Genomic DNA, 72,089 nt, shown 5'->3' with positions numbered 1-72,089 from the left:
CTCCGGCAGCAGCGGAAAAAGAGGCATGAAAAGAAGATGACATGGTGTGCCCGATACACCGAGTTACACTCTTGCAATTTTCGATTGTTCTAATCGAGCTAAATGATTCAAAATAAGCATTGGATTTTCAGCTCCCGAGACGTCGTATTCGATAGCGCGTTCCATTCATTCCGATACACACAAACAAGTGTGAATTTCATACTGTTACATATGCCAAGTAACATATTCAGATGTGACCAATATGTAACGCGCATATGTTGCTCAGTCAGTAGCCCTGTAGTCAACAACGAATTTCGACAAGAGCACTCACACGGATCGGCTAACGCGCGAAAATGTCGCCCAACGTATCATATCGTATAAGCAAACGAAACATCCTCTTTAGGGGCCTCGAAAACAATCAAGTACTGCTTCTTTTGAACCAAAACACGCAGACTTTGAGAAAGTTGTGCGGACAAGTCAGAAAACGGCGCATGCGTTTCCCTTCTGGGCGTCACGCCAATTGGTTTCGATCTTCCATCCCATACGCGAGTTCAACCGAGGAAACCCGTCTTCGTCCTCCTGCAGTGTGGCAGAATGAACGTAGAATAGCGCACTCTATTTTGAACATAAAGAGGCCAACAAGTATGATTCACCGGGTGAAGCGAGAAAGGAGCGCGCCCCGGTCACGAACGTGCTGGCGCGCGGTGACCTACCCAGTGTTGCACGTATCTGCCGAAGGTGGCGCTCGGTGTCGCTGGTTCCGTGTCGTCCTCTGAGCCCTGACCGGTGCATGTTGGCCGCTTCCTTCCTGTTGCAGCAATAAACGCATTGTAGGTGCTGCTTGGAAAAGTGCCCGCTTGCGGGAGCCGCAAAATACGCCGCAGACTACGCGAACTAGAAAGCTATAGATGGGACAGGCGGTGGTGGTGCGTGATATCATTAAAGGTTGTTGTTGGACTGTCTCTGGAGGATATGGCCCCACGGTGAGGAACGGTACTCACGCCGAGGACGCTGGGTAGACTGGGCAGCAACGCGCGAACAGCTGTAACTGGTACTGGGTTACTGCAGCAGGCCACCGTAATTTTGGAACAGCTTTTTTTGAGCGGCGTTCCAGCAGAGCCCGTCCGTACTGTTATGTGCGCTAGCAGACCGTAGTGTCCCTGTTTGTTCGTTCAGTTCCTCTAAGTTTGCTGAAGCAAGGTACACGTATCTTGCAAAAAAAAAATTAATTCAGCAGAATCATTCTCGGCCCGTAAAAGACCATCGTTTTGCACCCCTCCCTGGCGATCGAGAATATTAAAACACTTTAAGTAGAAGCAGACCCTGCGTAGGAAATTCGGACTCAGAACTGACGATGACAGCTAGCGAACCTAAAGAAAGAAGCTTCGGCATACTCCGGCCGCAATAATGTTTTTGTAGCAACGGGCGGGTGGCAGTTAGGCGGAGTGGGTCGTGAGTTATGTGGCCTGCGCTTTCGGAGTTCCACGTCGGTTAAAAAGGCTGGGAGATAAACGGCGGCGGCTGCTCTCAGCGCATGGAGGGTAAATAAACAGACCGGCGAATGTGCCTTCCAAATGCCTCTGGTTTTGTCTCTGGGGACCCAGCGGCTTGCAGGTTGGGCAAGATGAGCGGGGGCTGCTGTACAGCTGACTGCGTCTGTGTGAGTTTGGAGTGCCAAAGTTCAAAACCAACAGAGCCCACAGGAACGGGTGACGGTCGTCTAGTCTCCGGTGTGTCCTCTTGAGCATGCTCGATAAAAATAGCGCTTGATGAAGTCTTCATGCCCAGTTTCTTTGTTTTTCTTTTTGTCTTACTCTGGAAGTTCGTTTTCGTTTTCACTTGCACTAATAAAAGGGTTGTTTAGAGAGGCTTCTAACAGCCCACCCGTCATATAACCCCTAAACGAGGCATTGGAAAATAAATAAATAAATAAATAAATAAATAAATAAATAAATAAATAAATAAATACTTCTGTTCATCAGCTGGAGCCGTGTCCGGAAGCGAACGTATTAAACATAACCATTCATTCATTTCTCTGCCTGCAAGCGCGTTTTTACGCTCCAGCGTACGTGCCATGTCTGTGAAATCACCGAGACTAAGTCGGAAACAGTCGAACGAGCACATGAGGAGGCGAAAACGCTACACGCTCCACTCAAGTCCAAAAGGGAGGCGCATAAAAAACACAGTGGCTTTGCACGGTTTTGCCAGGATATACGTAGCATGAGCTAGGTTCATCCAGTTCAATCCAGTCCAGTCCAGTCCAGTCACTGCTCCTCGCGCATGCGCAGCACGGCTCTCCAGGAGCCATGCGAACCGGCTATCAAGCAGCTCCGGCGCAGCGTCAGACTTGGCTACTGCGTAACGGAAACGCACACCTGGGCACGCGCGGGTGCCAGTGCGTCTGCCGCGGTTATGGCGTCACCCCTCTGGAATGCGCAGACCGGCGAATGTGCAGACCCAATTATCTACACACCCGTACTCCAATTGGATTGGATTTCCAAATTAATTCAATCCAATCCAATCCGAATCCAATTCAGTCCAATGCTTTGTACTGCACTTGCGCAGCACGGCCTTCAAGGTACACGCGAAACTGCTTAATCTCGGCCAGTGTATACCTTACGCTGCAAAAAGCCCAATTACGAAAAGCACAGCAGCGAGCCTCCCTCCCACTTTCCAAGGAGGGGCGGGGCCCACGTCAATTTCCGAAGTCTGAGGATTCAAGGCCAGGCCGTTGGCCCGTGAGCAATCAGCTGCCCATCACGTGCACAGCACTCGCCAGCGCCGCCCCGCAGCAAACGCTGCGCAGCAAGAGCTGAACAAGACCGGCAAAAGGCGCGGGCTAGGCGGAAGGCTTGCGCGCAACCCGCGTTCAGGGAGTGAAACAAAATCCTCCCTGTTCTGTGGTGAAACATCGTTATTGCACTTGCTGGGTGTGTGAGAACGCTTTTGCCGAGCATTCTGAGCTGCTGTGATCAGCTGCCGAGAACGGCGCGCTGAAGAAGGGTACCTACATTTTTTTAAATGCGATGGTGTTTTTCTTACCCTAATTTTTCCCTTCCATTGCATAGAAACATTGCTCGTGTGCTACGTGAGGTGTTGTATTTCCTATCTATCGCACCGTATACGGTTTCCTATACTCCGTAGCTTCTCTGATGCCTAGTCGACTACATGAGTGTGATGAAATGTTGAATAGCTTTTCCTATAGCCTGTTCTCTCGGTTGTTCGATATCTAGGGTGTCGACTACCTTGGTAAATAACTTGTGTACGATCGATAGGTGGACGTTTCTGTAATTCTTAACGTTTTTGGCATCCCCCTTCTTGCGAATCAGAATTATGTTGGCACTTTTCCTGGCTGAAGATACCCTTGTTTTGCAACACAGGAAACTTCACCGCATTACACCATACACCAAACTTGTAGCACGCACGCACAAGGTAGCCGCTCGCTGAATCGTAATTCCTGAAACGCCCTTCCCGTTTGACCCGTCCCGTGTGCGGCCGTTCCAAAATGATCTCCCCGTTTGTGCGTTTCCTGTTTTAACCCGTTCCCAAACGCCCTTCCCATTTGAACCCCTACGTTTAAACCCATTCCAATTTCTGGAAATATGCTTTACCGTTTTTGAAAATGTTCCCCAAAATGTGCACCCAAAGAACGGGCCATGCGTTACTGTAGAAAGTTCTATGCAGCCATGTATCTGGAATTGAGCATATACGGCCGATATTTCCGGCGGATAAAAGTTTGCGAATTGCTGAAGCCGATACTGTGCTCTTGCACAGAATTTGTAGCTGCGAAAGTGCAGTACAAGCGATACCTAAGACCTTTGTTGAATTCCAATGGCAGATTCCCGGCCTGATCAAGTGGTTTAAGTCGGGCCCTTCCAAAAACATCTGCTTCCCTGCAAACGTTCTTTTTTTTTGTTGTTGTTGTCGGGTATCAATTAAAGTTCCTAAAACGGATTTTTTGCCGACGAAGGGACTTCAGTAGTTTTGACAGCGTCCAACGGCGCTCGTGCCGAAAGTTTCGCCGGCCTTTTCGACGACGCCTGCAGCGTCGTCGAAAGAAACGCCGAAAAAAGAAACGCCGAAGGCGCGTTTATAGATGGTATTCAATAAAAAGTTTATCCGTAAACTTATTCGCTCGGCAACACTGAAAACGGCCACAACCATGGCCGAAGCGCCATGGCGCAGTTTGTGCCAGTGCTCCCGCACGCCGCAGAAAAAAAAACAAAAACACCGGTGTGCGTCGCCTGCTCCGTTTCAACCCGATTCACAACGGCAGTGTCAACAGAGATGTTATTAATCGCACTCATATTGAAGTCGAGACATTACTTCGCGTTCGGTGGGTTAGAGTTTGAACTCCCAACACATATCATATGCATATCACGGACAAGTACCGCCATTCCGCGGAGCCTGAAGTTACCAGTTACGGCGCACTCGCATGGTTGCCTGAATGCGTGCCTCGCCAGTAAATACAACGTATACCAGCGTATACGCCATGTTCACCCAGTCGTCGTTCGAGCTGGGCTCCTCGCCACTCGATTCCGAGTTTCCGCTGTCGCACGCAGCAAACACGAACGTGACCTGGCGTGCAGCATCTATTCCCGTTGTGACTGTGGCCATCGCACGTATTTGCCGGAGTGGGCGCCACGGCGACTCTAAAAGGGCAGTAGAGCGGAAGCAGACGGCGACGACGTAGCGCGAGAAGGCAAGGCCCCCCGCGAGTTCCGGCCGACTCCACTGATCTCGGGCGAGCAACATTTCTTGCTCCACGAAGCCATCTCGGCTCCGTCGGCGCTCTCGATATGACATTGGAACGGCATTTGGTAGCTCCAGATCTGCCACTGGAACGTGTTTGCTCCAAACGGAGCAAAAACGTTGCTTTGAAAGCGCTCCGGATCTGCCATTGGAACTGAACACTTGAGGAGGGACGGGCATAGGGTTTTTCTGCAGTTGGTATCCGCACGTCTGGCTGAAATTCTTTGGAACTTCCCTCGTACACTCATTGCTAAGAGCGTAGCTTTGTATTCGTGTTCAAGAGATCTATAGGAGAGATTTAGGAAAAGCAAAAAAAAAATATATGTACAGAAATTCGGAGAACTAGTTACTAATGCCTTTACTAGGTGACTAATGGCCGGCATTTTTTACTGCGGAGATACATCTAACCAGCCAAGGACATTTTCGTGTCCGTGTCAGCAGAAAACTGCCAGGCTACTACTGGCTACACAAAAAAAAAAAAACATCCCTGGCTATGTCTAGCTACTGGCTACACCCTGGCTACACGAACTACTGGCACCGCTACGGGTCGATCCAGAACCCGAAGAGAAGCGGAGCTAGAGCCCGTACTCTTGCCGACTGAGCTACGCCCCCACGTGGAGACGGGGAGAGAGACGGTGGTTCGGATTAAGCTTCTGCGGATCTAGGGAAGGGGAGGGCGCTTTTTGGAGGTGACACATGAAACAAGAGTGAGAGAAAAGCAGTGAGAGAGATGACGCCATAATTGTGCGTGCCGCCCTCCTCCTCACCATTCGAAAGACGCTCCTATCTGTTTTCTTTCTCCCGACTCTGCTGCGTCCGGGACGCCGCCCCCGCGAACCCCAGGTAACGGCTGGCAGAATATCTCGTTTCATCATGGGAAGAGGTTAAGCGCCAGGCACAACTGGAGGCACAGCCTTCCTTTCTGGTTTTCCTTCCTCGATGAAGTACCAACTAGCTCGCATCCACACATTAATTGATCTCTGGTTTCACTCTTTGTAGTGCCACGTGTGTGAATTCAAATGATGTCGCAGCGGTAATCGTTGTGGGTGTCGTTCACAGCTTCGCAGTCCAACCACCTTAACAGCATGGATTGGAGCCAATTTTATATTTATGTGCAGATGCTGCAGGCCCTTCTCGGGCACATGCATAAGTGAACACAAAGAAACAAATCAATTGAAATAAAACATACAACTCAAGAATACGCCAGTTTTGCTTGGCGTAGTTTAAAAACGCACAATACGCATAAGCGGAAAGCATAAATGAGAAATAGACTCAAGGGGATGCAAAGAAGGATATGCAATCGTAATGTATTCCAATTTCGAAACACAAGACTTCAACGAAAACATATATTTTGAATACGCTTCGAAAATACTTCTAACGATACCAAGTTGAGTGTTTGTTCAGTTAACGTATTCCAGTAAGAAATTGCACGAGGAAACAAAGAGCACTTATGAATATTAATTTGGCTGACTGGTTGCCTAATAGTCTTACTGTGATGCGTTCTCGTTGAACGTTTGAAAGACTTTCAGAGTTAGCATTTTTGCGACAATTTAAAGCGTCTGTAGTAAAGTTGGCTAAAAATTAATCTAGATATGACTCTGCGCTGCTCATGTTTCTGAACGTTTGCTCCAATACGTAAAATAGTTACACTAAAGTGGCCGGAATAAACGGAGTAAACGCCTGGATGACAAATGTGTGAGAACCATTTCCTCCAAGAGAAAATATCGCCTTCAAACTTCAATTTGACAGACATTTACATATATAGTGACCGTTAGCCCACCATTAAAATGGATCGTAAAAACCACCGGCTTGGTCCATAATGGTTACCGCTTTCATAAATTACGTTTTTCGTTAGTCGGATATACTTGGTGAATAAATGTCGCCAGATTTCTTTCACCCATAGAAATAAAAGAGTAGCCTTTTACTACCCCTGATAAATCATTAACTGTATTGGTTAAAAGACCCAACTTCGTTCTCGGCCCGATACGAACGGCACTGCATGCGCCCGTCGAAAGAGGTTCCATTTTAATAATTCCCGCTATTTACTTTTATTTTTTTCTGTCACATTTATTTTTGTCACATTTATTTCTGTCACATTTATTTCTGTCACATTAATTTTTTTCTGTCACCATTCTCCCGTACATATTCTTCGTTTTAACCCGCTTACAGCCCCTTCCGGAGCATCATCAGGATTTTAAATTTATTTGCTTTGCAGCTTTCTTAAATTTCGTTAAATTTCTTTTCTTTCCCTACTGCGAGGCATAAAGAGAAAGTTCATTCCTTTATTTCCCCATGAAAACAACTATAGCTACCCCTAAACTCTCTCCCTTGTATACCTGACCCACTTCAAAAGAGAATCTGCTTCTCAAATTCTCAAAACAGTTTAAACCGTACACGCCATCGTAGATGGGCAGCAGTCGCGGGAGTCGCATGCGCCGCCGTCACAACATTTACGCTTTCTTTTTTGACGGCCGGGCTCCCGCGGCGAACAAACAGGCGAGGGCCGCCATTGAAACCCGCCGGGTGGTCGGTCGAGTTGTTTAAAACGGAGTCACGGCCGGAGCACGCGCGTCTCGTTTCTTAACAGACTCAGCGCGCCCTCGGCTTGACAGAGCGACGACTCATCAAAAGCGAAAGAAGAGCAAATCGGGGAAAAATAACAGCCCCTCTCGCGTATTTCCACCAGACGGTAAACAAGCAGCGCGCGCCCCACTGGCCCAGCTCAGCGAGTCACGGGTGAGTATACGAAAGAAATGAAGCAAGAAAACGGAAAGAAAACTGTTGAAAGGATTCTCTGTAAACATCGTACGAGCCGCGGCCGCTCACAACGAGCGGATCTCTTTTCAAACCGCGCTCGACAGCGCGCAGTGGGACGCCAGCGGGGGGAGCTTTATGTGGTGGGAGGGGGATGACGCCGGGCCGCGCTTGTAGCGAGCGAGACGGCCGTCTTGAATGCCCCCGAATGAATGCAATTTCCTGCGTGGCGCAACAAGTCAAGCGCGAAGGCGGCGGGCAGACCCCACGGAACACCGAGTTTCTCGTGCTCCCACACAACGCCAGAGCCGCGGCTCGGTGGGCCGCGGCGTCCGGCTTGGCCGGTTCCGTCGCGACCGGACGCACGAGCACGGTCCGTCAGTCGCACGTGCGCGCGAGCTCGAGCCCGGCACAGCCTGCGAGCTGCGGCGGCGGCGGGCATTCGTATATGCCGCCACGCTGCGATGGCCGTGGGCGGCGGGCGATGACGACGACAGCGGATGCACGCTGTCCGCGCAAAGACAAGCGACGCATCGGCCTGCGACGAGATAGGGAGAAGTTCCGGTGAAACGGAGGCGCCTGGTTGCGCGCCTATGGGGCGACGACGGACCAAGACGGCCTGACCTCCTCTGAGACGCCCGGAAATTTCGACCTCGACTCGAGTGCCTGTCCGTTCCTTTGTATATGTTTTCTGTGGGAGGCACGAGAGGGGAATATGTCACGACACTTTTATATCCCGCTGTTGCGTGCAAACACGTGTCGCAGAAAACCCTGCGTCATCGGCGGCGTTGACCGTGAGAGAAAAATCGGCGTGAGCGAAAAATTCCCGTAGCGCCACCTTGCGGCGCCCACTGAAACTTCCTGGACCGTAGGGCTCTGCCCTGATATAGTGGCTATAAGCGGAAACTAAACTCCCCACGCGCGCGGCGCTCAGATCATCACAAGCGAATTACAATGCGATTCTAACGGGCCCGATAACACTATCGCGTTGGACCTTTAGAGGCACAGCTACCAATGCTAATCGCATGCTTGGCTTCTTACATGGTAACTTTCTTTTAGCTCCTGTTTCCTTGAAGTTACTGCTTTATAAACACTTGTTACGACTAAACTGGAATACGCTTCCGGGATCAACATGTATTATCGCTTTCCTCCTCACTTGAGTCCATTCGGAACCGTGCCTCTCATTTCTTTGTTTCCAACTACTCTCGGGGAGCTAGCGTATCATCAATGAAAGCAAACGTTAACCTCCCCACTTTAACAACTCGCAGGAAAATTGCACAGCTGACATTGTTTCACCGCCAACTTACAATTCCCCACGTTTTGACCACAGATTAAAAGTTGCAGTCTCCGATTGCCGGGCGAATTTACTTTTCAATTCGTTTTTGCCGAAGACAGCATCGGACTGGAACAGCCTCCCCGCCTCCACTGCCAGCAACCCTGGTCCTGTTTCATTTAGGACGGCCATAACCTGCACTGTACAACCTTCCCACTCCTCTCTGTAACGCCTTTCGGGGCATTGAGACTATTGAAATAAATGAATAAAGAGTCTTTCAATTTCATTATCAGAGCTGTTTACTCTTCTAGGTCCACCGTCGGGCGTTACCAGAAAAAAATAAAAAGAAGAAAATACCGAGCGCACGTGAACATGCGCCTCGTGAGGAGCGCCCAGCGTTTACCAGCTCGACCTTCGAGAGCCCTCTGCCCAGCGTCCGCGGCGTGATCTCTCGCGTGCTATTCTCCTCGCCAGTTCACGTGCGTTAGGGCCTGAAGTGGGGAGCACAGACGCCGAGTTCCCGAGGCCGGTTGCCGCGGGTTCTAACGCGTGCTAACGCGGTCCACTTTGGGAGAGGTATGGAAGGCTGCGGACGAAACGATCCTTTCAGAGGTAACTTCGAATGTCCATGTGAGGTGCAACAGCCGGGCCTCCGACGAAAGGAGAGGGGCAGCCAGCTCTGCTGTTTCTCCAGCCTTGCACCACTAGTGCAGGCTGCGCCAATTTTTTTTTTTTTTTTGAAAAAAATTTAGAAAAAGAAAGTAGTAATTAAGCAGCAAGACAGAAACAGGGTTCCTGGATGGTAAACTCTCCGCTACAGGGAAGATGTTGTAGATTTCCAGTAGATGCGGCCTCCTCTTGGAAAGAAAAACGGGTGTATCGACGCTATTTATTTGCATCTAGATCCATGGATTGACTGGTGCTGTTTTTTTACCAAGCAACCCCGTATTGTCCTCGTACAAAGCCGTCTAAAATATTTTCCCCGCTTTTGCTGTTATTGTGTCATCCGAGGCTTATCGCTACTAATGGTCACAGTACAGTTTGTGCCTCAGAAAATGTTAACGAGGCGGCCTCACTTTGAAAGATAAATAAAAAACGAGTTCGCTGAAAAACTGACGCAGCTGAACTCTATGCTTATTAAGCGGTAGAAAAATGTGCGCCCGAACAACCCAGTTTCCAACGCTGCTAACCGGCCCGGAGACCGCCCCCGGTTGCCGTTTTGAAGAACTGATCTATTGATTGATTGATCTAGTAACATTCCGGTTAATCGATTGATGCTTTAGTCGCGATTGATTTTTTAATTGATTGATGGGTTGCAGTCACGTGACCGAACTAAAACAATAGTACCGTGTTAAAATTGTGACCAAGAAGGTGGAGGATCATATTCATGTTTAAATAACGCCATTTACGTCAGAATAGAAAACAATGCAATCATGCTTAGAGATGGTAGCGATTGAAACTGGAAGCCAAGACAGGCAAGACAATGACTACTCTTAATCATAGGTCGGCGTACTCACTCGTGAGTACACTCATTTGTACTCATTTGTACTCAAACTCACGAGTGAGTACGATGATGAGTGATCACACACCCAGAAAAAAACAGTGAGTACGATGACGAGTGAGTATAGGGGTAAGTTCACTACTCGTGAGTACAGTACTCATGAGTACAGTAATCATGAGTATGAGTACTCATGAGTTTGAGTACTAATGAGTATGAGTACTCATGAGTACACAGTACTCATGAGTACACAGTACTTATGAGTACACAGTACTCATGAGTACAATACTCATTAATACTGCTTTTGCGAGTGCTTGCCCTCTTGAGTATATGCACTCCTGAGTACAGTAGTGCAAACAGTAGTGCAAACAAGAAAACGGACGACAAAAGCTGCCACCCGATGACACGCATAAAAACGCAGTTTACGGCCACGGCTGCACCGACAACCACCGAGCTCCCCTGAGCCCGACCCGGCCTGAGAACAAGAGGAGACACCAGAAGCAACGCGAGTGCTTACGTTCCGTTTCGCTTTCTCACATGTACTTGCCTTCGCGCAGTAAATCGCCCAACGACAGTGCACCGCGTCAGACGTTTTCTTTCTCTGGCCTGATTTATATGTAACCTGTGTTTTTCTAATCAATTAAACAATTTATTTTTTCTAAGTCTTTCATTCGACCTACGACCTAGCTAACAGTGCAGGTAAGTTGATTATTCGTGAGTAATACAAATTGAGTACTCGAGTACTCATGAGTACAGAGTGAGTACGAATACTCGTGAGGACAAATGAGTTTGAGTACAAGTGAGTACGATTACAAATGAGTATTTGATGAGTGAGTACGAGTGATTTTGTGAACAGACGAACTTTTTGAGTCTGAGTTTGATTGAGTACAGCGTGAATGAAAAAAAATGTAAAAATGGGATTGAGTTTGAGTGAGTTCTTTCTGTTTTGCCGACCTATGCTCTTAATACATATTTTTGCGGCACTGAGATGACGTGGCCGCAAGGCGAAGAATAGTAGTAGTAGTAGCAGTAAGCTTTATTTTGTGAAAGGAGGTAAGGGAAGGGGGATAGATCAAGGGCGGGATCCAAATCCCAGGACCCCAGAAGCTACTTTGCATTTTCTGGCCCTACTATAAGCAGCGCAAGCTGCTGTGCAGAGTCAGAGCTGGACAGGGCTTCCTCCCAGGACTCTAATGAGGTTTGGTGGCTATTTTCGTCCCAAGTAATTGGGCAATTCCAAACTGTATGGAATAAATCGGCCTTCTGGTGAAATTACTTGCCGTCCTCATTATACTTTTCTGGGAACATTAGTGAGAGTCTGGATGTATAAAAGTAGGTGTTCGTCTGTAATTTTCTAAGATTTCTCGCTTCTTCAGCAGTTAGGCTGGGGTGGGGCGTAGGCATTGATCTTCGGTGAAGTCTATAGGATGTTAATTTGTCTGTGCCTTGGCAGTAAGCAGGGAGGGCGTACGAATGTTCCGGGTCTCTGCGGTGTATGGTAGTCCTCGCAAGAGAATCGGCCGCCTCGTTACCCTCTAGCCCCTGATGGGCGGGAGTCCAGACAAGTGTGTGGTTCTGTTTTAGAATTTTTGGAAGAAGTCTTTCAGCATTCCTTGGGACGATGCCGCAGATGAAGTTCCTTATGGCCCCAGTCGAGTCAGTGATAATTATTGAGTCCTGGTTCTTGAATTCAGCCCATCAGTTTCTGTTTCTGGAATATTTAGTTTTTTTGGTAATGATGAAATCCAGCCTCTTCCCATGTTCGTTGGTAGCTACGGCTGATGAGTAACAACCCTCAAGCAGCGAGACCCCTGGGCAACCCCCAACGGGGTGTGTGCCGGAGTGCCGAGCAAGAGGAAGAAGTCGGCTGTGCGGCTGGCGGAAGGTCTGCGATGGAACGTCTGTCGCCGTGAGCAGTCCCGGAATTGAAGACGCCAGTGCCGGGCGAGACGACGAGTTCCGGACGCAGCACAACAGGCTCGGCATCCCGGTCGGCGCCGGGTGTGGGCGCGTTGGCGTATCCAAGGGGGGGAAGGGGGGGGGGTGCACCGGATGTCCTGACCCCCCCCCCTTAATTTTTGAATTTACACTCCCAAGAAGATGTCTATACTCGGTTACAACTCAAGAACGGCACCACCTCATGTAGTGTATCACTCCGCCAAAGCGCCGGACCCGTGACGTCAGTGCGCGCGCGTTTTAAAAGGGATTTGCTATGAATGCGTGATATCGTCTGCCTTGTCTCACGCAGTTTGTTTGTCGTCACTGGAGTCATTTAAAAGCATATTAAGTCCAAAAAATCACGGGAACGGCTCACGCCATGTTCAAAATATTCCCAGTAACGCCCTACTTGCGCCGCGCGGGGAAACATCCGGCTACGGTGATAAGGAACAGCGGCAGCTTCAAGTCAAGTAGGGTTTAGCCTAACCCATATGCTGCAAGGCGAAGTGGTACAACAGCATTTTCCGGGAATGTTATACGCAGACGACATTGTTCTTTTAGCTGATAACCAAACCGATATGCAGCGGCTAATAAATATTTGCGGCCAGGAAGCCACTGACCTCGGGTTAAATTTCAGTGCAGAAAAATCAGGAATAATGGTTTTCAATGACGCTACCACCGACGTAGTGTCTATCCAGCAAGGCGAATTACCTAGAGTGAAGGAGGAGGAATAAACGTTTATTGTGCACACCACGATGTGCTCAGCCTCCCAAGTCCAGGAGGCCGCGAGTCCGAGCTGCGTGAAGGAATATAAATATTTGGGAGTGTGGATAAACGAAGGGGATAACTACTTAAGTACTCACGAGGAGCAACTTAAGGTTAAGGGAAAGCGAAACGCAGCTATAATGAAGCATACATGTGAGGGTATAACAAATATGAAGTAGTAAGAGGAATGTGGAAAGGAGTAATGGTTCCGGGTCTCACGTTTGCGAATGCTGTACTCTGCTTAAAATCAGACGTTCTATCAGGCCTTGAAGTAAACCAGAGAACGGTAGGACGTTTGGCCTTAGGCGCGCATGGAAAAACAACTAACGAAGCAGTTCAGGGAGATATGGGCTGGGCGTCGTTTGAAGTTAGAGAAGCTCAGAGTAAAATATGCTTTGAGATGAGGTTGAGGGCAATGGATCAACGAAGGTGGGCAGCTAAGGTTTTTAGGTACCTATACTTGAAAAGCGTGGACACGCCGTGGTTAAGAAAGACTAGAAGGCTAACGATGAAATACGGAAAGAACAGTGGAGAATCCAAAACAGCCAAGGTAACCAAAAAAGAGGCAAGGCAGATTGAAACGAATAAATGGAGGGAAAAAATGGAAGGTAAAACGTCGTTAGAGGTGTACAGGGCTGAGAAAATGAACATCAGAAAGGACAATTTCTACGATAATTCCCAGTGCAGTGCTTTGCTTTTTGAGGCTAGAGCAGGTCGCCTGCGAACTAAGAGTTTTGTGGGGAAGTATTCACGAAATGATGGGGTATGTGTGGTCTGCGGAAAAGAAACAGAAACTATGCGGCACATAGTGTTAGAATGTCAGGGTATCCATGCAAATCTACATGAAGGGAATATTGGACTTTCAGAAGCCCTAGGATTTAAGGGTATCACAGAGGAAGTTAACTTCGAGGCTGTCGAGGGGACGAAAAGAAGATTAGAATGCTGGTGGACGAAAAGCAGAGAGGGGAATATTGCCTAAGACAGTTACCACCTGTAACAGGGAAAAGAAAGTATTTCGGGCCTAATAAGCTTTAGTGCCTGCCCTAAGCAGCGCTAGTATTAAACCAAGAGTGTAAAACATGGCTATATTAGTCCTTTTTGGTAAGATGACAGGTCATCACCCCGCTTCAAAGGGGAAACCAATAGGAATCATCATCATCATCATCATCGGTGCCGTTCTTAAGTTGTCACCGAGTATAGTTATGAAGATGTCTAGAAGATGTCTAGAAAACGTCTAGTTGATTTGTTATATTTATGTTTTGGCTTTACGAAATTGTGGTGAATAGAAAAAAGGTTATTATCCTCGTCTTCCTTATCATCATCATCACTGATAGGAGCTGATCCCCTCCCCAGAAAAAACCTGGATCCGCCCCTGTGAGGGCGTGACCCTCACTTTGAGTTTGCCGACGAGGGCGACAACGGGTCCACGCAACGAACTTCCAGGCGACGCCGCATGAGCCGACAGCCCCGGCTGAACCGCAAGTCCAACGTAGGACGTTTGATTTATCCCCGTGCGTGCGTGTGCGTGCGCGTGCGTGCGCGTGTGCGCGTGTGCGTGCGTGCGCGCGTGTGTGTGAACCGTCCCGTGCCGTAGCGCTAATCGTCCTTTCTGTAGTATTCATGTCCATCCGTTCGGCTTCCTAATGTAATCCCCTGCGTGTGCCTATGCCCGACTCCCTGTCTAAAAACCTCTGAAAGAAATCTAACGCCGCCCACCCCTTCACAGGCACAAACATCGGCGAGCGGGCGCCCGCACCATTTGGTCGTTGTATAAACTAACTGCGTCATAAGTAAACCACGATTAATAGGCGCTCCCGAAATTACATTGAGCGCGGATGTTTCCCATCCTAGAAAAGTGACGAACGCGCTGATAAGCGCCTCGCCCGCATCAGCACCACGATGATGACCTCACTTTGACCTCACTTTGAAGCTATTATTTGGAATATTAATAAAATACTATTTTTGACCATTTTCCCCCTAAACATATTTCCAACCGATTAACCATTTAAAGCCAGCTGATCAACTGGATTGAAATTTTTAACTGACGCCCATCCATAAAAATTGGACGCGTTTCTGCCTCCATTCATTGCAAATGTCGACGAAAGATGATAGTCCACTACCACCCCTGCCAAGTAAATGCCTCCCTTCGCTTTCCCGCTCACCTCTCATGCTGCTCCTCTCCCGTAACGCTCCTCCCAAGATAAACACGCTAAAGGTTTACTTGCGTCAATTTACTGCGGAGAGGCGCATGAATCGAGGCACCCTACTATAACGTTTTTAGAACCACGTTGCCCTACTCCACGTGCGTTACAAGCGGAACGTGAAACCTATCTAATGGTACCGTTCGTTACTGTTGCCTTTTGATTTCTCAAAATGCCACCAGAAGCTATAGTGGTGCGGAGTAAGTTTTTTTTTCTGCAGTGGATGTAGTATTTCATAAAATCAAGCATCCATGAATCCTCAAGTAAAGGAACACTGCAAATATCACTTACGTATTGATTTTATGCCTCATATTTGCGTAATGTTTTGTTCTTGTTCAACAATGTTGACAAGTATGGATAGTCTCACCAGACTTGGACGTTTACATTTGGCTGTGGGTATATAAGACTATTGCGCAGCTTCTGTTTTACTTTGGCCGGGTGGCTGAATCGAGTCACAGACATACAGACAGACCAAAATTTCTGCGTTTAAGTAATTCAAGAAAGACTATTGCCTTTAATAGAGGGCTTCCTCGATTATCAGACCCGGGTCGTCGGCGGACTGCCCGAGACGCGATCCGGTGCTTTATTTTCTCGTGTATTCCTATGGGACTTCCGGTCCGAACGCAGTCCTCGGACTGCCCGCGGATCGCCCAGGACTGCTAAATCGAGGAGTCCCAGTGACACGTGCTGCGGGTGTGCCTGCGGCGCGTCTTCGGGACAAGAGAGGCGGGAATCGATGCGTCCTACCTCCCTCTCACGTTTCCCGCCCGCAACGACATCAATGACGTTCCCGCGCCCCGCGCTGTCATTGGCTGCGGCAACCAGGAAGCTAATTGCCCACGTGGCAGACGTGCGCGGCAGGAGATATCGTCACTAAATAAGCTACGCTTAAGAGTACCACCACTTCGTGCACCCGGAAGCGTCTGAAGGCCATTTTGTTTCTGGCTTGCAGTGTTGCCATCTCTCCCAACGAAACCACCGCCGGCTGTGACGGCCAGAGTGCGACCGGCTGCTCTGGCGTCCTCGCAGCAGGGAGAGAGAGAGAAAGGAGAGCCGCCCAAAAACAAAATGGCTGCGTCCATATATCACGTGGCGCCGACCGACCAATGAAAATCCTGACGGCACATAACAATGAGAGAAAAGAGTGCCGACACTCTCAAAGCCTTTATTTAGTGACGCTAGCAGGTGGAAATATCCAGCAGGTTGGACGCGCGCGGTATGCACGCGGTGCGATCGATCCGGGGGTTGTCCGGCACCCAAACCCTTCCCGAAGCGGCAGACGCGCGCGCGCACGCGTCCCTTTCCGCTCATGTGTTTCGCCCTTTCGGAAACATCGTGTTCAAATGTGACAACTTGCAGAGGGCAGCGTTTTGCTCGTAAGATGTGAGATGCGACAGCGTTACTTCGTGGTCAAAGAAGCGTTTCGAAACGGTGCTGCTGCATTCTCCATCCACGCTCTCCAAGCGCGAAGGCAAGATCAGAGAGCGAGCGCCGACCGCGGAAGCAATTAATTAGCCTTACTGCCTGGAGGCGGCCTTTGCTTCCATCCTGCGACCTCTTTTTTTTTTTTTTTTTTTTGTAGTGTGAGCTACACTGGCTGGGGTTGAGCATGGAACCATTCTACCAGCGAAAAACGGACAGGGACCTAGAAAGAAATCTAGCGAGTGTCCCGTCTACTTCTTTCTAGGTCCTTGTGCGTTTTTCGTTGGTAAAATGGTTCCAAGCCAACACCAACTAGCCCAACTTTCAGCCTTAAGAGGTTGAGCAGTTTCGCGTGGCTCCTGGATAGCCGTGCTGCGCAAGCGCGGCACGTGGCGGTCCGGTCCACTTGATGATCATGCGAGGGGTGGCCGGGTGTGGAACCGATGGCTCGTGCGTCGAAGCAATATAGCGGGGCGTTTGCCAGTGTAGTATAGCCATGGAGAAGGAGGGCGAAACGGCGCACAACTGGGGCGCCTGAGCCGACGCCGCCGCGACTGGACTGGACTGGATTGGATTGGAAATCGTTTTCGCAGCAGTAAGCATGATGATAAGCTAATTCACACAACCAGCAAAGCTAAGAATAACCAGCTGAACCTTAGCTCACGCTACGCATATCCTGGCATAGCCGAGCTAAGCCACTGCTAATTTATGGTCCAGCCTGTTCCCTCCGAGGTTGTGTGGGCGCCGTTTCGCGGCGTCCACACCCCCACTGCGCATGCCTGGCCAGGCACCGCTGATGATGATTGTGGCGGGATGCCCCTAGGGATTGGCCAAACAAAGAATCCATCACGAGCTAGCTTCGCGTTAAACCACCTGTCGTCATCTTCCCGTAGGGGAACCCTGAGTAGTATGCGAGGCATTCCTGCTCTCGTCTCCGACACTCCTGTCCTCTCCGGCATTCCTCCTCTCCTCTCCGAAGTTCTTCTCCTCTCCGGGATTGCGCAACGAATGGCAACACCTGCGGCTCCGCACGCGATAATGCGAAGCAGCTTAGGGTTAGAGGCCCGTCAGTAGCCGCTGCATACTCCGCTGGGGGCGCCACTGTAGCTCCGCGGTATAAATAACGCGCGCCCGCGGTCCGCTGCTCTCATTCTCCTCCCGCAACGCCGCGATCGAACTGAAAACTAATGGGAACTTGAGTCGACCCCATGGCTGCTTCGCATACTACTCAGGGCTTTCCTACGGGAGGATGGTGAAATTTTTTTATGCTGCGATATCGTTGCCCACGCGCCTACTGGCACGCCTCCTCATTTCCACACTCCCGTTATCGCTGAACGCAATTCCCGCTGCAGACATGCGCACGCTTCTCGCTGCCGCCGTCGTCGTTGCCGGTTGGCGCTAATGACGTCGTTTCTGTGGGTTCTATAGGAGCACGGCTGAAGCGGGGGACACATGTCCACCCAACGATCCGGATTCCCACGCGACGCGGCAAAAAACTACCACCTCCCCTCGCTGGAACCCCTGTGTAGATGCGACGCATAGGGGGTTCACGTTGCAGCGTTGGACAGCGGAGGAACGGCGCTGGAACGATGGAGTGGAGCGGCGCAGGCACCGCGTTTTATAGCGCGCATAACGGTGAGGGGACGCGCCGGCGACAGTGCGTCTGCTGCGGCTATGACGCAACACAATCCAACACAATCCCCTTTAATCCAATCCAATCCAAATCCAATCCAAGCCAAGCCAATCGAATCCAATCCAATGCCCCTCGCGAGAGAGTGTTCGCTATCGGAGAGGAGAGGGGGTGAGCGGCGGAGAGCGCAGCTGGCGCGGCGAGGAGAAGGGGGGAGGGGCGGACGCCGACGACGACAACGCCGACGACGCCGAATGCAGGGACAAGGCGGGTGAATGAGATGCGGTCGCATCTAATATTTAGCAGATTGGATGCGCGCGGGAGCGGTAGACGCGGCGAGTCATCCGGCAGCCAAACCGGTTTTCGGGGCGGAGACGCGTGCGGGGACGCGTGCTTTTCGCTCATGTGTTCGACCCTTGACGAAAACAGGCGCGGAGTGCGGCAGCTGCGGACGCCTATCGCTTACGTAAAATCGCTCAATGAGCATATGGCGTTAAGAAACAGCTTATATACATCAATTTTCTGATTACACTACCAGTGCCACCCTGCAGTATAAGCACGTTCTACAAACTTTGCTTCTACACTGGACCTCTACACGAAGCCATACCAAAACAAGTGGAAAAAGTAGACGTCCTTTGCGGGTCAGCCTACAAAAATAACGTTGCTTAGACAACAAAAGTAGACCGTGCTGGCAGCCTAATTTTACAACAAAAAGTAGACGGGTTGGCTGTGCCAACCACGGCATATTGTGAGGAAACAGCATGCAAAACTTTTTAGTAACCATTATTCAGTACAGCGCTGCGGATATGTGGTAACTCCAGGAATGTAACATGAGCGGTAGCATCAAGGACGGCACATGACTACCTGTAACAAGGCTCCACTCCCACAAGGCTCTGCCAAATAAAGAAGTTTTTTCTCTCTCTTGGCCAGACTAACGGCGCCTACTGACGGGTGTGCTCCGGAGTTAGGACTTACCGAGGGGACGCAGAACTTTGAAGGGACATTGCACGGGGCAACTTGGCCGCCTGACGCGCAGCAGCTTCAGCCGGCAGAGTTCTCGTAGACATCCTGCGTACTGGTTGCCTGAGTCAGAATCATTAATCTAAAGCGTTACAAGAAAAAAAAACATTACAGTGGAATCTCGTTGATACGATTCGGCATATTACGTTTTTCGGCCTAATACGTTCTTCTTTTTGTTCCCGGCCAACATCACTTAGAAATAATGCATTTTTATGCGCTTATTACGATCACATTTTTCCCTAAAATTGGATAATACGATCGCGAAAGCGGATCTCGATTAACATTTCCAGTAATCTTGCGTTTATTCTTTGGTACACTCGCTCAAACCGCATTCTAGCAAGCCACGTCCTGCAGGTTGCAGAGACAACGAGGGAGTGGGAGCACCGGTTCTGCAGCAAAAAACAAAAAAACAACAACAAAAAACATTCCTGAAATGCGTAGCCGCTTCGTGCAAGGCTGACGATAAGTCGAGGGATGCACCCCGCCATGTAGCAAATCGTGCCATATTCAAGGAAGAAGGCGTGCAATGCTCGCGGCAGGCGCGACTTCCCTTCCCGACTCCTCCCATGGACCATGCTTCCGGCGCAGTGATTTGTTCTCTTTTTGCCATGTTGCTATGCGCGGACGTGTTTCTAAGCTTATGACAACGTCAAAAAAATGCAAGGCGCCAGTGCAAATCGTACGCCAATTTGAAGAGAACCCGAAGAGGAATTGTGCGCGGAATTCGCAAGCGAGCTGGCTTTGCCACTGTCAATGCTCTACACTATTGTCAGTCAGCACGAGTAATTTCTAAAGAAGCTGCAAGTTTTTGGACCTGGTGTAAAACAAACGCGAAGTGCGAAGCATGAGTAAAAGGAAAACATCCTGCTTACACGGCTCAAGGAATTGTTTGAGCGACCGGAGTGAACTTCGACGGGTCAGTCGTACGTATACGCGAAACAGTTGACAACGTCGCATTCAATGCTTTCAAGCACCTGGAGGCTGCCTTCACCGGTCTACGGCACGACGCGGATTGTCGTACAAGGCAGTGTCTGCCGAAGCAACACATACCGGCAACTTTTTTTTTACTGTTTTAGAAGAATTTTCTCCTGAACTTCTGAAAAAGAAGAAAGGTCAGCCCCAATTGAGCAGTTACTCCATGTTGCTCCACAAAAGTGAGTGTATGACGGAGCATGCATATTTTCATTCCTTTTAAAACCTATTTGGATGATATGTTTTATTTCCCGGTTACCGTGAAAAACGTATCAACGAGATTTCACTGTATACGGCCCCTATCCTCCCGACCGGCACCGACAATATCATGCCGAGAGAAGGGCTCAATGAGCCCGTGCATTTAACTCCTAAATGAACCAGGCACGCTGCAGATATTTTGATGCAGTCATGTGGAAAATTTTGCCCTGTTAGTCGTTCATTCTCCCAACTCACGACCCTCACCATCACAACCGATCACCCTAGCGTGGCAGGAGAGGCGGCAATAGCGCCTCTCATCAACGTATCAACGGAGGTTTGATACGCATCAACGGAGGTTTGGCGCATAGGCCAAACCTCCGATTCCTATTCTCAGATTTGAAAAGGGCCGTTCCAAATTATGCCAGACATCAACCCAAACCTTACCTCAGTATCATCAAATACTCCATCCAAGGGCACCTGCTAAGCCCGTAAAACGGATATGGCTCCAAGGGAAACAAAAGAAAGTCACGTGAAAAGTTCAGTGACTCGGTGATGCATGTTGAACCACAGCGCGGACGACAAGACGACAGCGCTCAGCCGCGTGTGCCCTCTTGTGCCTCAAAAGAAAGTGTGTGTGTGCAACAAAAAGAAAGTCATGGATTTTCACTGCAGAGTGATGGTTGGAGACTGGAGTTCTCATTTCAGGACAGCATTGCCTATTGCCACCTGACGAGCCTTGAATCAGTTTCCGCTGAAGCTCTAGGTCCGATCTGGCAAGAGCTGCCACCCACTGCTCTAGGTGGCCTTTTTCTCTCAGTAATTAGAAAATGATGGTAATGATGACGCTCAGAGGAAGGGAAGCGGCACACACCGCAGCCCGAGCTCTTGTCTCCCGGGCCTGTGATGACAGCACTGCAGCCCGTGACTCACGTATACACTGACATCACTGAACATTACCACCTCTCCTGCCGCGAATATATCCCCCTCCTGCACATTCCTATTGGTGTAACGGAGACACTAACGTCACTAAATAAGCCACGCGTAAGAGTACCGCCACTTCGTGCACCCGGAACCGTCTATGGCCATTTTGTTTCTGGCTTGCAGTGTTGCCATCTCTCCTAACGAAACCGCGGCGCGTTGTTATGGCCATAGTGGGACCGGCCGCTCTAGCGTTCGCGCAGCAGAGAGAGAGAGAGAGAGAGAAAGGCGAGGCGGCCAGAAACAAAATGGCTGCGCCCATATGTAAACAAATATCACGTGTTGCCGACCGGGCAATGAAAATCCCGGCGGCACATAACAATAAGAGAAAAGAGTGCCGATACTCTAAAAAACCTTTATTTAGTGACGCTAGAACACTAGGCCTTTGGCGCCAACTACAAAACCGAAGCTCACTTCGTATAGCCATACTTCAATATACCCATCCATCAACACGCTGCCCCACTAGAGAAATGGCCACAGTGCAGCATTACATGCTCATTTAACCCCTTCCCCCTCGTTACCTGCCTCGACGAGTGGGAAGTCGCACAGACTTTGATCTCCAAAAGGAGCTCACTGGGCAGGCAGCTGTTGTAGCTGAAGCACTGCGTACTTTGGCCGCCCCGCTGCGCTCACCGCCTTTGTTTAATGAAGTCGTATACATATATCTATATGTCACTGGATAATGCGAGGACACCCAAGCACTTCTCAGTTTCGAATTTTGCGAAAGCAGTCATGCCATTTGCTTAGCAGGTATGCCGCTAATGTGGCCGCTGTCGTGCTCTGCGCAGGGCCCATTGAGTCGCTGGTGACTGCTGCGCTGCAGGGTGCGGCAGCGGTTCAGTGGAAACTCGTCGCGGCGCGTACTGAAATCACGTGTGCTTTAACCATAATCGTCATAATTTTGTTTTATTTGCGTCTTTTCCTTCTACTTATCACCATGACTCAGGCGTAAACCGTATGGAGAATTTCCTGCGCGTGGAAGAAATCCAGGCTCACGGCAGGCGCACTGACGCAGCCGCGGACATCATCCGCACAGCTCGCGGCGCGACCGGCGGGGACAACGAGGCGTTGGCTGCGGCCGCAAAGTGGCGCCGGTAGCTACAGTTATTTTGTTACCGCTCTCCAAAATGTGATTCAAGGCGCAAGCAAAGTTGCATTGGCGGGAAAGAAGCCGATATGGTGGCTGACAAATGTCACTACCACTGTCGTCATCCGCGGCAGCACGAAAGCGGCCATGGAGTATCGCGACGCTTTCCGTCCGCTTCGCGTTGTAGCAGGGATTTGTCGTCTTGCCGCTTGCTTCGTGATCTCATTCCGTCTTAGCGTTTTAACAGCGCAGCTCTTTAGCAAATGGTAATGTTGTGCATCCGCAATTAAAAATACCGGGGAATTTCCGAGCGCGTGCACGTGAGCGCGGGCGTTGCGGCGACCGCCCGGCAGTTATCAAAACCAATAAAATGCCTAGCGCTCTTGTGTGCATGCCTCGCGACTAGAGTTCCCCTATATAGCTCCAGCAGGGAGCGAAGAGTTGCGCGACCGCCCGCCATCTTGTTATTCGGATTGCTGCGGGAAAGCCGCCCGTCGCGGGCGTTGGAGCCTCGCCGCCATGCTTCCGATGGCGGCCGACGCACGGTGGGGGCCTCCATGGTGGGGGCGCTTAGGTCGGCGGCGCCTTACAGCGGCTACGCTGGATTCCTGCGATGTCGCTCACGCTGCTGCTGCTGTTGTTCCTGGGCGGGGCGCGGTGCCGCCCGCGTCGGCGGCTGCGGCGCAGCCGTAGTGAGGTCTTCTCTGCGCAGCATGGATAACCGGAGTGACGTCATCACGGCGGCGCGTGGAAAAGGGTCGCGCAACTCTTAGCTCCCAGCGGGAGCTATATACAGGAACTCTACTCGCGACTACCACCCGGCGTCCCCTGCGCAAGTTCGTCAGCCCAAGCGTACCCACTTGGGGAGATTGGCCAAGTCTGCGGCCACCGTTCGGCAGTTAAAAAAAATAGTAGTGGCTTAGCTCTGCTATGCCAGGATATACGCAGCGTGAGCTAATGTTCAGCAATCCAGTCCAATCCAGTCCAGTCCAGTCCAGTCCAGTCAAGTCCAGTCTAATTCAGTCCAGTCCAGTCCAGTCCAGTCACTGCACCTCGGGCATGCTCAGCACGGCTCTTCACGAGCCACGCGAAACGGCTATCAAGCGACTCCGGTGCAGCGTCAGACTTGGCTACTGCGCAATTGAGGTGCACACCTGGGCACGCGCCGGCGCCAGTGCGTCTGCCGCGGCTATGACGCAACACAATCCACTTTAATCCAATCCAATCCAAATCCAATGTAATCCAAGCCAAGCCAAGCCAAGTCAATCCAATGTCCCTCGCGCTTGCGCAGAACAGCCTTTCACTGCACACGCGAAACTGCTCAACCTCGGCCAGTGTAGCTTACGCTACAAAAAACGAAGAAAATGCCGAGAGCTCGTGTGTGCGTGCCTCGTGGCGACCGCCAAGCGTCTCCTGCACACGTTCGTCAAGCAGCATATCCACTTCGGCAGATTTCCAACATGGGCAAAAAAAAAAAATACTCCAGCGTTCACCGTAATCGTGGCAACACTTGCTCTTAACGAGAAAGACACGCCCTTTCATAGTGATGTCCAACGATTATCTCTTCAAAAAAAATGAAAGAAGCTCAAACTTTTAGGAACAATGATGGAGTAAAGGCCGTTGCGGCAGCGAAGAAGAAGCAAATCGACTGCAATCGTGGACTTAAACCTTTAAGACGATTGTAAAGGTTGCGTTCAGCTTCGCTACCTTCAAGACTTGCGCGCTATTTTGTGAGCTTCTGTCATTTTTTTATGGCTTCGATCTGTTTCCTGTGCATTGCGTCGCTGCTCGTTCCTGGAACCGGAACGGAGTTGATGACGGTGGTGAATTTCGCTGCCTACCTGTCAGTCGTTTGGCTGCGTTGTTTTGCTCCTCTTAAATGTGGTATACTGGAGTCGACGGTCCCCGTTCCTTCAGCTCGTTCTATGGAGCGTCACGTGCTATGGAACGCTCCCCCGACACGCGGGTTAGGAGGCAGTTCATGGCTTCCGACGCCGACGACTGCGCCAACACTGACACCGGCTTTTTCGTTCACTTGGCCATTCAGTGCTTTTGCAATAAAATAATGTTTTCCCTGTAAACCCAAGCGTCTGAATGTGCTCATCCGCTTTTACGGCTCTCCTGCACTACCCTAAAGACGCCATGCAGGAAAGCGATAAGGTCGACTGAGATCTGTAAATATTTTCTCCCGTTCAGCTGTAGCAGTGTTATAGCGTATAAATTATGGCGCGAAAACGGAATTCATTTGCGCGACGTTCGTACCATATACAGAAAGTGCACTACACTTTTTTCACTGGTTGGGAAATTTGTTACGGCGGTGTTCAATAGTTGTCTTCGTGGGACATCGGCTGTATTTGGACATAGAGATAAAGAGGAAGCTTTAAAGAACGCTGAAGAGGTTAGCCACATGAACGGCGATGCTTGCTACTTCAGACGGGGGCGAGCATAGTGAGGCTAAAAAAAAAGGGGGGTAGAAGTACATAGAAATAATGACTATAAGGGAGAATAAAATGAAATAAATAATGAGCGTAGAAAAAAATACAATATTAGGATAAATACATGACTTAACCGTTATAGCACCTCGGCCAGTCCTGAGTCAGTCAACAAAGTCAAAAGAGCTTCTGTCTCTAGCGCCGCGTCAGCATGATTACGCCATGGGCCGAGAAGGCGACTAACTTTTAAGGCGTTTCCTCGCAGCAGTCGTACAAGAGTTCTTTTTGCTGTTTCTCGTTCTGTAGAATATTGTGGACGGTAGCACAAGATGCCTCATCTACTTTCTTGTAGAGCACACCAACAACAAAGGTGAATCCGCGGAGCCTATTTTAAATAAAAAGCTACAAGTAAAAGCAACATTTAGACGTAATCGGTGCAAGACACAGTTTGTTTGGATAGGCCTACGTTTCAATTCCTTGAAGTGTGAGATATGAACATGTAAACTGAAAATACGGGTTGGCAACAAATATTTCCCGATGAGCTCTCACAGCTTGTAAAGGACCAAAACGTATATTCGGAACAGGCTAAGATGGGCAATAGCTCAGTACGGTATCACTCCGCCTAAGCAACGGACCCGGATCTCAACGGGGGCGCGCGTTTTGAAAGGCTTTGTGCTTTGGGTGCGTGATATCGTCTGCCTTTACTCACGTAATTTATTTGTCATCGCTGCAGTAGTTTATAAGCATATTAAGTCCAAAAAATCGCGAAGACGGCTTGTTCCATGGATGTGTGATGAATGGCCACGCGAGAGATTGACCGCGCAGTTTAGACAGCGAAGATGACTAGGAAGAGGAGCCGCGCGTGAGCGGTCACGGAAGCCAAAAAATTCATTACTTATCCGTACCTTCAACCGCCTTGTGCCTCCCCATTTACGCGACATCCGGCTCATCTGGGTCCCAGGGCACAGGGGCCTATGGCTCAATGAAACAGCTGACTCTTTGGCCGGTTCAGCTTTAGATGGCCCTACGGTGGACCTCAGCCATACCCCATTTCTCCTGGCGCGAGCAAGGTTCCGCAGATATCTACGACTAGGGATGACACAGGAAAGTACTATCACAGGCTTGGATGACTATGCCCATCTTGCTCACACTTGGAATGCGAGATTTTGCGAGTCCCGCCAGTGTGAGGTCACTTTAACCAGTATCAGATGCAGAATACCGCAGCTTAATTTTTATTTGCATCGCGCTGGTCTCACCTCCTCCGGTCTTTGTGCTGCTTGCGGTGAAATTGAAACAATTGAACACTTTTTCCTGTACTGCCGCGGTTTTTCTTTCATTCGGAAACGGTATCTAGCCGCACCAATTCAACGTATTGGCCTTCCTGGCCGGTGCTTCTTTCGTTCGGGGCCACATCCCTGGGGTTTTGCCATAGAGGGATTATTGCGGCCATTCACGCGTACATATCAGAGACCACACGAATGTCCTGCTAACTCGGTCAAAATGTTTTAGCCTTTTCTTCCAAAAATTACATCATTCACTGATTCATTCCTTAGACTTATTATATAATTCGGTAACCGTCTCCCCAATTCCTACAGGCTGATTATATAGGGTCATGAGGTGGGCGTTTTAGCCCCAAAAAGCCACTCCGTTTCTTGGCCAATCCCCCACGTGGGTATGTGCCACTAGAAAAGGATCAACAACAACAACAAAAGAAGCTGGAACGAAAACGGCTGGAAGCCAAGAGGTGGAAGAGGGCGCGGTTACGTGAGAACTACCCCGTGGGACGCCTGGTCCACGGGACACCTTGAAGAAGACCATCGCTACCCTCCGCCAAGGCTCGACAGCGCGTCTGGGCGCCGTCATCGTGGGGCTGGTCCGCCGATTGCTGCCGCTCCGGGCTGGCTGCTGTGCGCCGCCGTTCCTGCAGAGCGGCTAGAAACGCGGCGCGACGGAACGTGAGCTGACTTGCCTATTGGGCATACTGCTCTCGGGACCTTCCGAACTGCCAGATGATATTGAGCATCTGCAGACTGTGTTGTGCCTTTCCCCATCGTCTATTACACTCCCGTCGTGTGCTTGTCCTTCACCTAGTTAAATATATTGCTACGTGGTGACAAGGCAAATATGAGACGAGTAGTGGACGATGGAGCAGCGATGTATTTACATGGACGACCTATGTACGAGCGGCCATGACAGCTCGAGCTGAGCCCGTGCAAGACACTGCTTCATCGTCGTCGACGTGGATCCCCTGGAGCTATGCGCCAGCGTACCCTTCTGCTCGCGTCCGTAGCAATATCTGGAACGTGTTAAACAGCGTCCGTATCCGCCTGCGTGGTCCTTGGCCCATTTATAACAGGATGTTCATAGTATTCCCAGTAACGCACTACTTGCGCCGCGCGGAGTAACATCCGGCTGCGGTGATGAGGCACAGCGGAAACTCCCGTTGCCGTTTTTAAGTTGTGCCCGAGTATAGTAGGACCTCGCTCTTAAATAGTAGGTTAATGCCACCTGTTTCGGCAGTGTCAGGAGTTGCGTTGTTGTGATGGTTTCTTCGAGTTGAGCCAAAATACAGACAAAACATGACAATTAGGAAAGCTTCTAGGGTCCTGACACATTTGAGAAATTGTTATGAATGTCAGTTAAATCCAATTTATTTTTTCGGAAGCATCGAAATATGCATATTATTCGAAATTTCGCCCTCCCAAACCCTCATCAAACACGCTAGCTTTCATTTTTTTTATTGCGAAAAACTGCGCGAAGCATGTGGGGAGTGCTAGAAAGTCACTGTGTCTGAGAGACGTTTCTGGCGGCTGTTGTGTGCAGTCCAATGAATGCATCGAGGATTGTCAAAATAGAAATGCGTGCCATAAAAAATGGAGGGCTTGAATTTAATTGCTGTAAAATGCAGTAAAATGTTTTAATAAAAATCTTCTATCAGCAATATTTCGACGTCATCTGCCATCATGTGTACTATCACCGGAGAAACCAGCGCTATGCACGAGTATTTTTCATTATTTGTCGCAGCAGTGGCTGGATTGAAACGCCACTGATTTTTTTTTGTCTGTTTCCGCAATTGTTAGTGACTTTCCTCCATAACTAACAATTGTTAGCAAAATTATTCTCGCATTGTTCGTCGCAGCTACCCCTCCTTGTCTTTTATATTAACGATAATTATATCAGGCTTTATCATTTTCAGGCTTATCCCCATCTTCAACGGTTCTAGTTCACACTGAGTATCCACATAGAATATTGCAACGTTTCTAGAACTGCACAGTCGTACTGCTCAAAATAATGCAAAGGGCGGTGATCATAATTTAACAGATGTTATCTTTATGTGACTCCTGTAGTTTTGTAAATTTGAGCATTCATGGTGATGGTATGCCCGCGCGGACGTGCCAACAAAGGTGACGTCTGCTCTCCGAGGCGATGAGAGGAGACGTACACGTCATAATATGCAAAACCAAAAAAAAATTCACGCATCTCCACGAAGTGAATCATGACGAGTGGGCGAAGCACTGGGGATCGTTCTTGGCATGTGAGTGACAACGCGTGTGTACAGCAAATACTATTCCAATCCAACCAAGTAAATACAATTATTGGATCCAGTGAATATCCAGTAAATATAGTAAATACAACAGTAAATACAATACAATTCAATTTAATCCAACCCAATTCAATCCAATCCAATGCTCCTCGCGCATGCGCAACACTGTAGACGGACGCCAAGCCCCGGACAAAGCGAGGTCCTATAGGTGTTATAACACGGAAAGGCGGGCTAGTTGGTTTGACATCTTAACGGTAACTTCTGCGCACTCGATACGGGGACACGGGGACACAGTTGTTAGTCTGCGCTTGTCTTCGTGTCATCTTTTTCTGTGTCCCTGTATCGAGTGCGCAAAAGTTACCGTTAAGGTCCTAAGGTGCTTCGCCCCTAAAACGGGCCCCTAAAAACCGGCTTCAATGCTTCCAATTCACGTGTCTATATAGTCGCAGGGCAGAACACTGAAACTTCCGGCGCCTCTCACAAGGACGGCCGCGTTCGCAGAGACGTTGTTTTCACTCGGCCTGCGCGCGTCCTCGGAGCTGCTTGATTTTGCCGCCCCGCCTCCTTTCTCGCTCCTTCCCCCTCGGCGACCCCCTCTCCTAATCGCTGCTTCCGTTTCCGTTTCCTCCGAGACGCTGCTAACGCTGCTGCCGCGTGGATCCTGCGTGCGCGTGCGTGACGCCGGCAGACGCGGATAAGCTCCAGCCGCGCGCGCGGAGGCGGACGCCCGCTGTTGCAAGTCGCCGCGCGCGGAGGGATGTTTACATTGCGTCCACCGAACGCGCCTGCTTTACCGCTGTGTGTACCGTTCTGGGAAAAGCGGGCTCGACCGGGGTGCAAGTTCGCCTCTGGGACTTTCGTCGACCGCGTGCCGGTCTTCGGGGTGTCTTCGTCGTCCAAAACTGTGTCGGCGACTTCCAAGACCCAAGACCTCACCGGGTCCTGGAAACGTACCGGTGAATGAGACTCCCTTTAGCGGACAGCTACGCGAAGACGCCACCTTGCCGCCCTTTGATCTACATCGAAACTGCAGCGGCTTTAGGTGTGTTGTTCGATCCTTGCAACACTCTGTCTTTTTAGTGAGGTCCCAGTGCGGCAGTGCTGACCTCACCTCGAGGAGAAAAGCGCTATGGTGCGATTGGTGCCTCGGCCTTGACCATCCGTGCCCGCGCGGCTGCGACTTCATTTGATGACAAGACCGTGCCTCTGTTTCTGGTGTCTCTAGCAAACACCAGCCCGTGATCTTGGCGCCAGAGCTGACGATGGATTCTGCCCATGTTTGTGTGTGAAATGCTCCCTTTGTGTCAGCGCGGATGCGTGTCTCCGCCGGTGAGATTCAAGTAGCGCATGCGCGTTGCACGAAGAAACGATTCGTGCTGCAACACCGTCCCACCTTCGAGCCTTCAACCCTACGTGCTTCGTGTGCATCGAGTAATCCCGTCTCACTGCGGCACGTCGGGAGCGAAGTGCGACGACGCACGGCAAAACCCGGAGGAAGCAAATAACCCGCCTTTTTTGCCGCCATTTTAGTTTTGCTCGAAACGTTTATAGTCAGATCCTGCTCTCATCAAAAAGTGAAAACACGCGTACGCGCCCACTACAGAGAAACGCCTACGTTCTTCTCGACCGAAAAAGGAAATAAAGCGTGGCTCAGGTAAGCATTTCATGTTGCGGATAGCTATACGGTACTGAGCAAGAATGTTTCGCGCCTTTATTACGGTTTGCATGGAAATGCAAGTGTCAGATGATCACTTCTCAGGAGTCAGGATAGCCGTTAGGAATCTATTCAGAATTTCAAACTTTTAAAGCGAAAGCTTTCTTAGTGGGACCGATGCAATCATGGCAAAAAAACAAATGCATTTCACCACACACCAGTTGGTCTACAAAAAAGCTCTAGTAAGATCTCTGGACACACAGCGTGTGCGTGAAACCGGCTTCCATTGTGTCAAAAAGGTTACTTTTAAAATCGGGGAAAAAAGAACGGTTCCGGATGAAACAATATACGCATTGATCACACAGAAGGAGAACAATAGTATGCCTTTATCTCATAATAAACCATGTATCGGTATACATTTAGAAGGTCCGTACATGCGTTTACTTAGTGCGCGAAAAATACTCTTATGGGTTTGTTCTTCGCTTGCGATTTGGGTCTTTGAAGGGTTGACGGTCGATTGGACGCACTTTTCAGCGTAGGTTAGGCGCACTTTTAGCTTTCGCGCTTCTCTGAACTATCTTTAGGAAAGGATGCTAGTTTAAAAAAAAAAGCTTCAAGAGGAGTTACCGTAACCATAGTAAGCCTTGCAGGGTGCAGGGACAACGTGCAATCTACAGAACGACCACACTCCGTAAAAGTGTTATACGTATACGGTTTCGAATATGAGGTTGCAGTTAGTATGTGCAGCATCCACTCTACCTGGAAGCACTTAGCAACCTCTCCTAACTCACAGAACTGAGAAAGCACGGTTGATCTACCTCGACAAGTTTTGCGCGTGCGGGTTGAAGCCACATTCGTGAAGCCTCCCGTATTTTGTAGCCTCTAAATCGCTTGCGAAGCAGAGGGTGGATTTGACGGCCTGGCGTTAGGCCTAACTCCACGATTTGAGGTCATAATTTCGTCAACAGGCAACCGCCGCTCGACGTGTAATCGTTGATTGGCATGCCGTAAGGATCAACTTAGCTCCCTCTGCAAACATAGGACGGTAGGCCTAACGTCACGCTTTGAGGTCTATTAGAACAAGCACTAGTTCTATGTCAGGCTACGGGCACCGGTTGTCGCCGTAAGGTCTTAAAGCGAAACGTTAGGCTTAAGCCCCGGCTTATACCCGACAGTTGCTGCTGCTGTTATTCCAGCGCAATGATACATATACCATACAGAAGGACGTAACAGGGGTGATGTATTGGACAACGGTTTATAAGGAGCCCCTCGTTAATTACAATGCGAGAGGTACGAGGCTCGACGACAGCAAATTTATGCAAGCGTTCACGTTTTTTTTATTCAGGCACCCTAAATCCTCTTGCGGACATTGAATGGGGGGGGGGAGGGGGGGGGTTTAACAGCAAGATAATTAAAACATTGAAATACAATTGGAAGAGACGAGATATCAGAACATCCTAGTAGAGATTACATTACACAACAAAAACAGAAAAAAAGATGAAAGCACACTCAGTGCAACAAGTACAAAACGTGCAAATGTATAACTCGCAGTCTTGTACCCAGCACAAAATTTTATTTGCACTAGGCATGAGCACCTATAGCCTGCGCTTCAAATGGCTAACAGACAAGTAGTTCGCAGAAATAGGAGCAATTTCTTTGGCAGCCTCTTCTAACGGTAAATACCTAGAAAGAGCTGGGATTGTTGAAGAAGATTTGTCCTCGCAAACACGAGGGCGCGCGACTTTGAAGGGATGCTGGAGACGCGGAAAAATTTGGTGTGGAGGTTGATGAGAAATGCAGTACCTGACGACGGGATATGTGACCCTGTGGAAGTGAGAGAGCAGTTCCAGCAGACGTCGTTTTCCTAGAGTGGCTAACTGGACGGATTCTTTGATAGCCGTGATGCTGGGTATTCTGTGGTAGTTCTCAGTGATGAGGCGCGCTGCTTTGTTTTGTAATCATTCAAGCTTGTTTATTGGGTGTGTCTGGCTTGCGTTCCGTATTATGGAAGCGTATTATACCGTTGAACAAACTAGAGCTGTCTGTATAAGCTAATGCTTAATCGACTGGTTTGCTAAATACAAATTGCACAATGAATACATGTGTTTTATTAGCCTTGGAAATTATTTCATCACTGTGATGATTCTGTGTGACGTTCGAAGTTAAATGGGCGCCCACATATGTAAACATAATTACATTTTCTATGCACATGTTATCCATGGAATGCGAACTCAAATGAACGTTACTAGCTTTATTAAATGCAATTCTTTTTGTTTTAAAAACGTAAAATACCATTTTTCATTGCTCGCACCAAAGAAAATTTTTGTTTAGGTTGGCCTGGTAAATATTAGCACCTTAAGAGGCATTAATTTTTCTATAGAGAACGCAATCACTCGCAAATAGTAGAACGGCTTAACAGTTACCGATGTCATTTATCTAAATGCGAAATAAAGTTGGTCCTATTACGGACCCCGATTTCTTACGGAAATAAATTGGGATTGATAGTTAAAAAACTTCGTATACACAATTAATTTCACTGTGTATGTTAAGACGACTAAATTTCACCAATAGGCAATGGGCAACTTTTTCAAATGCTTTCTTGAAGTAAATGAGTATGGCATCCATTTTTAGTGAGTCGTGAACAGCGTGCCGAACATCAGCAGTGAGTACAAATATTTCTGTTTCACAAGAGCGTTATGCTGAAATCCATGCTGACTATTTAAGAAAAATTTGTGTAACATTAGATGTTTTTTTTAAACTGCGGAACGTATTACATGTTAAAGTAATGTACCTGGAATACTAGTCAAGGAGATCGGTCTACAATTAGATGGGATTGATGGGTCACTTGATTTGTATATTGGAGTGGTACAACCTGTGTGCTTACTCTAAAGGTTACCTAGGTACTACAAACCTAAGTGTTTCAGAAAATACTACTGAAATGACGTTGCCTTGTTAAGTAACTCAGGGGAGGAATTGCAAAGCGTGCTTACCGCACTGGACAAACAGAGTAGAACCGTTGGCCTGAAAATTAATATGCAGAAAACTAAAGTAATGATCAGTAACCGCGGGAGAGCACAGCGGTTTGAGAAAGGTGGCGAGGCAGTGGAAGTAGTAAGCGAATATATCTACTTAGGCCAAGTTGTGATCCCGGATCCCAACCATGACGCAGATATATTTAGAAGGATAAGAATGGGGTGGGGTGCATATGGCAGACATTCTCAGATAATGAATGGCAGCCTACCATTGTCCTTGAAGAAGAAAGTGTATGACAGCTGCATCTTACCGGTACTCACCTACGGGGCAGAAACTTGGAGGCTAACTAAGAGGGTTCAACTTAAATTGAGAACGACTCAGCGGGCAATGGAGCGGAAATGATAGGTGTAACATTAAGGGGCAAGAAGAGAGCGGAGTGGGTCAGGGAACAAACGTGTATTAAGGGCATATTAGTAGAAATTAAGAATAAGAAATGGGCGTGGGCAGGGCATGTAATTCGAAGGCAAGATAACCATTGGTCATTGAGGGTAACCGAGTGGATCCCTAGAGAAGGCAAGCGTTGTAGGGGGCGGCAGAAAGTTAGATGGGCAAATGAGATCAAGAAATTTGCGGGGATAAATTGGCCGCAGTTAGCACATGACCGGGGTAATTGGAAAATAATGGGAGAGGCCTTTGCCCTGCAGTGGGCGTAGATAGGCTGGTGATGATGGTGATGATGACTGTCGTTATTACCTATCACCACGACCATTTTTACTCCCTTAGATCAGGGACCTAGTACACTAGTACACTGAGGTACTAGTACTCAGGTACTTTTTAGCGAGTACGGAACGTACTCGCGCCCACGTTAATAATATTTTGTTCAAGAACATGGACATACGGCGACCACAAATAACTTATTTTTGTTCTCTTTTATGTTAGATGCGCTGCACCATTACAACGTACATACTACTACTGCTTGTTTATCTGCATTTATGCCCCTGTACTAAAGAACGTAGGGCATATCAGAGCTTGGTTGCGCACTGGGGTTAGGCTATCATGTCTTTAGAATTTCGAGCAAGTAAACCAGAGAGCCACGTTTTTTAACTGTTACAGTTTAGCAGTGAAGTACGCTTGTTGATGTGCAGCGCACTTTGATAGCGCATTCCAGAATGGAGCGCACATTCGTCCTCACTTTCCCAACAAACTCGTCACTGCCGCATTCGAAGAGAACAGTATAAGGAGTAGTTACTTACAAACCTTATCACTCCTCGTAACTCGCGTATTCAAAGAATATCGTTGAATATTGTCGCAGAGAGAGAGAGAGAGAGAGAGAGAGAGAGAGAGAGAGAGAGAGAGAGAGAGAGAGAGAGTAAAAGTTCATTCAAAGGAGATGAGGTCGTCCTGACAGACTGACCTTCGGCCTATTACTTCCCACTGAGGCAAGGGTAGGAGCGACAAAAAGACAAAAAGAGAAAGGAATGAATATAGAGGGATGAATGCATTACGAATGACTTCGGACAATTTTAATGCGGTATAGTGTGTGAGCGCGAAGTGCACATTCCGATGCAGCCATTTAGTCTGTTCTCTTTCACCGAAGCACACCTACCAAAAATGAGGCTGGCTGCCGAACCGAGAGCAAATACAACGAGGTTCTGCAAATAAAGTCTCCGCAAGCGCAACGCCCGTCGCTCGTAAAGTCGCCGTTCGGTCCAGGAATTCCCCTCTTTTGACGGTCAAAACTACAAATTCAAGGTCGCCCTTCTCAGCTCGTATCCTCCCGTTCAACACATCCAGAAGAGTGCAGCCAGTCTGCTCGTCACTACCGAGAAGCAACAATGTTCCACATTGCGCTAAACGGATAAACGAGGCTTAGCTAGCGAAGCTTCTTTTGGCCAATGCGTTGAAAATATGGTGTTACAAAGTGGTCACTGATGAGGCAAGAGGACAAACGGAAAAGAGCATTAGCATGCTCCGAGCGTTCAGGGGTCTTACGTTTGGAGGTGACGGTCATGTAGACTCCGGGCTGCTTATCGGGCGCGGGCAACAACGGGTCCAGCAGCGATAACGGCGGCGTTCGGCTATCAGCAGCTCGCATTGTTTGGGCAGACGTGCGCAGACTCCCATTTCAGAAGTACGTTCTCCGGGCTCGTACGTGTGCGTGCGGGCAGGATGCTCGCTTTATGGCGATGACGACACAGTGGCTCAGTGAGTAGCTCACGTCCCGGCGGGTCTGTGGATTGCTTCTGAAGTGTTGCGGACCGGGACGACGGACGGCAACATGACGCGACGCAACGGTAATCTTCCCTGCTCGTCGTTTCGTAGTCCGTTGCTTGCTTGTATACCGTTATCCCGAAACCTCCCGGTCTTCCTGTGGAAGCAAGGAAGCGTGTGAACCGGCACCTCGACCCTGTCTTTTTGCCAGGCTGGTTGGCAACCGCGATCGTAAATAAACAGCCTTGCCCTGGTTCTTTTTGTTTTGGCATTTCAGCCGCGAAAGCGAAAAAGTGCCGTAAGCTTGTTACCCGTTCATCAGAATAGTTCGCTTAGGAGTGAGTCATCCGGCTGCTTAAAAGGTGGATTTAAACTGCCCCGCTCTAAACAGCAAACAGCAGCCGCTGATACGCCTTCGGGTGGATGAAGCTTATGATCACTGAAGGCGGATCTCCGAAAAATTGCGACCAATTATCTCGATTTACGCTATTATAACGATTACAGGAGGAACTTTCGTGGATTCCGCATTATTGTGGCAATGAAGGGCGTTACACGTTTCGCCATTTTCCGTATTTTTTTTGTATTTTTGTATTTTTTAGTTTTTCAAAATTTCGTGCGACCGATTATCTCCGTTTACGATATATATTGTAGTGATTACAGGGAGAACTTCCGCGATATCTGCATTTTTGTGGAAATGCAGAGCGTTATACTATCCTGGCTGTGGGGGTACTCAGCAAAGAATGCTACGCATTGAAAGACCCAGCGTCGGTTAAAACAGAATCCAGTATTGCTGCGTACTTGCCGTAAGGCGATGCAGACAGCAGTCAGGCTGCTTTAACCGCACAGCGGAATCGAAAATTTCCCGTATGCGCGCATCTCTGTCTGTTAACTACCAGTAATTTACCTCAGTACCTTTGGATTTTTTATATCGCCGTGAATATGCCGTACCCCACTTGTGTCCGTTAAAAGAAGCGCGCAGTTCAAATGGCTAGTTCACCTCTCTCTCTAGGCTCTGCTCGTATATGTACGTCGATGTGTTTGTCGGTATGGATTTCTCGCCGGTAGGCGCTTGGCTTGGCTACCTTATGCGCTTGGCTCTTAATTAACCACGAACTTGGTCACAAAACTGAGCCTACTGAACCAGAGCTGTGAAGGTTTGCCGCCACATACCCCTGTTTGACAGCCGTAGCGGTTGGGGTATTTTTGCTTGATTAGACGTCTGCTTTACAAGCTCCTGGAAAGAAAAGAAGCCTAGTCGCGTTAAGTTCGACCAATAAGTTCAAGAAGGTAACAATATTCGAGACACTGTACTTTGACACTAGCATCTTCTCTGTGCTGATTTTCTTGACGCGGTTGCCCCAGTCACTGGTTTGGCTGCGCAAGAGTGTCTGCCATCTCTCCAACGCCTGCACGTTATCTCACTATGCAGTGATTTTCTTGACGCGCTGTTCTTCCAGAGGAAACCAACGTTGACTTGGATGCGCAAGTTGATTTTGCTGTACCAGTTCTCCAACGCCCGCATGCGTTATCTCTCTCTACAGTGATTTTTGTGCTACTGGTGCCCCAGAAACGACGTTCGTGCTCCGCCCACTCTCTATCACGTGGGGGCGCTCCCACCCGCATCACAAAGCACCGCCCTCAAATAAGCTGATTGAAAACAGCTGCTTTGCGTGTCACGCGGCCGAAGATAAAGTGCATCACCTTGATAGAAGGAGAAGCAACAGCAAGTTTTGCGGGGCGCATGTGGCTGATAAAACACAAACTCGATCACGATTCCTTACTTCTTTCGTTCCTTCATTTTGTTCTGGCACTGCTTTACGCCTTCACGCGGTATTTCTCACATTTCGCGGGTTTTCTTTATCAGCCAAAATAAATGAGTACGCAATTAGTACGTCGCTGAAAATACCGCAGCTAGATGTCCCTTGTGGGTATCTACAAGTGCCTCATTGACACTTTAATGACTGGGACAGTACTTTTCGAGTTGTATAAATAATTATGATTACCTAACTCAATTCCATTAACGAAAAATTACTGGCCGCTACTTAACTGTACTGGAAACATTATGCACTAGGTTTTCTTCGAGTAGCGCCATAATTTTTTAAAAGTATTGGTGCATGATAGTCGGGGCAATGTGTATTTATTCCGACTGCACGAACACACAATAAAGTTTTACAACAACAACAACACTGGCAGGTAATTGGTCAAGAAACTACGAGTAAACGTACCTCTTCGTTTCAATTACCTTCAGGCAGTAACCAGAACTTTCAGATAGCACATATCATCGAATGAGATGGACCAGGAAATTAAGCGTGCTCCTACGATGTGGTATGCCAACGAAATATATGAAACAACGTCCTAAAATTCTCCTTCCGAGAGGAAATCCCCTAAACGAAACGTATTAAACCGCATTTATTCAAAAGCAGCTCCAAAGCGCGTATTTGAGCGTCAGATCTTCAGCTCTCCGCTTCAGGCCACCTTGAGTGACCGCCCTGCCCATTTCCCTCGTTTTGTATGCGAAACCCATACAGCAGGCTGAATCACCCAGAACCTTGGTTTCGCGGTAGGTAACAGAAAGTCGCCGAATAGAGACGATTTACGTGGGGCTTATGTGAACCTTATGGGGCTACTTCATAGCGCGACGTCACAAAAATTCGGTGGAGATGGCACCGGTAGAGACTGAACTTGAAAATTACAAAAAGGGGATCGTAAAAAAATTGACGCAGCTTGCCCCAGTGGTGCAAGGGTGGAGAAAATTTCCCCGCATTTCCCCGAGGGGAAGAATGTGAAAGTGCGAATGCAGGAGTTGAATTTGCGCGGTTCGGTAATGTTCGCGAAAGAGAGATCACACACACACACACACACAACTACAAAGAAAGAAAGGTGCATTTATTCACAGACACCTATTTGTGTTGTCGTTGTACTTGATTGCTAGAGCGGATCTCAGCTTTCGTGTCAGTACTCCTTTAAGCGGGTGCATTAGCCCTTCTCACGCCCGATTCCTGGCCAATCCCCCACGTGTGTATGTGCCATGTCAGCGGCCAGGCAGCGCGCGCCCATCTCCCCCCGTTGCCAAGGAAGACGAGGAGATTCCTGGCCAATCTCCCACGTGGGTATGTGCCATGTCAGCGGCCAGGCAGCGCGCGCCCATCTCCCCCCGTTGCCAAGGAAGACGAGGAGCGCGCGCACCCGCAGCTGTTGCTATGTGGACGGACGGCGGTCAACGGAATTCAGGGTCGCTTATAAAGTGCATTCGCACTTAAAAAAGCAGATCTGGCGGCGCCTCTTCCTTCATCAGAGACCCGGCTGTTGCATCATCATCATCATCAGCAGCAGCAGCAGCAGCTCAATATACTCTCATGTACGGTATCACCGGTATCACTCCGTCAAAGCGACGGACCAGGATGTCAACGGGCGCGCGCGTTGTGAACGGAAATTGCTACGAATGCGTGATATCGTCTGCCTTCTCTTACGTAGTCTGTCGTTGGTGCAGTAATTTGTAAGCATATTAAGTCCAACAAATCACGCAAACGGCTCGTGCCACGTTCAAAATATTCCGAGTAACGCCCTAATTGCGCCGCGTGGAGTAAAATACGGTTGCGGTGATGAGGCACAGCGGCCACTTCCGTTGCCGTTCTTCCGTTGTACCCGGGCGTCTACTGCAGGACGAATGCATCTTTCCCATCGACCTCCAACCGCTCCTGCCCTGCGCTGCTCCATTCCATTCTCTGCGTCCGAATTTCTTTAATTAATCCCTCCATCGAGTAAGTGACCCACCCTCTTTTTAGATGCGAAACATCTCATGCTCGGGGCTGTGTACTTCGCTCTCCCGTTGTCGTTGTCCACCGTCCGCACTCTACTGCGCATGCGCGTCTCTCCAGCCCCGTCAGCGTTTGGGCTGACGTCAGCGCAGTCCACTATAAAAAGAAATAGTTAGGCGGCGCCCGGTTTCGAACGCATGACTCTCTGGCCGCAACGGGAGGTACGTGGCGCTCTTCCCACTGCGCTACAAACCGAGACGGGAGCATGTGCTACGAACGCGCCTTATGTCCTTCACTCATTCAAACTACGTCAAGAAGCTACAGATACAACGAAGGCACGCGAAGCTGAACGTCAACCGAAACGACGAACTGAAAACTAATGGGAACTTCAGTCGACCCCATGGCTGCTTCGCATACTACTCAGGGTTCCCTACCGGAATATTGTGCAATTTTTTTCTAGACCGGCCTCTCGGTGTCCAGTCTGCCACCCTGATGGTCCGCCGATTGTCATTTCGCCTAATTATGAGGCCGGCCCAACTCCATTTCTTTTTCTTTATTTGAGTGATAATATCTTCTACTCAAGTTTGTTCTATGATACAGGAAACTCGTTTCCCGTCTCTAAGTCTCACTCCGATCATTATTGGGACGACCTAAGTTTGCTTTCAAGTGGTTTTTTAGTAAGGCGCCAAGTTTCCGCTCCGTATGTCACCACCTGACGTATATTTCTGAACTTGTTGCTGAAAGTTCTGTATGAATGGCAGGCCCGGATTGTTTCGTCCGCAGGCTTTTACATCTCTCTTTCAAAGTGGACCGCGTTAGCACTCGCTGGAACCCACGGCCGCGTCCAAAGCCAACGTCCGCTCTACAAACCCAAAGGAAATGCTGTGCGCCCGGAATGCGATGTGATAGGCATGCTGAGCCACCAAGATCAACAAAGTCGTATTTCTGAAAAAAAAAAAAAAAACTGTGGCATTTGTACATAGTGGGTATGATTCGCTTGTCCAACCACCTGACTGGTTCCATCTTTTCAACGCTTTTGTGTGCCTGAATTCTGATGTATTTGGGAGTTTCCTAACTTGAGTGTATTCTTTTGTTTGCTTGACCATATAGTCCTCGTACTGCCACGTCTGAGTATATTCTCCCATGTAATGAAGAAAAAAAAGATGATAGCTCAATCAGATAGACGCCGGTATCATAACGCGAGGCACCCAGGTTCGATTCTAACCGCGGGAAGCGTTTTCATTTTATTTTAAAGACGATAGTCTTTCTTGGGCTACTTAAAGCCAGAAATTTTGGTCTGTCTGTATGTCTGTCTGTCCGTCTGTCTGTCTGTGACTCGATTCAGCCACCCGGCCAAAGCAAAACAATGCCTGCGCAATAGTCTTATATAGTCACAGCTAAATCTACCCGTCTATGTCCGGTGTAATGTTCATACTTGTGAACATTGTTGAAGAAGAACAAGGCATTACGCAAATATGAGACAACAAATCAATACAAAAGTGATATTTGCAGTGTTCCTTTATAAAAAATCAAACATGCTTGACTTTTGCGAAATTAAATACTTCATCAACTGCAGAAAAAGAATTCACTCCGCCGTCGCCTGCTGTCGCCCGCGCCACTATAGCTTCTGGCGCCATTTTAAGAAATCAACCGGCAACAGACACGCAAGGTTCCACTAGATAGGTTCCACGTTCTGCTTGCAACGCACGTGGAGTGGGGAAACGCGGTTCTATAAACGCTGAAGTAGGGCGCCTCGATTAACGCTCGTCTTCGCCGTACGGCAGCGTTCGCATCGAGACACCCGGTTTGGAGCAGTGGAACGCGGGAAATTTAAAATGATTTAAGCACACCTTTGGCGTCTTAACCTTGGGAGGAGCGCGACGCAAGAGGAACAACATGAGAGGTGAGCGGGAAAGCGAATGGAGGCATTTACTTCGCAAAAGCCGATAAAGATCTTTTGACGGCATTTGCAACGAAAGGAGCAGATACGCGGCCAATTTTTTCAGTTGGCTACACACGTTATTGTTCCCCACAGCTGCTAACCCGTGCCCCTCAAGCATTTAAGGTGGCCCCGTGGCTAGGTTGCCGGTTTCACGGTGTCACGGTTCCGGGTTTGGTTCTCTGGACCTCCCTAGCCACATTTTTAAAGCGACACTTTAGTGTCCCCGCTGATACCGTTGTGCGCGAATGCATCCTGCAAGAAAGCCAACTTTTTCTGACGACGATGATGAATGATCGTGGGTGAAGTGAAAAAAAAAAAAAACCTCCCCGTGGCCGGAATCTAACCTCCTGGCTCTCTGTCGTTATGAAGCCAGCGTCTATCCGATTGTTCCATTTCGACATGGTCGAAGCGAACGCCAAGGAGCAGATACCGGTTCGCGCCGTACACCCCAAACCCAAACGTTAGGCCTTATATATCAGGAGTGCATACCTGAGAGTTGCTGTGATGCACATATACTCGCAGTGCGGGATTGGCCGACCAAAGAACCCATCACGAGAAAGCTTCACGTTCAACCATCGTCGTTGCTATACGCAGAGGTGCGTGAGTTTTTCCTTGAAACATCGCGGTTTTCTGTCAACGACGGACGCATTTGTGTCGGCCTAAACTGCTCCGCTGTTAAAATAAAATACAAGCACCACAAGAAAAAAGAAAACAGAAGTTATCAACGGTAACATAACAAAAAACCTGATGGTGCACTCTTGCAATAGCAGGCAATTTCAATTGCGGTGCCTTCCCATCTGTAAGCAAGGCTCTATGGTTGTTTTTATACGTGATGTTTATAGCTCTGAGATGGAGTTCAGTGGAGTGCTCCTGTGGTAATGCTATTGAACAGAAAATACAGGCAAGCATTATTAATAATGTTTTATTATTCTTTGTTTAGAAGGGGTGACTCAGCATTAAAAGAGACCAAGCATTTTTCATAAAAATGAGCACTAATTTTATGGTCCACACACTGCGAATTATAACAGGTCTCCTCAATTTGGCTGCACTTCCTGCACTAGTTCACAAAAGTTTCGTGCAAGTTCAGCGCCAGTTCTTTTAGTGCGAGTGCAGCCATACACTAGCGCTTTGCGTGCAGCGGCCGAATCGAGGGCAAAAGTGCACAAACGTCGTCTGCTGCGGTCCGTGTTTGCACGCTCGCGTTTTTTTTTTTTTTTGAAATGGCGTCACCCTGCACTCACCTTGTGTTTCGTACACAAATGCACTGTCTTGCTGCACGTGATGACCATTCTCGTCTAAAACGGTCAACGCTGTCGTTTCTACTCCGTTTACTGACTCAAGTATCATGCTGGAGCCGTCTGCAACGATTCGCACCACAAAACGCGCCAAAGCACTCTGCACATTACACGAGACGAGAACTCGCACAGAGGCTAGTGCAGAAGTGTAGAAGAACTCCTGCAGCACATCGTCCAATCGAGGGCCGAAGTGCAGGAGGCGCTAGCTGTACTTGAAAATCGAGTGCGAGAGTGTTGCACCGCCTCAACTGGTGCAGAAAGTGTAGCCAAATCGAGGAGACCAGCTTTTTAAACAACTTACTGGTGTCGAGTAGCTCAGCGGGTCAGACGCTATTGTAGCGACGTGAGCGTTACAATAAACAGAACATATTGTAAGAAACTCGAGCCGTGATAAATTCCTCAAAATTACGTGGATGTTAAAAGCGAAAATTTGCAACCAATACGCAGTCACGGTTCAGTTGTCGTTCTCTACGACGGCAATGGGTTTATTCGCCGAACTGATACCACTGAGAGGACTGTGCATAAAGAAATGACTGTGTAGCGAACAGACACTGCAGCATGAGGTGTATGCGAATGGCAGTCGTGGTTCATTAACGCTGAATTATGTAAAAGGCGTGCACGAACGGCGTGCACGAACTCGTTATGGCGGACACACATTCTGCTAATTGTAGTAACTTTAGTTTTGATAATTACATTCTGATGCAAAACCAATATTGCGCAACACCTTTCACTGGGGAGAGAGAGAGAGAGAGAGAGAGAGAGAGAGAGAGAGAGAGAGAGAGAGAGAGAGAGAGAGAGAGAGAGAGAGAGAGAGAGAGAGAGAGAGAGAGAGAGAGAGAGAGAGAGAGAGAGAGAGAGAAATGTGACTCAAGTGACGAGAAACACTAATTGGCTTGACAGGATCCTCAAGTTCCGAAGAGTCAGTTTAGGAAGTCTCCGGCTACGAACGGAAGGCAGCGTGCAGACGGTGGCAGCAAGAAGATCACGGAGTTCTTCCCGTTTAGTGGACACCTAATCCGCGCGCGGTTGCACCGCTTCCGGCACAGCACGGCTTGCGCAAAGCGGATCGGGGCACAAAGAAAAACGCCGGGGAAGGTACACCGTTAACGCTGCCGGCTGTTCACCGAAGCCCGCGGACGATGCTGCAATCACCGTCACTATTTATAGGTCCATTGTACTTCCCCCACTGCACGAATTAGGCACTTCCCGCCTTGAGTGGTGAATTTATTTCGATTAGGGCTGGGCAAATGGTAGAAACGTTTTATTGATCAAGTAATGGTGTACATGTGATTGATCTTCTTACTCAGTTAGTCGGTTTAACTAACGCCTACACGCCTAGAAACCAAGGAAGCAGCCATTGACAAGTAAAATAAAGATGCGCATGAAAGATTATCTTCGAGTGGCTAGAAATTGCGCACATATACATGGAGAACAAAGCAGTTAAAGAAATGATCCTTTTTTTTCAGTATAATATAAGAAAAGATCTGCGGTAATTTAAACAATTGTCAACTAATACGTAGCATTCTCAAGCCGGTTGTCTAGTGTGTGAGGTCTTTACACGCAAATATGGCGATGAGTAGCGAACGACGTAAGATTATATTTTATTATGAAGTTTTCTTTTGTTTCGTTTCGCCAGTGATGTCAATGTATACCGGCACCTTTACTTCGCTAATTTTTTTCCCCGAACCTGCAAGACGTACTGCAGAGTTGGTCGGTTTACGCTGGTTTTTATTCGTACTTTCAACGTTGTTTTGCGTACCTTTCTAATTAAGTCTGTTTTTTTTTTTGGAGGACGTGTATAAGATAAAAATATTTTTAATTTTGTCAGATTTTTTGTGAAAAATTTATTGCTCTATTTTTCTCAATTTTTGGTTTTTCACAATTCTGTGCGACAAATTGACTCCACTTACGATATGATTTAGGTTAAAGGTTTTAAAGGTATTACTACTGCGAAATATGCATTTTTGTAGAAATTCAGGGCGTTACACGGTCCTTGCTGTGGAGGTACCCGGCAAAGAATGCTACGCATTCGAAAAAGGCTGCGAACCGGTAACAGCAAAAATTATGAACGTGATGCATATAACGGACTGTGTAATGTAAACCTGGGAGCGAGTAAAACGAAGTACAATCAATGTTGTTGATGGTGTTAATGTTAATGTTAATGTTGATGGTGTTCGGTTCAAATGAGTTTTTAGGTCCCCTTATGTCACGATGAATAATGTGTGTGCTTAAATCTGGCATAGTTATGCTGATGATTCTGTTCTTTATAATATGCAAGAGCCAATGGATAGAAGCATAATTTTTTTGCTTTTAATTAACCCACCTCATCGAATAACGGGCGTAAGGGGAAGTCACACAGCATGTTACAAATTGTCCGAACTGTTCTTTCTGTCCGACCTCTTCTCCCAGTGTAGCCTGGTGGCCAGCGCAGGCCTGGGTATCCGGGACTAGAGGAGACGCCCCAAGGCGGTTGCCCAGACAGCACCACCTAAGGCTCGCCCTAATAAAGATTCCTCCTCCTCCTCCTCCTCCTCCTCCTCCTCCTCCTCTGAAGGGAATGTATCTGCGCATGTTGAGCAGGCCGTTCTCATGGGTAGACCACAATAGTGAAATGAGATAAAAATGAAGTGTTGTAAAATTGGCGGATAATCTTAGCAGGCAAATATTCAAGGCAGAAAACGATGCTTGCAGCTTGGGAAAGCTTGCTGCGACGAGGTTTGCATGACTTTTCTAAAACATAATCCAATGAAACAAAGTGCCTTGTATTCTAACTTAATTAGCCGTTTTTCAAACAAATGATTCAGTTGTAATATCAGAATTGCAGGTACTACTATTTCGAATTTCTTCCCGTCAAGAAAGAGAGAGAGAAACAACTTTCGCAGCGAGCAGCATTGCTTGTCCCACTCGCATTAACTTTTAGGCCTGCTATAAAAACATTACTATTGTTTCTAGCTTAGACCTAGCAATTGACACTGTGATAGAAATACAATATGATATAAGAAGCGAGGGGTTTTTATCGGCGTAAAGTGAGCATTTTGTGTGATATCAGCGTTCACAATACGACTCATATAAATATAAATTCAGTGCACGCCTACTGTGGGACGCCTACTTTCACAGATTTATTATCAGATGAACTGATATTAGCTTGCACAAACTGACATCCGTGTTAGAGGTACAGAAAATTTTGGGAAACAACACAAATAGTACAAAACATCGTTTTTTCTCTAGCAATGGTAAATCTTTCGAGAAAAATAGGCCGTGAAAAAAAAAACGTTTTCGTGCCTCTTGGGGAAAACGGGGTTTTTGAACTGCGAACTGAAGTTTAGATTCATTTCTTGCTTACTTTTTTAAAGCAGCAACAGCACAACAACTTTCGCGTTTGGCGTGCGACTAAAGGGAAGCGAGACATACATGGTAAAGAACATTTTTAGAGCCGATGACTAAGAATAACGCATCCCAGTGACCTCTGCTTCGTCTCTGACATGCCATCGTAAGAACGCAGTGAGCCTCTTACTCAGCCCGAATTTATCACATTGTACCTGTCGGGAGCGCTCGTCTGTGTCGCGCCAACGACCAGTGGAGGGCCCCCCAGAGATAAGCTGTCGTGATAGCAACGGTCAGGGAGTAGCCGTTTCTGGTGAATTACTCGTGCAAGGCTCACGCAAGTCAGCAAACAGGTACATGTCACACACTGCACTTACTCGGTGTGTTAGAGGCATTGAAACCTGGATGGGTGTTCCTAGCATTTCAATTTTTTCCCCGATGGGGTAGTTTCGATTAGCAGAAAGGATTGCATGAGCTGTGGGGGAAACTACAAAGGAATCTTCGGGAAGACCAAAGGGCTCAACGCAACGAATATCTCATGCTAGTCCAGTCTCTCTACGAAGAAGAGATTGAACAAGGAGCAGCTGAAATTTTGTTACCCGAGCTACCACCTAGGGATTATGCAAATGTTTCACGTGATTTTAGGAACAGTCAATATCGAAAGCGCTCGTGGAAAAAAAAGAGAAGAAGATGGCAAATGCTTTAAACACCCAGGTGCAAGGGTCAGATAATAACTGCTGGCGGAAGTCATACACCGAGTGAAAACAGGCATTCTAACCGATTATTGTGACTACTCTGCCGTCTAGGCTACATCCCAAACTAGGAGACAGAACAGATGCGTACCAATGTCTGTCTTTTTTCAGTTACAGCAGTCTTGTGTGAAATCGTAGAGCGTATAGTATCAACCTGTTTTGCGCGCGTACTGGGGACGTTTTTTTCCCGTCTCGAGACGTGGTTGGGCAGCCATCTTTTGTCTTATAAAGTTTAATCATCTGTTCTTTGTTTACTGTTAGTGCAGTGCATTTTGTTCAGCGCCAGCTTCAAGTGCTACATTCGACTCAGAGGCGTCGAACACTGCGGATATCTCACTATGCCTCCAGCATATGATATCATCAGAGACAGGGCATCGAAAGTTCAATGACGCTTCCAGTTTCGTTAGCTGCAACATATGGCGAAATTATGACCTACATGTGAAGATAAGTTGATTCTCTGTGTTACCGATTAAAACAAGGCTTACAACGTTTTTATTCAACGAAAAGAACTACACCTGCAGTCGACTCTCGATATTTCGAAGTCGCTAAATTGGAATTTTCTGTTTAATGGATTTGATGCGCTGGTCCAGGTAATTTCCCATTCAATCCAACGCAACAAATCGCTCGTTCGTTCGAAGCGACAACCCACTATATCGGGTAATTGGAAGTTAGTTTGAATAAAAAGTACCCATGTGACCGTCCTTTCTCAATAAAATTCAAAATTTTCAAGCGCGAACATAGGCAGTGTATTGTTCACAAAGCAGCAGGCCAGTTGACACTCCCGCAAGCGTACGGATGTTTCTTTCATGAGGTGCTCAAATTTTTTTGTTGCACACGGCGCCGTGCGAGCGGTGATGATGTGGTGGACGCTTCAAGTCTAAATGTTAGCGATAAGTCTCAACTATTATGACAACCCGTGTCGTACGCCGAACTCTGTTATGAAAAAGGAGATTCCGGAAGAAATCAAGAAGGGAGACGTGTTAATTTCCGGCTAATGCCAATGCTGCTGTTGTGATTTCTGTGTAACAGGAAGTTCGGTTAACTCGAAGTATTTTGCAGTCCCCTAGGACTTCGTATTTGCGGGAGTCGCCTTTCCCGAACAGTTAAGTGCACCTTCATATAGGCTTTCGGAACTTTTAGGGGCTGGGGCGGTTGGCGTCTCCTGTCGTCGTCGTAATCGTCGTCTCATGTAGTCACGGCACTAAAACACAGGGAAACTCGATCGTTTACGCCTCGCACTAGGACGTAACGCGTACTAAATCAACACCGGGACACTGGTTTACGCCTCGCGCTAGAGAGCTTCGTTCACTCCACTGTGTTTGCCATCTGTTGCGAAGTTGGTGTCTGATGTGTGGCTTCATGACTGTGTACGGCACTGTTGCTATGTCCACTGTATTCAAGAATGTAGCAGTAGTGGCTATTCGATCGGCGGTTTCGTTCCCGGCAATTCGAGAGTGTCCTAGCTGGAACTCAACCGAAAGTTATTTGATATTTTGATGCATATGCAGACATGATAGCCTTAAAAACATGATTGATGAAAAAGTTTTTAGAACGCTTTCCGGATGCAAGTGCACGTACAACGCTAAGAGAGTCCGTGTACACGATGGATTTCAAGATTTGATGTTGGACTATGTGATTTAATACCATTAAAATACAAAAACGAGTCGCATTCGCATGCATACTAGGAGTTTCACCGACAATTGTCACTAATTATTCATGTACCAGCTTGTCATATTACAGCCAGACTTGAAATCGGTGTGGCGTCGTTAAAGAATTGAGTCTCATGACGACATTCACCTCATACGCAGTTCCTACGCAGGCGTCCAAGCGCTCTTAGACGTTATTAAATCTCGAGCTCTAGCGGCTGCGCGTAATTTCAGCTGGCACATATATACAGGGGCTCCTTATAACACGCAACCCTGCTAACGACAGCTTCGAAGCTCCCGCTGCGGGCTGGCCTGCGGTTCGTGGATCCGCTGCGCAGCCCTGGTCGAAACAACTGCCATAACAATAGTCGCCTTTTATTGCGTTCCTCGCGGGAATGTTGGGAATGCGGCAAGAGCCAGGCGCGCACACGGCGTGGTGGCATAAACCGCGGAGATACGCGAAAGGCGCGAGACAGAGAGAGGCCAGGCACGTGTTCTTCCTTTGTTTTGCCAGAGGGAACAGCATTTGTGGTTTCAGTGGCAGACGGCGCCAGTGCAGCTATCCAGAAACGAGTTTCACCTGTAGATTTCTAAACGGCTACACACGTCTCTGCTGCTGCTGCTGCTGCTCCCCCCACTCATCTTAGTCCTCCTCCTCATCATCATAGTTATGACAACAATTAAAAATTGACTCCTAACAAACTGCTCATAAACTGAAAGTTTATAAAAACAAAGACGTTTCGGCTGCGCTAGGGAAGCCTTGTTTACACTGAAATGAGGGGGCGAAGGAATCCGGTTATGTTGGCTTCTAGATGTCACATACGCAACGTGCGTACATATGCTGGAAGTTGCAGCCATTGGGAATGGGTGTGTGCTCCGTGGTCTGGATTGTCACTGATTCAAGGTTCAGGGATGGCTTCAAGGACTGAAATTCAACGTAACCAGGTCAATTCCGCCGCCTCATTTGATTGTGAACAGGTTTATAAATTTTCATGGTCGGAGTCAGTTTTTAATTGACATGTGTTTTCCAGAACAAACGGGCTTCCGTCCAACTCTCTATTTCATCGTCATCATCATAATCTTCACCATCGTTATCATAACCGTCGTGGCCACCGTAATCATCATCATCAGGGCGAAGGCCTCTCCCATTGACTTCCACCCGCTTCTGTCCTTCACTGGCCGAGTCCATTCTGTCCCTGCGAATTTCCTTATTTCGTCCCTTCATCGAGTCATTTATCGGCCTTCCCCATCGTCTAGTCCCGTCACTCGGTATTCATTCTATTTCCCTGCTGGTCCACCGGTTGTAACTTGGTCTCAGCGTACGGTCAGCTCAAGTCCATTTATTTTTAGTGATTTGAACTATGATATCTTCTGCCCGAGTTTGTTCCCTGACACAGGGTGCTCTTTTCCTATCAATCAGCGTCACCCCAACCTTGTTTCGTTGTATGGCCAGTTGAGCCGACATAAGTTTCCTTCCAGTTGATTAGTAAGCCGCAAGTTCCCGTTCATTACGCACCACTGTCATAACGCATTAAAAGCCTAATTAAAACCGGATGAGCTTCTCTTAGCACGGACTGCATTTTATCAGTGAATGTTCCAGATTTTGGAAACAAATCCAATAGTTCGTGCAATTAGATTCGTATTCGGTTCGATATTTTGATATTCGATATCTTCGAATATTCGGCTTTCTCCGGATATTCGGGAGTATTCCAAACACACCAATATTCCGGCTTTTAGTCACTGTTAAACATAAGCTACAGCTGCAAAACTTGGCGTTCGAGAATGAAAAAAATAGCTCAGATTTACAGGCTAAAGGTCACGAGCGGTGATGTTAAAAGCGACGCTGCCTTGTGGGCCCTAATTGCAATACCAAGCTTCATAGCAGTTCTCAAATCCACCAGATGGATGCCGGTGCGCGCCAGTTCATTTTAACACGAAAGTGTTTTATTCCCGGATACAAGAAGATTTCGCTGACGTCATATTTGTCACGGAAATGACGCAAGTACAACGAAGCAAGTGGCCCGTAAAGGGTGCACCCCTGCACACAGGGTCTTCTTGTGGAGAAGCAACCTTTAGTACTAAAGAGTACGTTATACTTAGGGTTGTTCGTTTTCGGGTTTTATATTTTAACACGATAGTGTTTTATGCCACGATACCCCAAGATTTCACTGACGTCATATCCGTCACGGAAATGACGCCAGTACACCTTTGCTAAAGCGACCCGCCAGCAGGACGTCGCTCGCCAGGCACACCCACAAGACAGCCGCCGACCCGCAAATCATGCTCAGCTTCAGATTTCGCTGCACATTTCACCTTCGTGTTTTACCGATTCCTATGACAGAGGAATCAACCACAGTTTTTAGTAGAGTTCCACGCTCGCGCCATCTACTTTTGAACTTGGAACACTGCCACGAGAGGGCGCCGCGAGCGCTTTTTGTTTTTTCACGGCGTATGTTTTTATTTGCTGTCTCAGAAATCAGGCAGTCAGCTATTTTTAATTAAAAGAACAAAGCAAATATCCTTAATGTGCTGACGCCTTGCCTCAAATATGCTTAATGTTTTCTTTTCACTCAATAATGTTGACACGTATAAACATTGTCACCCGATTTAGTCGTGTAGAAATCTTTGCCTATATAAGCGTCTCGTTCACGCATTGTTTTACCTTACTACATTGTTTTACCTTGCTGTTTTACCTCGCTTGGAGCTTGTCTCCTCTCTAGGCTATGCCCTTTCCGCATCGCTGCAACCGCGTTAGCACATTTAGTCCAATGAGAGCCTCGACCAAGAACAGTTTCGCTGTTATATTGATTGATTGATTATGGGGCTTAACGCACCGACGCTACACAGGCGATGAGGCACGCCGTAGTAGAAGGCTCCGGATTCATTTTGACCCCCCGGGCATGGACCTGGGGATCTTTAACGTGCGCCGAAATCTCGAACACACGTGAATTTTCGTTTTTGGCCTCCATCAGAAAAGCGGCCGCCGCGGCCGGGGATAAATCCCGCGTCCTTGAACTCAGCAGCACAGCCCCTTAGCCACTGAGCCACCGCGGCGGGTGTTGTTAATATCCAACTCGATGTGTAACACAATGGCGAGCACATTGAAAACAGTACGCCTTTTCGTATTTTTTTCCCATTCGCATTTATTGCGGCCCGGGATAAAAAAACGGCGTTGCGTGTTAAAAAATCGGTACCTGCGAAAATATGCCGTTCTCTATTTAATTTAGGAGGTCAGTTCTTGTTTTCAGAAATTCAATTAAATTTTATTCAAAACTTCCGCGTATCGAACACTCCGAATTTTTATTCTGCTCTCAAAGTATTTTAATGGTATCAACTGAAAACCGTGACGTCATCAAGTTTAGTAAATGGTTCCACTTCATTTAGTAACACTAGGTGTGACTTTAGTTCCATTCAACCGGCGCGTATATAGAGTAGACTCCGTTTCAAACGGACTCTACGGTTAAGACCAACAACACTTCTGCTTTTTTGTGACATACACAATGCTAGAAACCTCTGCTTAAGGCGAATATCTGATAATACAAAAAAAATTCAAAATGCTTTTAGGTTCGTCTTAGCGGGAGTCTACTGTATACCAATGCAAATATTTAATCAGTTATTAACCCAGAACTTGAAAGAGGAATGTGTCCTTCACTGCCCATTATGTTTTGTATGGTAGACGTGGAACGAATGGTACGGAAGGCAGTAGCTTGGTTTTTAAATTATAGTATTAGCTAAGTTTGTTGCCTGTAGAGCAAACAATTACAGGACAGATACACGTGGACGATATGCACTTGCTGACAACGAGCTCGAACTACGTCTCACACAAATCGGTGGGCAGACACCATGCATCTTTACAAGAAGGGTTGCATTTTAGCGGAGAAATCTTCGTGCTTTTTCACGACCGCATGACAAACAAACCAGTGATACTACAGCAAAAGGTTTGAGCGAGGTTTAAGTAACGCAAATTGTACGTCCAAAAAGAAAGCAAGATCTACCTTCTAAGCACTTGTGAAGCCTAGATACGTTACCATAACGTTACCATAATGTTACCATAGATACGTTACCATAACAGGAAATCCAAATCATGGCTATAATTGAAAACGGAGTAATTTGGGAATTGTGAAAATATGAAGCAATACAGGAAATTTGAAGGGGGGTAGCTTGTACCGAGACCATGACCGAGAACCACCTTTTCAAATACGACCACCATCATCATCATTATCATCATCATAATCGTCATCGTAAGTTTTGTCATCGTAGTCGTCATTTTTGTTTCTGTAATGCTTCCCTGTATATGAAATAGCAAATTTATTTATTGCCACTTGTTAACCACAGTGTGATAGATCTAGAGGTCCACGGTAAAACTACAAAGGATGCACCGCAGAGACACAGGCATTCTTTGCTACCAAAGGAGAGCAGAGCGATGCAAGTTCTGCGGGGTGGCTCAATCAGTAAACTTCTGATGGGAAATTGGTATACCAGGAGGGCTTTGTGTGAAAAGCGTGAACAAGCACCGGAAAAAAATAATGACCAGAAGACTGATCACAAAGTGTGGTTAGAGCAACACCACGCAGTACAGGCAATCCGGTACGCCACGTCGTTGTCGAGCTCGGCAGTTTGATGAACGAAGGACGGGTTGAAGAAGCGAAGCCCAGAGGCAACGACAGGGATTGCAGATATTACGGGAGTCCTGCCGCGGCGCTGATAAACGCTTTCCGCCTTCCTTCGTGCTTGGAGACATTGCGAAAGCTATCGCCTACACACAACGGAACTCCTTGATTGGCTCGCCGCAGCAGATAGCCTTCTTTTAGCCTCTGTTTTGCTTTTGTTGTGATTTTCCTTAAAGTGGCTATCGAAGGCTTTCGTCGCTCCAACTGGGTAACAAAAACGCGCGCAACAGGAGCTATAGTGCTTGTGCGAAGCCGTATCAGTGCACTAAGAATGCTTAGACTTTGAAGAATGCCTGGAAGAGAAAAAAAACAACGTTTTTCGCCACTTTTAAGTTGTCTGATGTACGCGTGGAGCGGTGGTATACATGGCTTGGATATTTCCACGCCACTATTGGCTGCCTTTTAGAAACATTTAATATACCGAAAGGAAATAAATGATGCAAGGGCTGTTTGAAGGGCCCTTTATTCCTTACACGTCGTCAAGCGGGGGTGTGCCCAAACTGTGCATGCGCCGAGTAAGTATACAATGCTAATCGTATTTGAAGCACTTCGCCGCACGTAGTTGGAATTGCTGAGACTTCTTGCGCACGGAATGCTGTCAGAACAGCCCTACCCGTCTTCAAGTATTTGCGCACGTTGCACGAAAATCTTTAGCGGAGATCGTAGCAATAAAATGCAGTTCACGGCCCGAGCGAAAATAACTGCGCAGCTGCTGCGAGTCTCCGCATGCGCTCGAGATCTAGACTGCCTCTCTAGGGTCACAGTAGTTTGGCGTCAAGATGGCGGCCTTCGAACGTTTGCTTCCTTGATTTTTGGGCTGTGGAAGGATTTAAAAAAATCCTGAATATGCCACCGGCCAAGAGAGAGCACGATTTGGGACATATGTTGCCAATCATCGGCAGGCAGAGATGTAACATCAAGTCCGCCGTCCCAGTAAGGCGCCATGCAAAAACGACAGACAGACAGACAGACAGACAGACAGACAGATAGATAGATAGATAGATAGATAGATAGATAGATAGATAGATAGATAGATAGATAGATAGATAGATAGATAGATAGATAGATAGAGAGAGAGAGAGAGAGAGAGAGAGAGAGAGAGAGAGAGAGAGAGAGAGAGAGAGAGAGAGAGAGATACACCATGTGACGTCATGGCCGCCTGTGCCCTGTCGACCAGCTCAAGCTGGGTCACCAGTGAGGAGCTGGACATCAAAATCTCCCATTGCTCTCTAAATGAGGGGGTGATGGGATAAAGGATGGGTGATTTTCTGAGCTGAAGTCGCACTGCGCTGTTACGTGGCGGTGTGACCCTGGTTTGTCACTGCGAAGCAGGATATGTCTCACCCCCCCCCCCCCCCCCCCTTTTCATTCCGGTACTCGGCGCCAATCCGGGGCGCCTCCTCGCAACCGCCGACCCATCTTTCACAACGGTGCCACCGGGTTATTCCCCTCGTCACCACCAATGCCTCTTTCACAAGTGGCGCAGTCGGCTGGACAGCGGTTTGGTACTTGCGTTCTTTCTCGCTTACGAAAGTCTTCCGTTGCAGAAATGGAGCTGGGCGAATCGCCCAAAACTAGTTATTCCAAATATAAACAAGGTTGTAATTTGTACTAAACTAAAGAAACAGATAGAGGAATTATTAAAAATATAGGAGCAAGGTAACACAGACGCTCGCGTGCAAGACTGCTTCCTTGCTAGTCGTCTGTGTTTGTTCAGCCCAAAGCGTTCAAACTGCATAAAAACCAGGTCTAAAGGAGACATCCAATCACAAAGGTTGTGAAACACACGCGCACACACTGCGTTTACACGGCATCAGCTTGAGGTCGCAACGAAGGTTTTTTTCTCTTTCTTTGGAAGCAGCGTCGGGCAGCATCTTCAAATCAAGGGTATAACATCTGACCTATACATCATATAGCTCGCATTCACGGTTCGAGTAGTGCAAATGATCTGTTCACGGGTGTTGCTAAATGCTCTGGCGCGCGTGAAGCAGCCAGGCAAAATTATTCAGCCTCACCCGAACTGTCCTTGTACGACTCTTGCGCAGGTCGTAGTCGCTTCAAGGTGGTGCCGAGGTGCAAGTCCATCATGAGCCTGAACCCCGGAGCGTCGTCCACACCTTCCCACCGGTTCCGGTTCATCCCGGGCCAGCTGATGAGGAAGCAGCCGAACCACCACAGTCGGAAGCTTCTGGACAAGCTCCAGAAGATGCTATCCCAGGTGGGCTCAAACGAACGTTAGGTTTTCCACGTGCTCTATAGCAACACAGGTTATTCGGCATAAGGAGGCCTTTAAACCATAATTCACCCCGAACACCTATTTAACGATTCGTATCAATACTATCCGTCATGCTGAATTTTTTTTTCACGTTCTCAAGGTGACTTCGGGAAGCTACTGCAGTTTAATCCTGAGAAGTAAGGCTCCCTGCTCACACAATCGGCTCTCGTCACGTGTAAGAGGCCTAACACGATGTATGCTGTGCCTATTTTACTGAAATCAGTGCGAGAGGTAACGCTGATTCTTATGTAATTTTGTATGAACCATATCGCGACATAAAGTGCATACTCACAGATTATGAGCGGCCCTTGTAACTGTTTACAATCAACCTAGCTTCGAACACTGCGCTGGTTGATTCATATTCTCCGCGTGTAATACCGCCTTAAAAAAGAAGGAAACGGCAATTGCATCTTAACAGTGCACCTCAACAATGCACCTCTTAAAAACGTTATTGCGAAATTATTAGCTTGTCTATTTAGTTACTTTTGCTCACGCTCGTGTTCAGGTACGCGTATTTGTGATAACGCGAATTAGTGTGGTAGCACTTGGAAAAACACGTTCGTGACGCCATTTTGTGCCGATAATTAGCCATGAAAGGTCATCGTTTCATGCACAGCTTTGGCCACTAGCGGTGTAGAAGATGGCACGTTTCATGCATGGGTAACTTTTAAACGGTATTGTAGTGAATTCGTGGGTGTGGTATTTCTAACTGCATCGTGTAGTTCAAATCGTGTCATCCCAAACTACAGCGACAATTGTACACGGGAGACTTCCTGGCAGTTTGCTAAGTCAACGTTGATTGATTACGGGGCTTCACGCGCCGACGAAACGCAGGCGATGAGGGGCGCCGTAGTGGACGGCTCCGAATCAATTTTATCCACCTGGGGATTCTTGACGTGCGCCGAAATCTCGAACACACAGGCGATTTCGCTTCTCGCCTCCATCAGAAAATCGGCCGCCGTGGTTGCTAAGTGAACGTGCGGTATGCACCTAGCGTTAAGGGAAATGTAAAATTCATAAGATTTCCTCCACAGGCGATCCACTCAAGACACCGCCGTTTCCGAAGAGCAAATCCTAAACCACATCATAGCTTTACTGGAATTTTTCTAGTAATGCTTTTATATACACAAATTTCTAGCACGTTCATTCCTACCGGAGTAACGCTTCCGAGACTACCCAAACAAAGAACGATAATGCCGTGAACCATGCCTTCAGTTTTGTTTACGAGAACCATTACTTCAGTTTTGTTTACGAATATGTTTTGTTGCCAGTTTTTGGCCGCGACCGGCTGTCTTATCTTTTTTCGAAGTGGAGCGCGTGTTCCATTTTTTTTAAGCGAAGCTTTGCTACTTTCATCCAGCGGTATCGCGGCGGATGCGCAATTTCATCGCTTGACCGGAGGCACACCCCGCCGACACACCCCTGGAAGCGCACCGCGTGCGCTGCACACAAGGCCCCGTTTTTTTAAGTGCGACTTTACAAGCGACCCCAAGCCATCCACCGCCGGCGTCGGCGGCGGCGGCGGCGTCGGCGTCCGCAGTGCTCCTCTATATTTAAAGAAGAAACAGCATCCGGCGCCAGGTTTCGATCCGAGGTCTTTGCGGGCCGCAGCCCGACGCTCTACCGACTAAGCCACGGAAGCCACGCTGATATCAGTGTGAGTAACGCGCCTTATATCTTTAACGCATTCAAACTACGTCGTCAGCGGCGTGCGTTGGCGACTCAGCGGCGTTATAGCGGCTTGATAACTGCGTGGTGTACACGTGATACTACAAACCCGATGGAAGAGAAGGCGGCGAGGCGGTGGGCTGCGGGGGCCGAGCGCAAGCGCCGCAAGCGGGCCGACAACCGTGCATTCGCACTTTCACATTCTCCCCCTCGGGGAAATGCGGGGGAATTTTTTAGTCATTCAGCTCAGCACGAGCGACGGCCGCCGACGCCGCTGCGGCCGATCAGCTGATCGGCAGCAGACCACCCCTGCAGCCTCCCATGCATGCGCCGCTGGGTCGTCTCGGGCTACGTGACTGGTCTGGAGCCCGGCGAAGGCCGCGTTCGCCGGGCCCCCTTCTGCGAGCGTTGCACGGGATCGAACGGCTTTGAGCCGTGGTAGGCAATACAGTCAAACCCGGCTATAACGAACCCGGATAGAGCGAATTATGGTATATATCGAACAAAAATATTTCAGTTACGGAAATACATGGGAAACGTATTCCTTATAACGAAGTTCACATCCGATTGAACTCTGGGCGCCTAGAATGGCCGCCGAAATGCATGATCTCGGAGCGGCGATTGAGATGTGGATTGGACGCGACCACGAAGCAGACATGAGACATTGCTTCGTGACTGAGACATTGCGCGACTGAGACTGAGACATGACTGAGACATGACCCGCGACTGAGACATTGCGCCTCGCACAGAGTGACGTGACGCCCAATACTTTCCGTAACTGTTTCCCACGCGCGGGACTCACGACGGAACCCGCCCTGTCAGCGAGTCCGGACCAAGACAGCATCGGTGAACTGTGGGAAGAGCTCGCCAGCGCTCCCGATGATGTCGCGAGTGAAATCCGTCCGACGCTTATAATGAAGCGCTTTCGGCAGTCGATGTGCTCCGCCAATGCTTCTTAGATTTTTGAGGACGCGGACTCGAACTGGTGCAAACAATGTTTCGTGTAGAGAATGCTATGCTAGTTGAAGCCGCCAAAACGAAAGTGAAAACAAAAATCACGCTTTTTTTTGCAACGTGGGTAGTTAAGGTGGAAAGTAGCTTTATTACTTGCAATAAATGGATTATTTTGGTATGGTAATGGCTACTGTACTGTGTTTGTTTCTGCATACGCGGATGGCGGAGTGGTGAGGAGGAGGGTGGTGGTGGAGAGGCTCCCGCGAATTGCGAACTCGTAACAATAAGCTCGTTCGGCTATATCGAACTATTGGATATATCGAACTAATCACGGTGCATATTGCAGTTCGCTATAAACGGGTTTGACTGTACAGCTACATCAATGGTTAACCTAGCAAAACCAAAGCTCAACCACACTAAGCCAAGCTTTAGTTTTGCATATATCCAAGGTTAGCTAAGCCGCAGGCACTTTTTGTTTGCCGAACTGGCTATGTTATTTGATAGGAAGAGTGCCTTGCCCGGTCGTCACTAGGCTAGAACAATATTCTTTGATCCCCAGTGCTCTGAACGTAACTCGGCAATTCCAGAAAAAATCACGCGAAAATATAAATGCTCGCAGGGCAACGCCGCGGCGTTCAATTCGCCGACGCCCGTCTGTGCACGTCATTTCGTTGAGCGCTTCTACGCCACTTGTATTCACAGTTTAGCTGTTTAGGAGATTGCGATGCACTGGGATGATGCCCGTCTCGCCAGAGATACCCCGCTGGGCTGACAGGTGGCGACACCGCCTCGACGTTAGTCCGTGTGCGATCTCAGCACGCGGTGCAGATACACCTCACTATATATGCACCGATTAACTACCAGACCTCCGTGGGTGAGCTTCGAGTACGTACATACTGCGGCGACACGGTGCCGTGAGCGATTTTCGATCGCCACTGCGGGGCATTTCGCAGGCGTGGAACTGGCTTTAATTTTTTCTTGAAGTTCTTCGCGGAGCACAACTTCGCGCCAATAAATGTTGTTCCTCCGTCGTGCTTGGCTGCGTAACAGTATAACCATTTTCAGGGGTATTCTTTCCAAGTGACAACGTGGTGAAATATATTCGACGGTGAAAGAAACGCGTAAAGAACAGCCGGCGTGCCGTACTCTCTCCCTCCTTGACGGGCCTGCCGGCCGGTCGCTTGCACGAGCGGGCAGGGCGAATTTCGACGGCCGCGCTTCAATAGGCACGCGCACCGTGTGTAAGAATCGAAGTTGGAACATGATTTCTCCAATGCATTTGCTGCACGTGGAAGGAAGCACTCGCGGGAGCATCCGCCGAGAGGCGCCCACGCGCCAGTTGTAGGTCAAAGAAATTTACAAACCAACGTCACATACCTGATTCCTGCTCGCTACCCTTCACAAAACTCATCCTATTCCACTGACCCCGTCCTCATTTCCGTGTGCTAAGCTCCTTTTCAGCCAATCAGCGGGAATTTTTCCTTCCCCGGCCTGTAAACTCCTTCACATGCTTCGCATTTATTTTTGGCTTCACAGAACTTGGCTTCACAACACCCCACATTCTTGGACGGCTAGCCTAAAATGTTTGACATAAAGATCGACCACCTTGTACAACTGTCCACCGCACCCGAAATATCTCCTGGACGTATACGCTCTGACGAGTTTCGATGAATTTAGTTTGTTATCGAGCGTTGTTAGGAGAACAGATACAAAAACGTTTCGGTTATGTCAGTTGGTATAAGTGTGGTTCTGCTTTCTCTTCTAAAGGGGTCATCAAGACAAAAACAACTTTGTTTAATCTGAAACGGCTGGCCTACGGTAACCCACTCAGCTCCATTTCAGCGAAAAAGAGGTTTTTTATCCGAGAAAATGCAAGAATTATTGTAGAACTTTTAAATTCCGGACTTCCGTGACGCGATAGGGGCAGGAGTGACTTATTATGCGAGCAGTACAAATATAATAGGCAGGGTTAGCATTCAAGTGGTACGATTAAACGGAACTAAACGCCCCGTGCACTGCTATCGCCCAGTCATGTTTTTTGGCGGCGGTTCCGGCGGCTTCCGATCGCACAGACAAGATTCTGTGATGTCATAAAAAGGTCGCCGGAAAGTGGCCGGAGAGTCGTCACTGCGTCGAACGTTTTCCTTAATACCTCCGCACTTTGTTTGAAATTTGCGATAAAATTGGTATCATTGTTATCCGGAAAAGGCGGTCTTTTTAATGAACTAAATTGATATTTTGTCTTCTAGGACCCTATAAGAAGTGTGGTGCCGATTTCTGTCCCACGCACAAGCTGACAGAGTAATTCAGGAGCTAAGCCTGAACCCACCATTTCTTTCTCCCCAGGTCGAGCCCGAGGACGACCCGTACTCTGGCCTGCTCATCAGTCCGACTCTGCAGAACAACTCGGACGACACTTTCGACGTGAAGCTCAAGATATTCGCGGAAGGCCTGCACAAGCCGGTGTCATTCTCATGCCCTGCGGGGACACGGGTCGGCTACCTCGTGGACAGCATCAAGCCCTTTCTGGGAGACAGCAAAGATTCGTTCGTCTTCAAGGTGACAGGCCTGGACGAGTACCTTTCCAACGAGACCGTCCTTAGTGACTACGAATACATCTGCGCGTGTAGCAGGTTGGGAAAGACCGCGTGGTTGACCCTCCTCAGCCTGAACACGGTGCACAGGCCATGGACGGCAGCCACGTGCGAAGAGTGCGACTTGGACGTTGTCGGAGGCGGCGATTCAGGCTCCGAAAAGTGCATTGGTTTCGAAGATGTCAAGGAGCGCATCGTGAACTTCGAGAACGCCGCGGACCGCTTGGTCGCTGACGCCGAAGAATCGTCTGCAAAGAGCTCTGGGGAAGTAAACCTCTTCGACGCAGCCGATGAAGTGACAAAGGTGGTCGTCGATTTGTGCACGTTGCTTGGAAACACAGAGACTGGAGATATACACCGCTCTATCGTTAACCTGATAAACTTCCTCCGCGACATCGTTTTTGAAAAGAGGGACCCAGTGGACGGCCCGAGGAAAGCTTTCCTCGTTAGCCTTTTCGTGGAGGATATCGAGATGGCAGTGGCCAAGTTCCTGGCTATGCATTCGGAACGTCGAGGCGTTGATTTTGCCGTGAGTTTTGTCGAAGAGGCGCTGCCCCAACGGAGTGAGGACCTCGCGGTGGACAGCAGCGAGCCTTTCGGGCCCCGGATCGAGATGCTGACACAACTCCAGAAGTCTTGGCTTCAGGAGTACGACACTTACAGCGTAGACTGTGCACTAACATACGGCGAACACTTGCTCTGCTATCAGACAACGCGTAAGATGTACGTGACTCAAAAGTTGTTCCAGTGCGTCTACTTCGACGAATGTGTGACCTTCAGAAACATCTCGATCTATTCCCTGCCTCGGGAGACAAGGCTCTATTTGACTGTCATCGGTCACCGAGAAGGCGTAGACCAGGTGCTCGGCTGGTCTGGAATGAACGTATTCGCCGACAGGGAACACTTCAACAGCGGCGAGTTCCTCTTGGGCCTCTGGTCGCCCGAGACGATGTCAACGCGCGGACCAGCGTGCGCCAGTGAAAGGGACAAGGGTTACCTTCACGTCAGCCTCCCGTACGTCAGAAACCCGGCGACCCTGTCGAGGTCAATTTCGCGAGAGCATCAAGAAACGATTAAGAAACCATTTCATGACCTGAGCCCCGACTTTCAAAAGAGCTTTCTGGACCTTACGGTAAGCGATGTCTCGCAGCCATTGTCCCAGGACGTTCGCGACATGGTCTGGCAGTACCGCCATCACTTGTGCGACTTCCCTAGCTTGCTCCCTCATTTGCTACGGCACCCGGCCTGCTGGAACGTCGCTAACATCGACGAGACGTACGCGCTAGTGCGCGCCTGGTGCCCGCTCAGCCCGGAGGAAGCTCTCACTCTGCTCTCCGCGACGTTCCCGGACACCTTGGTGCGCAAGTACGCCGTGCGCTCCTTGCAAAGCGTCGGAAGTGACGAGCTGTCCCTCTACTTGGCGCAGCTCGTCGAATCGCTCAGGTTCCAGAATTGGGACGATTCTTTCCTGGCCACGTTCCTGTTGCAAAGAGCGCGGCAGAGCGTCCGGCTGGCCCACCAGCTCTTCTGGTGGGTCACGGGGATGGTCAACGAACCGCTCATGAGAAATAGGGCGCTGCTAATGCGCAAGGCGTTATTCTTCGTTGCCGGGGAAAAGGTGTCGGCTAGCCTTCTCACGCAGGTGATGGTCGACGAAATGCTCGCGGAGGTAGCACACAACGTCAAAGAGGCAAGCGACTACCCCAAGCAGCAAGTCATGCGCCAGAGCCTTGAGAAGGTAAACGAAGCTCTGAAAACTCTCAAGCTGCGGCTCCCTTTGGATCCCGCACTAAACGTAGAGTCTATCGACATAGACCCGTGCTGCGTTTTTCCCTCCAAGACACTCCCCATAAAGCTCGTATTCAGGTCTCCTGAAGACGCGGCTGAAAATATTGAAGTCATATACAAGGCTGGGGATGACCTCCGTCAAGACATGCTCATGCTAAGCGTCATCCGGCTCATGGACAAGCTGTGGCTAGAGAGTGGCATGGACCTGAAGATGCTCACGTTCAAGTGCATTGCGACGGGCCCGAACCGCGGCTTTATCGAAGCTGTTCGCGATGTGTCCACATTGAGGAAGATCCAGACAGACCACTCTGGGGTCGCAGGCGCGTTCAGCAACCGCACCATCACTGACTGGCTGTGGAAGCACAACCCGTCTCGTAACCAGTACAAGGCGGCTGTGGACAACTTCACCAAATCGTGCGCTGGCTACTGCGTGGCCACGTACGTACTGGGCGTCGGCGACCGGCACAACGATAACATCTTGATCTCGACCATGGGCCACATGCTGCACATCGACTTTGCCAAGGTGCTGGGTCGCGCCGAGACTCTGGGAGGGATCAAGAGGGACCGGGCGCCCTTTGCGCTCACTCCGGACATGGTGTACCTGATCCGTCGAAGCGCGGGCGAGGCCCACTTCGTCCGCCTCTGCTGCGACGCCTACAACGTGATCCGGCGCAACTCGAATCTCCTGCTGGCGCTGTTCAGTATCATGAAGTACTCGGGAATGGTGGACGTGGACCGGGAAGCGCTCGTCTACCTGCACCGCTCCATGTCGCTCGACGCGACCGACGAGCAGGCGGCCCGGCACTTCGAGAAGCGCATCCGCGAGAGCGTCATGACACTGGCCACCAGCTTGAACTTCTTCATCCACAACCTCGCCGTACTCGGGTCCCCCACCAGGGGCGAGAGCGCGCTGCGACTGTCCTTCAATCCGCGAGACTTCAGCGTCGCGGCCGAGGGCCGCATCGCGCGGCTCCGCGTGACAGGGATCAGGCTGCGGCACAACCCCGAACGATACTACGTGTACGTGGTGGCCGTGACGCGGGAGTTCCCGCCGACCCAGTCGGTGGTGCGCACCTACAAGCAGTTCCTCGAGCTGCACAGCAAGATGAGCAAGAAGTTCCCCGAGTGCGACTTCTGCCCGCTGTCGCGTGGCACGGTCTTCAGCTCGGACGGCGACGAGTCATTGGCGCTACGGCGCAAGGGCTACATCCAGGACTTCCTGGACTCGGTGATGGCGCTGCCCGACGACGTGGCCCACTACAGACTCATGTACAGCTTCTTTCATCCGCTGCCCCGAGACCTGGAGCTCAGGGACAAAGTGCCCATCACAATAGCCACGTGAACGCGCTCGGTGTTGTTTTACACAGTGACGGTGAATGGTGTGCTACTGTGCGCGTGACGTTGTTGGTTCAGCGGCAACCTTGCACGTTGCGTAAATGCGCTCGCAGGGGACTCATCTTTCCAAAAGGCGGAAGAGTGGCTGAGCTGCGTGTTGTTTGAGTGTCTCCTATTCTAGGGTGCGCGATAGCTATCCCGAGTTTTTTTATACGCGCGAGAAAACAGAACCCTTCCCAGGCCCTGTGAGTGCAAGTCCGTATGTAGGAATTGTTCTAGTCAGTTATACTCTGTACGAGGCGAGAGGGGGGGGGGCAATGTAAAAAAGTAAATAAAAGCAGAATAGAGAGGGACAAAACACAGAAATACCGGCTGTACAAATGGGAGATAGTTTTCGATGGGCCCATCTTGTCGATATTGTTGTGAAATTCTGTCTATATACGACGCTAGCTGATACAGGCAGATAGAGCTGAGGCTATACTGCTGTTCAAATACACGTTTTTTTCTGTTAGGATGAGCGCAAAGCATGACTGGCCCTGGGAAAGCTAAGAAAAAACGTACAAAGCTTCTGAACAGTTAAATAACGCCAAGAGTTATTTGTGAGGTGTTTTCAACTTTTGCCAAGGCTGGCGTAGCAAACTGTACTCGTGTTGGCCGTGAGTTGTGTATGAAGGCCGACCTGCGCTGAATTCGCCAAGGCATGGTGCCAAGTAGGAAGTCGGCACCAAGGGGACACCAAACAGAACTCATCATGTCGGTTATGCGTCGAAGTGCAGCTACAAGCGGGGGCGGCCAAACAAGGCGTACTGCACGCCAATCGTGCAAGTGCAAGTGAGGAAAGCGTTGTCGAACTACGCACACATGCAGACGGTATACAACGAATGCACTCAGTGACTAGCGTACGGCTCACAAGAGAAACATCGTCAGGGGGATTGTCAGCAGGGTGTTCTTCAGTGGGATGGAGATGTGGGACTTCGGGTACAGGATAGGGAGGAAGCGAGCCACAGATCTGGGGTACAGAAGGGGTTAAAGGAGGCGCCCAAATTACGTATAATAAAAAAGCGCACCAATTCATTCTGTGAAGGTGGTTGGAAAGCGAAGCTGAAACGAAACCCAAAACGATAACCATGCGACGTCACTTGAATTTACACACGTGACTCTACAACGAGTGAAACCAGAGACAAGTGAAATGCACTTAACTACAGCCCTTATTAGTTCAAACTTATATTCTTTTCTAAGGTTAAGTCAATGCATGAGTCATGAACGGTGGTTGGTTGAGTTAGCACGAGTGGAAACCTTTTTTTATAAAGTTAAAGGAAGCTCAAAAGACGAGCTCACTTCTTCCTTCTCTGCCGCCCCCGACGGAGGCGAAGAGATTGGCGGCAGACAGGGAGAAGTGAGATGTCGTGCGTTGGTGTGAGCTTCATTTAATTTTAATAACTCCTCGCGTATGAGCAAGGCCCGCACACGGATGCTACACGCGCCATGGGCGGTGCGCACAGCTGCGCGAGAGGTCGCGTGACGCTATCACGTGGCATTCAGCTGGGAGAAAACCCGCAGATGTGCTCGGTGAGTGCACCGTCTGTCTCCCCGTCTCTACGTGGGCTCGTAGCTTAATAGGTAAGACAACGGGCTCTCACCCCATTTCTCTATTCGTTGCAGGTTCGATTCGTGGCGATGCCAGTAACTTATTTTATTTGTTCGCGAGAGTTTTCTGTTGAAACCAACGGTCGCAACACAGACCCTGGGGGTAGAACTAAAAAGCTTCATTTTAACATAATTAATCAGTACAACACATGAGCGGATTCATTGCAAAAAGTATAAAGCATGCCTTTCCCATCAGCGCATTCCCTATCGTCAGAAACTAGAAACACGCCCGCTGCAAGCAACGTGCCGGCTTAACGCATCACAAACAAGCAATATAGGATCACACGTGTCAGCTACACGCAGTTTTAGAAGTCAGCGTTTTTTCTGCTCGCACAAGCCAAGTATATTGCTGCTGTGTTAGGGGACGAGCATTGTGAAGAAGTTAGCAGTTTTTCCAAGAGTATGTTTTAATGCATTTCTGGGCAAACATGATATGCCGTTCTTATTCGCTTCGTTTCCCCCGGTCATATAATCAGAAGGCAGAGAAACCCGCCGCCGTGGGTCAGTGGCTAAGGCGTTGTGCTGCTGAGCACGAGGACGCGGGTTCGAGTCCCTGCCATGGCGGCCGCTGTTCTGATGGAGGCGAAAAGCAAAAACGCCCATGTGTTCGAGATTTCGGCGCACGTTAAAGATTCTCAGGTGGTCAAAAATAATCCGGAGCCCTCAACTACGGCGTGCCTCATCAGCTGCCTTACGTCGGCGCGTTAAACCCCCACAATCAATCAGGAGGTAGAGGAGCATACTGCGTCCATTCGGGCTGTGCTGTATGCAAGAGACATGAATTTCGCTTCCCATGCATTTGTTCTTCATGCAGAGGCGATACCTATAGAAACGAGAAAATGTTCCGGAGTACCTGCCATTGTTTTAGTGTCCGAGATAAGTTTCTTCTCTGTGGTCTTGTCATTTCTGTTGAGCTGTACTGCAGAAAAAAAACTGTGGTTGATTCCTCTGTCGTAGGAATCAGTAAAATACAAAAGTGAAATGTGCAGCGAAATCTGCAGCTGAGGATGATTTCCGGGTCGGCGGCTGTCTTGTGGGTGTGCTTGGCGAGCGACGTCCTGCTGGCGGGTCGGTTCGGCAAAGGTGTACTGGCGTTATTTCCGTAACGGATGTGACGTCAGAGACATCTTGGTGTACCCCGGCATAAAACACTGTCGTGTTAAAATATAAAACCGGAAAACGAACAACCTTAAGCGCAACGTACTTTTTAGTACTAAAGGTTGCTCGCCCGCAAGGTGACCCTGTGTGCAGGGGTGCACCCTTTACAGGCCGCTTGTTTCGTTGTACTGGCGTCACTTCTGTTACGGATATGACGTGAGTGAAATCTTGGTGTATCCGGGAATAAAACACTTTCGTGTTAAAAAATCGACACCAAATGATTGCGTTTGTGTGGTACATATCAAGATTTGTAAGTACAACCCATTTGCTGGCTTTTTTCCACCCACCATTTGGTGGCCCATGCAGGAGTGCTGCGAACGTGGAGATCCAACACAACAAACAAAGGCACACTCAAAGCGTGTGAACCACGTAAAACCAAGTGTGGAGCCAGAAAGAAACAGCATCGACAGACATACAAGATCATAAAGAAGAGAAGGGCTACCGTCAATTTCAGAAAAAACAAGCTCTGAACAGTGTAAAGAAAAAAAAAACACCCCATGTGCATCAATGCATTTGATAAGAACAATTAGGTAGCTTAGTCCCGGCACTTATAGACTAATTCCCGTTTCTCACCTGTCTCATATCGCATATGTGTGGCGTGCTTTTATAGCTGTTTTTCTTCTTTCAAATGCGGAGTTTTTTTACTCCCAGATGCTGCGATTTCTTCGGCTTTCGATTATGTGGCACATAAAACGGCTGTTCTTTATGTGACACATGTGACACACCAGAAAACGCGACGAGGAAAACTCACTCGGACGTCAGTGAGTGAAACCGAGGTTTTGCCGCTCCGTCACGGAAGATCTGCCTCTGCAGTAATCCATGAGGTTAGAGACACGTGATGCTCCCTCTAAGGAGCAAAGCAGGGGCCGCCACGATCTTATTTGGTTTCCCGCCACTGAAATGCTGTATATTTGTTTTGAGTGTCTTTAGCATGACGAGTATGTTTCATGGTTTGATCCGTCATTGACCCTTCAGAAGTTCCGACCCGTCCCCCCCCCCCCCACACACACACACTATAGAGGCGCAATGCACTGTCGGTATTAGGTAAATAATAAGTTACTAAAACGAGCACGATAAATTCAAACGGTCACCACAAGCTGATGCCATTCACAGTGACTGCTACTGACGGACAATTCTGCGATTATGATTCTCCACTGACATTTGTCGGGGTACATCTAAAAGTTGTTGCAAAAAACGAGTGAGTGAGTGAGTGAGTGAGTGAGTGAGTGAGTGAGTGAGTGAGTGAGTGAGTGAGTGAGTGAGTGAGTGAGTGAGTGAGCGAATGAGTGAGTGAGCGAATGAGTGAGTGAGTTAGTCAGTTGAGTGAGTGAGTGAGTGAGTGAGTCAGTTAAGTGAGTGAGTCAGTTGAGAGAGTGAGTGAGTGTAGCGGGTATTGGTTCGGAGTAAAAAAATAAAAGGGAAGGAGAGAAACGAACGGCCTCTTCTCAGATCAGGAAGCCGCGGGCTATCACCGCTGAGCTCGAGCCCGTGAGTTTAGGTTTTTTTTACTCTCATGCCTGGTGCGCTGCTCCGAGGATGCGGAAGGGAGCGGCATTGGGTGTTGGGGGCATTCCAGCGCGACGTCGAATGTATTTTGGGAAGTTTGACAGGTGGAAGAGAGGCGGCCACGATCACAATACAATTTTTCTCAACGTGAGTGAGATAGAACAACTACGCCGCCAAAAGGAGATAAAAGCTTCCACTTGCGAGAAAGCATGGCTGAAGTCGCTGATACGAACTCTGTTCTAGTATACGGGACGTTGGAAAGCCACGGCCGCCGCTGGCAAACTCACAGTTGTGAGGGTAAGACACGTGCGCGATGGCCTCGCATGGCCCCGGGGGAGCAGCGATCTTTCCCTCGGCCACACCCACATGCATCTGCCATTGACGCGTCCCCGCTGCCCACGATGCCGGGAAGTCGTCGTGGGCTTCCGAACATGGAGTACGTACGCATATAAACCGCCTGAGCCGGATTCACTCGGCGGACGAGGAGGCCCGCGGAGGCGGATGGGTGTTTATTTATTTATTTATTTATTTCAGGTACCCTCATGGCCCAGAGGGCATTATTGAGGGAAGTGGTGCATCAGGATGTTCAAAGATATTCAAATTGTACAAACATTGTATACATATGAAGCAATATACGAAAACACAAAACAAATAAGTATCCAGCGATGCGCAGATGTATACAAATGTTTAACACAAATCTAAGCAGGTATTCCCTCTAGCATGAAAGAAAAAACTAACATTGACAATTTAATGCAAATGGAAATAACACATTAGAAGGAAAATAAACACTATGGCAAAAAAAGGTCACGAGCTAGACAGAAGTGAAGTAATCAGACACTTTTTTCCTAAACTGGTCGATGTTGTTATTAAGCACTAGGAATGGTGGCAGGCGATTCCACTCCGATGTATTGTAGGAATAAACGAATTTGAATATGATACAGTGCGACATTTCGGGATACCAGCTTTGCAAGAATGATCTGTGCGCAATGAAACATGAGTAGAGGGTGAGATAAGAGCAGTTTTAAGGGTGGAGTTCAATTTATAGATCTTAAAGAAAAGGCACATGCGCGATATCTTCCTGCGCAGTGTGAGTGGTTCGAGAGATATACTTGTTTTCATTTTGCGTTACCCTTGATAAACTGCCGTAATCGTGAAGGATGGAACGCGATGCTCGGTTCTGGATTGCTTCAAGTGCAGTTATTAGTGAATTATCGCATGGATCCCATACTGAAGACGGGTATTCGAGTTTTGAGCGAATAAGTGACTTATACAATTACAGTTTAACAGAAACGGGGGCTAAGGGAAAATGTCGCCTAATAAAACCAAGCATCCAGTTAGCATTCAAGATAATAGAAGAGACATGCATATTCCAACTAGGGTCTGCTGTTAAGATAACCTCGCGCTATTTATAAGACGACACTGGTAGCAATGGGGAGCTGCTTATACTGTAAGAGGAAGGATGTAAGTTACGTTGGCGTTAGAACCGCGTTACCTTACATTTATTAATATTAAGTGTCATATGCCAAGTCGAGCACCAATTATCGATAGCGTCAAGATCCTGTTGAAGCAAAGAAACGTCGTTAGTATTTTTTTATTTCGCGGTAAATAACACAGTCATCAGCAAAACGTTTTACAGAAGAAGTCAGATTGTTAGGTAGATCATTTATATATATGAGAAAAAGCAATGGCCCCAAAACTGAACCTTGTGGGACGCCTGAAGTGACAGGAAGAGTTGAAGAGTTAAATCCATTAACATGGACAAATTGAGAGCGATCTGTTACAAAACATTTAATCCACTTAAGAACATTAGGGTCTATACTCAGTTGGCTTAGTTTGTGAAGAAGCACGCCGTGGGGCCCTTTATAGAACGCCTTACAAAAGTCTATGAATATGCAATCATAGTCTATGAATATGCAATGAATATGCATATGCAATGAATATGCAATCATGAATATGCTATGAATATGCAAACCGTTATCAAGTACAGAATGAAGGTCGTTTGTGAAGGCTACCAACTGCGTTTCACACGAAACTAATTTTCTAAAGGTGAAAAAAAATGACAATGATTCAAGAAAACTTGTCAAATGAGAGGCGATGACGTGTTCAAATATTTTACAAGAAATACTCGTTAACGATATGGGGCGATAGTTCAAAGCGGAATGTTTGTCGCCAGATTTATGGAGGGGAATCACTTTACCTATTTTCCAGTCATCCGGAATCTCCCCTGATTGAAGAGACTGATTAAATATTTTGGACAATATTATAGCGGAATAAACCGAGGTGTTTTTGAGCACTTTTGTATTGATATCATCGGGACCACAACTAGAAGATAATTTTAGGCCCTCAATTATGCGTACAATGCCATCAAAATCAAAATGAATAGGAGCCATGGGAAAATCAATATCAGTGTGACAGGCAGGGAGTGACGGGTTAGTACAACTGGAAAATGCTTTTGCAAACGTGTCATTCAGAGCGACGGCGCATTCAGCGTTGCTGGTTCGGTTTGACTTCAAATCAACAAGATAAATTGTGGAATCCTCTGTATTTTTAATCATACACCAGAATTTTTTAGGGTTTTTGGAAAGCACTTCAGGTAGTGCAACATTCATTAACTCGTGTTTTGATTTCTTTAAAGCTTTCTTATATGTACATACGACATTATTTAGTGCTGACCAGTGCTCCAATTTTCGATACCGCTTTGCTCTGATAAAGAAACGTCTTTTTTTGTTAGCAAGGCGTTTTAATGCACGGCTGAACCATGGAAACTGACGGTTAGTGGTAATGACCTTTTGTGGAATATGATGTTTACTATTGTGAATTGTACTTTTACGTAGGTGCCAATTTTCAGTGACCGATCTCTCGTCGGAACCAACAAGAAGCTTATCCAGAAAAATCTTCAGCCCATCATTAATGGCCGAAAAGTTAGCCTGTCGTAGTCGTAAATAACCTTAGGGTTATTATTATGAGGGTTAGGTTATTAGGGTTAGGGTTATTAGGGTTAGGGACAAATGAGTTGGAAAATTCAAGATTCATATATATTTATATATTTAAATTTTATATTTAGATTTATACATTTATATATATTTTAAAACTTAATATATATATATATATATATATATATATATATATATATATATATATATATATATATATATATATATATATATATATATATATATATATATATATATTAGTGTGTCGCAGTTAGCACAGGACCGGGGCAATTGCACACTACTGGGAGATGCATTTGCCCTGCAGTGGGCGTAGATAGACTGGTGATGATATATATATATATATATATATATATATATATATATATATATATAAATATTATAATGGGGTTTATTAGCAAACGGCTAGAGCGTGGTAACGGGGGCTGGTTGTACCAGAGGCCAAGCTAGCTCGGGAGTGCACGCGCAGGTCTCTCAACAAGATCGTTCTCGATGGGGCTGCTCCGATGACTGAGCCTTGCACATAGACCCAGTTGGGGGATTGACGCCACCAAACAGTCAGCCTCGTTCTCAGTGGAGCGCACACCCATTTGGCCACACTGGCGCGCCTTCTAACGGCCACTATCTCTGTTACATATATATATATATATATATATATATATATATATATATATATATATATATATATATATATATATATATATATATATATATATATATATATATATATATATATATATATATATATATAGAGAGAGAGAGAGAGAGAGAGAGAGAGAGAGAGAGGGAGAGAGAGAGATTATTGTGAGGAACTGGCTCGAGGAGAATCGAACCTGTTGGTGGTGGCAGGTGACTGGCTGAAGGCTCGTCCCATCCTGGACGTCTTCTCCTTAACCTAGGTTGGTGGTCCCGTGGTGGCTGTATACGCCGGCGCCTTTCAGGGAACTCTTCCGCCCTCTTGACCAGGCGGACCTGTAGGTCCGGGAAGGGGCTGCGAAGCGAGGCCTCCCACCTTTCCTCAGAGGGGATGTCGGGGAAAGGGTCCCGGGTGCATGCCCGGGTGATGTTAGCCAGGTTGGCATGGGCGCCACTAAGGGGCACGCCGAGGTTGGGTAAAGGCTGAGGTGGATATGGGTCCTGGTGGCCGGATCGGGGAAGATTCCGGCCTGGAGTTGGCGTCATGCGTGTTTATCTCCCCGAGGACAGATCCGGCGGGAGACGAGGCAATATATGGTGATATCGTGATATCAGATCAGGCGGTCCCGCGCGGACCGGGCTCCGTGGTATTCGGCCCAGCCCGGAGAGTAAGTTCTCGGGTTCGGTCATGGGCCGCCTCGTTTCCCTCGAGCCCAGAACGTGCGGAGGTATACAGATCAGTTGTACCGGGGATCGCGGTGAGTTCCTGAGCAAACTTTTAGCGCCATTGGGGGTATGCGACCAGCGGCAAAGTTTTGGAGAGCGGTTTTAGAGTCTGTAATGTGAGAGTGGGTGAACGAGCTCGCGCTATCGCCGCCTCGTCCGCCGGTTCTGGGATGAGTGTCCGTA

General features: G+C 48.3%; 1 protein-coding gene across 2 annotated transcripts; it reads left to right on the top strand.

The window, feature by feature from the left end:
- The first annotated feature begins 29,121 nt into the window (after window positions 1-29,121).
- LOC144175904 (phosphatidylinositol 4-phosphate 3-kinase C2 domain-containing subunit alpha-like) lies at window positions 29,122-66,294 on the top strand. 2 transcript variants are annotated; one of them, XM_077704971.1, is made up of 3 exons: window positions 29,122-30,097; window positions 54,714-54,886; window positions 59,912-66,294. In XM_077704971.1, the coding sequence occupies exons 2-3, from the start codon at window positions 54,755-54,757 to the stop codon at window positions 63,287-63,289; spliced, it is 3,510 nt and encodes a 1,169-aa protein (XP_077561097.1). In that variant the 5' UTR covers window positions 29,122-30,097; window positions 54,714-54,754; the 3' UTR covers window positions 63,290-66,294. The 2 variants fall into 2 exon arrangements, with proteins under 2 accessions (XP_077561097.1, XP_077561096.1); XM_077704970.1 differs by lacking the exon at window positions 29,122-30,097 and adding an exon at window positions 35,170-35,364.
- The last annotated feature ends 5,795 nt before the right edge of the window (window positions 66,295-72,089 follow it).

Source organism: Haemaphysalis longicornis, unplaced genomic scaffold (assembly GCF_048455015.1).
Source record: "Haemaphysalis longicornis isolate Haplotype H1 unplaced genomic scaffold, Haemaphysalis longicornis Haplotype H1 scaffold_3, whole genome shotgun sequence".
NCBI classification, from domain to species: Eukaryota; Metazoa; Arthropoda; class Arachnida; order Ixodida; family Ixodidae; genus Haemaphysalis; species Haemaphysalis longicornis.
This window is presented reverse-complemented; position numbering and strand designations above follow the sequence as displayed.

What these genes read in the sequence shown, in the direction of transcription:
- LOC144175904 (XM_077704970.1), top strand. An exon ending in TCCAGAAGATGCTATCCCAG is followed by an intron (nt 54,887 to 59,911) that starts GTGGGCTCAAAC and finishes CTTTCTCCCCAG; the next exon opens with GTCGAGCCCGAGGACGACCC.